The sequence below is a fragment of the Cornus florida genome, unplaced genomic scaffold, assembly GCF_030987335.1.
Source record: "Cornus florida cultivar Cherokee Brave unplaced genomic scaffold, ASM3098733v1 CherokeeBrave_3.0.0_Hap2_Chr05, whole genome shotgun sequence".
In the NCBI taxonomy this organism is placed as follows: Eukaryota; Viridiplantae; Streptophyta; class Magnoliopsida; order Cornales; family Cornaceae; genus Cornus; species Cornus florida.
The window spans coordinates 94,909,383-94,981,471 of NW_026775575.1; the positions used below are offsets into that span (position 1 = coordinate 94,909,383).

General features: G+C 38.6%; 2 protein-coding genes and 1 pseudogene across 2 annotated transcripts; 1 reads left to right on the forward strand and 2 right to left on the reverse strand.

Annotated features, from left to right (window-relative positions):
* Window positions 1-12,434: 12,434 nt before the first annotated feature.
* Window positions 12,435-14,645, reverse strand: LOC132309757 (uncharacterized). The gene is made up of 5 exons (XM_059808042.1): window positions 14,523-14,645; window positions 13,397-13,573; window positions 13,108-13,294; window positions 12,908-12,999; window positions 12,435-12,830 (listed from the first exon to the last, which is right to left on the reverse strand). The coding sequence occupies exons 1-5, from the start codon at window positions 14,643-14,645 to the stop codon at window positions 12,435-12,437; spliced, it is 975 nt and encodes a 324-aa protein (XP_059664025.1).
* A 14,880-nt stretch (window positions 14,646-29,525) lies between these two features.
* On the forward strand, window positions 29,526-29,624 carry LOC132310752 (small nucleolar RNA R71; annotated as a pseudogene).
* A 15,440-nt stretch (window positions 29,625-45,064) lies between these two features.
* On the reverse strand, window positions 45,065-45,958 carry LOC132309758 (uncharacterized). Its single transcript, XM_059808043.1, has 2 exons — window positions 45,836-45,958; window positions 45,065-45,607 (listed from the first exon to the last, which is right to left on the reverse strand). The coding sequence occupies exons 1-2, from the start codon at window positions 45,956-45,958 to the stop codon at window positions 45,065-45,067; spliced, it is 666 nt and encodes a 221-aa protein (XP_059664026.1).
* Window positions 45,959-72,089: the final 26,131 nt, after the last annotated feature.

Here is a 72,089-nt window from a genome sequence, read left to right on the forward strand (position 1 = left end):
GAGAGTTATGATCTTCATAACAGAGGTGCGCAGAACTGCCTAGCAGCACTGATGTACTGCCTTTCTCCCCATTTTCGACCAACCAGACTTGAGAATTGGGTCTTCATCAAAACATGAAGTATTTAAAGAACTGAATCAGCTCTCCAAATCTTCAAACAGATCATCATTCAGAGTTCAGGGCACAAAGTTATAGCAGTTTTCCCAAAATAGGTCAGCGCTGAGCAAGAGGAGCATGTTGCACATTGCACTAAGTTAGAGTGCTCGAGATCACCAAGCGTGTGCTCGAAAATCAGGCAGAATGCCCTTCGGAAATGGCTCATTTCAGCCCACTTGCACATTGGTTTCCTCAATGCCATCTTCCTTCTTTATGAAGTGGTTGGAGGTGTTCCTTGGAGGAGAGAGGGTGTTGTTGGAGCATAAAAAGCTACCTAAGGGCCACACATTAGAAAGCTTGATCTTTAGCAAGATAGAGGAGAGAGAAGAGAGCAAGGAGAAGGGTGTTCTTGAGTGCTACAGTAGGAGCTCAAAAATGGAGATGAGGATGATGCTTCTTCCTTCTTCTAGCTCACCAATGGGCAACTAAGCCTCATCTAGGGAGGTGATGAAACCCCTCCCTTGTAAGCATGTGTTAGTATAGTTTATTTTTGGGGATTACAATGTATTTTTGATAGTCTTTCCATGATCAAGAGCCTCATTTTTGTTGTAATGAATGTTGAATGTTTATAAATGATTATTGTGAGTTATTCATCTTGTCTTGGATGGTTGCTTTTCTTAATCAGATTGCTTGCACTTCCATGGTGACAATGGAAGTTAGATCATGGAATGGTTTTAATGGCATGGAGTTGGAGAACCTAGATAGTTCATGGCTTAGGGTTTCCCTTTGATGGTCTATACTTGATTCTTAGCTTTATGTGCATTCACCATTTAAATTAGGGCTTGATAATCCTTGACTTAGTAAGCATGCTCTAAGCTACATTTTAGTTTAGGTAGTTGATCATGTGAACCTTTGATGGTTTATTCTTGCCTTTCTATTTAAATGAACTTCTTAAGGATATTATAGCAACCTAGTATTGTTATGTATCATGACTATCATATATGTTGTTTTTCCCTTAAATTAATCTTAACCTAGCATGTGTATAGGGATGGAGGTGGATTCATTTCCCTAGCCTTCTTTACTTGTACTTCACTCTCTTGAATTCTTGCAATTTATTGTTTTATGCACTTTCAATTACTAGCTTAGTGACAAACCAATCAAACAAACCCTTATTACCCCTTATCATTCTAAGAACAATTCTAGACTCTTAGGTTGCCTTAGACTAGCGCAGTCCCAGTGGTTCGACTTACCCGACCAATAGCCCTATTTTACAATGATTCGTGCTATTACGAAGGTTGATGTTAATTGACCAACCGATCAAGGTGCAGAGCAGATACAGACACTCATTCCTCTGATTACGTAGGATTGCTTTCTATGTTTAGTTTTAAATTTTACTTTAGTTGTTTTAGTTTTAGTTTGGGATTTTAATAAGGGGTTCACTGGATGGATTCCCGAGTTGTATGGATTGGAGGTTCTAGAAAGTTTGGTTTTAATGATTAACGATTGAGGATTTTATTATTTAGTATTCGTTTCAGCGTTATTATTTATGTTTTCTTCATTCATTTTGTAATCTGTGTTCATTTTAAATATTAATTGTTTGATATTCCCTAGGGTTTGGGCCTGGGCCTGATCAACCCGTGTCTCGGATCCGAGGGGTATCACATTCAACAACCCTAGGAGATTTCAGAACCACACAATGGGTCAAGGGGACAGCATTGGGTGAAACAATACAGCCCACGCACATTTGTCTACAGATTGGCGAGCGCCCGCAAGCGCAAGGCGGGTGTTTGCGGCTTCACGAGGCTACTGCCAATTTGGGCGGGCGCCCACGGCTTGTTATGGAAGGGCGCCAGGCAATCGGTGGGCGCCCACGCTTTCACAAAATTCTCGGCCTATTTGGATTTGGGGCGGGTGCTCGCAGCTTCACACTCCTGTTTCATTAAGCTCGGACAACTTTTGGCTCGGTCCATTAATACGGTCCTCCTCCTAGGCACGATGCAGTGAAACTCATGAGTTCAATGGATCACTGGCTTGGCTAAAATAACAGTCCCCGGTAATGGCGCACTTTGATCTTTAAAACTTATCAAAGCATCACTTTTAACTTTCTTTGGGGAAGCAACCTGAAAATAGACAAAAGAATGCAATTAAAGCTAATCTATACAGTATAATCAACTAATAGACTTAACTAATGTAAATAAGGACGCTTGAATATGCAATATTCGGTGCTTACCAGAGACCGTGAAGGATTAAACCTTACATACAGATGAAGCTCTACGATTTAGGGGTTTGTTGGTTGTTCCTACAGTTTGTTGTGAGGATGTCTTACGGGAGTTTTACACTTCCCGCTTTATAGTTCATCCGGGTGGTACCAAAATGTATCACAATCTGAGATGTCAGTATTGGTGGAATGGAATGAAGAAGGACGTTGCATAGTTTGTGGCTAAGTGCCTTACCTGTCAGCAGGTGAAGGCCGAGCACCAGAGAGCAGCTGGTTTATTGCAGTCATCGCCGGTAGCGCAGTGGAAATAGGAGGAGATTGCAATGGATTTTGTGACGGGTCTTCCTAGATCACGGAGGGGAAATGAAACCGTATGGGTCATTATTGATAGATTGACCAAGACGGCTCACTTCTTGCCTATTAAGGTAACAGATGACACAGAGGCACTTGGTGTACTTTATGTGAAAGAGATTGTACGATTGTATAGAGTTCCAGTGGCTATTGTTTCAGATAGGGATGCCAAGTTCACCTCGAAGTTCTGGGAAGGACTTCAAGTAGCGTTTGGCTTAGCGTTACACCTTAGTACGGTATTCCATCCATAGACGGATGGCCAGTTGGAGCGTACTATCCAGATCTTGGAGGATATGCTTCGAGCCTATGTACTTGACTTGGGTGGTAATTGGGAGGATCACCTTCCACTTATTGAGTTTGCCTACAACAACAGTTATTAGGTGAGTATTCAGATGGCTCAACTAGAGGCGTTGTATGGTAAACCTTGTAGGTCTCCTGTCTATTGGATTGAGGTGGGCGAGACAACCATCTTAGGACCCGACATTGTACTCGAGACTACCGAGAAGATTAAGCTGATTAGGCAGAGATTGCTTACAGCTCAGAGCCGATAGAAAAGTTATGCAGATAGGTAGAGACGTCCACTATCCTTTGAGGTGGGAGACCACGTTTTTCTTCGGGTTTCTCCACGGAAGGGGTTGATGAGGTTTGGGAAGAGTGGCAAGTTGTCACCATGATTCTTTGAACCTTTTGAGATCTTGGACTGTGTAGGAGAGGTTACCTACAGACTAGCATTGCCACCACAGATGGACAGGGTCCATAATGTTTTCAATGTATCGATGCTACGGAAGTACGAACAGATCCATCTCACATTTTGAGTTGGGTTGAGGTTGACATTGATGAGGATGTTTCCTACAAGAAGGGACCAGTTCAGATCCTTGACACACAGTAGAAGGTATTGAGGAAAAAGACGATATCGTTGGTAAAGCTTCTTTGGAGGCATCACGGAGTTGAGGAGGCTATTTAGGAGCTTGAACAGGATGTTCGCTCCAAGTATCCAGAGTTGTTTCTCCCTCAGGTATTGCTTTATTTCAAGGACAAAATCTTTTAAAGTTAGGTTGAATGTTATGTTTTATGATTTTTTTATACATATATATATATGTTAAAGTTATAAGATTTTTTTTTTTAAAAAAAAAAAAAGAAAAAAAAGAAAAAATGGGCCCGACCATTATATTAAATCTCACAAAAGGCCTAATGGCCATTGACTATGACAGTTTCCTTTTTCTGCATCCAATTCCAGTAGCTTTCATTTTCTTTTCTTTTTTTCTTCTACAATTTCAAGCTTTGATTCTTCATTCCATTCTTGGAATTTTTCGGTGCCGTTTGCGGCAAATCGAAGAGCTCAGCGAGATCTACGTGTGAGTATAAGAAATTCATCATTTGGTGCACTCTAGGGATTTTGAAATTCTAAGGTTCTTGGGGTCAAATTGGGGTTTTTTCTCTCATTTGAGGTAGGGGTGTTCTAATGCATGAATTCTTATATTTTTGTGAGTTTCTAACTTTAAATGATGCCTAGCATGTTTAATTGGTGCTAATTCTGGCAAAGATTTGTTTAAAATAATAAGTATGGAATGTATGTGACTACTTGTTAATTGTTTTAAGGTGATTTAGCATGCTCACATGTTTATATGAAATTGAATCTATATTTTACATGCTAGTTATGCAAAGTTAATATTAAATGAGAGCTCTATCATGTAGTTTATAAATTTGCCTTATATAGTATGTGTGAAATCTATATGGTTAGGTTGATAAATTAAAGCACAAGCATTCATGCATTCATTGGTAAATAGAAAGGGGGGAAAATATTTTTAGAACAAATGAAATTGTTTTGGGAAAGTATTTCTAAAAGTGTTTGCGAAAACCGGATGCCTAGGAGGCTCCTAGTGGTCCGTGATGTTAGTGTAGTTTAAAAGGGAGTGTGGTTGAGCTAACTAGGCCGGATGCGACGCCTTGGAGGTGCCTTGTGGTCGTGGATAGTTAGTCAATCCCCCTTTTGTGACGCCTTGGAGGTGCCTTAGGTTGGATTACATTAACGGTTTGGTTATTGAAATGGAATTGTTTTGAAAATGGGGAGTGGCATTTGCATAACATTGTACCTCATGGTATTTTAGTAAATCTGTGATTGGTTGACATTTGCTACATATTTGTTATTGTGGTTGAGAATATGTATTCCCCATGGTATGACCCCGTTTCTTTTACCCATTCCTTGTGTAGAATTCACGGGGATATAAGAAGTGTGTCTTAGACACTTCCTATTGAGCTTATGCTCACCCCATTATTTTTAACATTTTTCAGGACACAGAAAAAAGGTGGCGGACGACGATCCACCACAAGTTTAGACAAGCTTGGAGACTCATTTTATTTTGCTATATTTTGTATTAGAACTTTAATATTTTGTAAATGTAATCTTAACTATTTTGTGAAACTTTAGTTTAATTGGTACAATGTTGTAAGCTATGTACTTTTAAATTCTAGCTACATTTTATGGACTATAACTTGATGTAACTAAGGTCTGTTTCTTGTTTAGATGAAATGGTGGAAGGGGATTTTTGATACGTTTGCAATCATTTTGGGAATGTGATATAATCAATGTATTGTGCGTTGCGATAGGATAGGTTATTTTTAAGGCCCAGAGAGGCTATTGTATTTTTTAAGGCCTAGTGAGACTCATTTTAATTATTTAGTATCCCTCGGATCTGTGCTCGGACTTGATCACCCGTGGCTATAGAATCGAGGGGTATCACACATATATGAAGATGTGGGCCCTCACTTTTTAAAGATGGCAAGTCCTAATTGGACTTACCTCTTTCCTTTCAACAAAAATGGAAACAAAATCCATAACAGGAAAACTATACTGGCCCACTTGTAATACTATATAGCTTCCAATAATAATTCATAAGAGTTGCGATCCAGCGTGGTAAGTTCCATTAGAACTCGCCACATGTCGCCTTTCCATTGGGCCAAAAATAATAGAGTAAACATATGCCCCCCAAATTCCATGCCTTGTGGAACAATTTGATGATAAGGTATGGAATTTGAATTCCGCCATCATGACCCACTTAAATTCTAAAGCAACCATCACAGCTATACAACTTCCATCTTTTCATGTGACTAATCCCTTAATTCATTCCACATTAATCTTATTCATCGCCAATTTGAAAGGTTTCGCATATCCCAAAAGAGATCTCATCCATTTATGGCTAACAACCAAAATCCTCACTACTTCCCTCAAAATTTTGAACCTTCCAAAACCAATCCTCTTAAAAGTCGTCATTGGATTGGACACTCATAGTAAACATTAAAAGAAGATTTCCTATCCAACACGCTACTGGCTCCTTGATTCTTTTCATGCCAATCTTTATCTGCCGCCAAACTCAAAAAGAACATTCCGTATCCTAACATAAGTCCTATCAATTTATGGCTAAAACCATCCAACTTCTTAATCTTCATTACCCTCTTTCAAATTTTGAAAATCCCAACTACCAACCCTCAAAAAGCTTAGCCGTCTCATTACTTTTATCTATATATGTATATCTCCTATCCTTATCACAAAACCCTTCTTCTTTTCCTCTTTTTTTTTCCTCCAACTAAACCCAAACCCTAAATTCCTGAAAGCTACCAACCATGGCTCCTGTTAAAATTAAGAAACCTCCCAAACAGACCACTAGTTCCTCTCTTCCAGCCCTTTCAGTTCAACCTAAAACCAAAACTCGAAGCCCTAGCCATCAAGTCTAACTACTCATGCAATCCTTAAACCCTGCTAAGTTACATCTCGAACCCCTAATTCCCTTGGAGGATTTTTCAGTTGGACTTGGACCGGCCTTTGCAGGTGTGGCCCCTTCCGAATTGGCAAAGTTCTACCCTTCCGGTACGTCTCCTCTCCCCTTTGATTCAGAGTTTCCTCTTGTTTCAAGGAAAGGGAAGAAAGTAAAACCCCCCTTCAGTATAAGGAATTGACCACCATATCATTCCTCTTGGACTTCTTGGGTGAATCATCTTTCTAAAGATGAAAATATTTCCTCACAATGGAAAAAATAAGGAATCTTTGACATTATCCAAATTAGCAAAGCTTCCATTATATTTGATCAAAATCTACTCTTTCTAGCCCTTTTCTTTTGGTCCTCAACCACAAATGCCCTCCATTTGAAATGCGAAATGATGTCCCCGACTTTAAGAGATATTTGTTGTATTACCAGCCTCAAACCTCATGGAGATGATGTTAGTGCCACTTTCTATGTTGACCAATTCCCTTTTCCTACCAAAAACCCTGGCAGCAAGAAAATTTTCTCATCCCACCTTCCTTTCATCTAACACTATAAAAGAACCGGGCCAGTCGAAGAGGATGAGCACATAGCTTTCCTAATCTGCTGACTTTCTGGCTACTTACTATGTGTTCTATCCGGACAAGTTACCAAGGACTTTGTTTAAGTTGCCAAATCCTTAGCCAAGAATGGAGATTTGGCATTAGCTCGTCTCGTATTCTCCCATTTATACAGAGGTTTGAATGACCTCCTCATTTCCAAATTCTTAAGATTTCAAGGCCCTTTTTGGCTATTCCAGATGTGGCTTAAGGTATATTTCCAAGACAGAACATCCCCTCTTGCCATGTAAATTGGAAAAACCCTTTTATGCTACCCCTTGGCAACAACATTCCCTTCTACTTTCAGCTTTAATGAAAACTTTGAATACTTTTATAACCAATGTGAAGTTGGAGACGAGAAATTCTTCGATCCATTTACTTTCCTTAGCCACATGCCATCATGGTTAGTCCTCTCTTCAAGAGTTTCCACCAAAAAATATACTGGAGAATGGAAGAACATTTAGGCAAGCTTTCTACTTGCTTGGGACCTTCATTACAGCACAGCCAATCCTAATCTAAGGAACAACTTTTATGGTGTGGAATTCTACAATCTGGCTCAGCTGGCCAGGCAAATGGGATTCACCCAACTCATTCCCTTACTGCCATATAAATCTCAGAATAGGTACTTCGATTAAAGAGTGAGGATCACAAATGTTGCCAAATTTGCTGTGATTGATAAAGCTTATGAAGTGGAAATGTTGGCTTTCAACTTTCAAGGCCATACTAGCAAGCCTCAGTCTTCTAATGAGTTTACTATATAGTGGACGACCTACATTTCTTCCACTCGGACAAAGAACAATAAGGCCATTTATGACACTATTATAGCTTCCTTCAAACCCTTGTCTTCAAGTATAAATATGCTTCATTCCAAAAATTTCTCTTTCCTTTTATATTGCTGTTAACTTTCCATATTCTAAAATTTGAAATGTTGAATTCCAGATGGAGAAGAAGAAATTTCTGAGGAAAGTGATGATGATGAGGGTCGAGAAAAAACTGTTATCTTACCCAGCAAGGTTGAGGGTATGGCTAAAAGTGCTGATGTGAGTCATGAAAGTATTTCCTTTAGTGATGATGAAGAAAAAGAAGTTGAAGAGGAAGAAGAAGAAAATGATGTTTTGTACAAAGCAAAAGGAAAAGAAAAGATCTCTCAGGTATTTCCAAAATAGACTTAACTTTTCCAATTTCTGGATTCTCTAATATCTTTTTTTGTAGGGACTGGCTATTGTGAAGAAAGAATTTTAACCCCAACTTTCTTCCTCTGACGAAGACTCTTCTGATGATGATGGCATTTCCAAAGGACAAACTCATACTCAGTATTCCAGCAAAAAACTCACCAAATAGAGTCCCTCTGGAAAAGTTGCTGGAAAGGCAAAAAGGAAAATTGACTTGGAAAAACCCGAGGATTTCCAACAGCCCAAAGACTCTCCAAAAATGAAAAAGTTAAAACCAAGGAGATTGTTTTGGTAAGCCTCATTCGCTATCTTCTTCACCCTTTTAATTTCTTGAAGTATCCATAATTTCCTTTTATACTCATCTTGTAGCAAGTTGCCCATAGAGAGGACTTAAACCTTTAGGCCTCTATTATGGAAAGTCTAGCTGACCAAAGTAGAAAAAATCTACCCATTCCAACTCCCACTATTGGAACATCCATTCCTTCTGGTACTGGTGGAACTTCTACTGGCCATCCTCCTTCCATCCCAGAGGCAAGTCTTTATACTTTTAAACTTTGCCTCCTTTCTTACTTCTTGTGTAATAAACAAAACTTTTCTTTTGTTCAGGCTACTCCTCTTTGTCCATATTAACATCTTTCACGATGCATAGATGAGCTCTTCTAGCGTTGGCTGATCTATACAAAGTGATCAAAGCTACTCAATTTTCAAGTACCTTAACTTCAAGTGCCAATGTACTTATACTTCCAGATCCTTCGGAAGATCCTCTCACAACAACTAAAAGAAAGTTGTTGTCCTATCTTGCTCATGATGTGGAAAAAATTGTGACCTTCCATCAAAACTTGGCCAATACCATAGTCACACTGATGAAACACCCTGGATTTCCTGATTACATTCGAACTGCCTTGACCAAATTGTAGCATAACTTCAGTTTCTTGTTTCCCATATGAATTCCAGTTCTTTTACTCTCTCAGAATATTAAAGAAAGGCTAAACTTAGGGACAAAGCCTTTGAAATTTTTCATCTCACTTTAGCACCCTACCCAGAGGTCAAGGCACGGCTGAGGAACTTATAACCAAGAAAAACACATTGACTGAGGAGCTAAGCAAAATTGAGAAAGAACTAGAACAAGTAGAACGTGATGAGCTTAAATTGGACCAAACAGCTAGTGCCATTCTTGCTAAATCTGAGCCTCATAGGAAAGAATGGGAAAGTCTAGTAAACAAACTTCCCCAACTTGAAGAAATAAAGACCAAGGCACTGGCTACTCTTGAAGAAGCAAGGAAAATTTAGATGGCAATTGGAGGTGTCCTTGCTGCCATTTGATGTGGTTCTCTTATGGTATTTTAAGTGGTGGCTTTGTAGTGAATAAGTAAATTACTCTTAGAATCTTTTATATGGCTAGCTTTTAGAGTTAGCAACCATTTTTGGAACATGTAGTGAAGTCATATATCTAATGAGAATGGTGGTTATTTCTCAATCCCTTTTGTTTGTGCCTTTTGCATGGAAAATTTCTAAATCATTAAAACTGGAAAAAATTTCTTCCCATATATTAACAAAGAGGCTTAGTCATAAAATGACTTTCTAAAACAAAAGAATTCAGAAAAAACAAAAGAGCTTGCTAACATGGAAAAGTATGTATATACAGCAATATCAGTTATTTCCAAGATAAATAAAACCTGGACCATGTAGTTGATAAGCGCCGAATATTATATATTCAAGCGCCCTAAATTGCATTAGTAAAGTCCGTTGTATGTTAATTTATATAGATTATCTTCATTTCTATGTTTTTATGCATTTTCAGGTCCATTTGCCAAAAAAGGAGCAAAATCAAGGCTTTGTGGAGTTTTGGCCATCAAAAGGCACAATTCTGAATTTCTGGCAGCAGTGGAGTCAGGACTTTGCTCACCATTTTGACCTTGCAAACTCGAGAACTGGACTTCCATTATAAAATGGCATATTTAGACCTATGAATCAGCTTTCCAAATCTTCAAGAAGTTCGTCATTCGGAGCTCGGACCAGAGAGTTATGGCCTTGTTACCAGAGGTGCGCAGAACTGCCTGGCAGCAATGAAATTCTGCCTTGATCTTCATTTTCGACCAATCATCCTTGAGAATTGGATCTCCACCAAAACATGAAGTTTTTAGAGCTCTGAATTAGCTTTCCAAATCTTCAAACGGTTCATCATTTGGAGTTTAGAGTACAAAGTTATGGCCGTTTTACCAAAGTAGGTCCGGGATGAGCAAACCAAGCATAGGGCATTCTGGCCAATTTTCGAGTGCTCGAGGCCTAATTTCGAGTGCTCGAAATAGGGCAGATTGCTTCACGAGATCAGCAGTGGAGTTAGGACTTTGCTCGCCATTTTGACCCAGAAAGCTCGAGAACTGGACTTCCATCATAACATGAAAGATTTAGAACTCTGAATTAGCTTTCTAAATCTTCAAACGGTTCATCATTCGGAGCTCGGAGCAGAGAGTTATGGCCTTGTTACCAGAGGTGCGCAGAACTGCCTGGCAGCACTGAAGTACTGCCTTTCTCCCCATTTTCGACCAACCAGACTTGAGATTTGGGTCTTCATCAAAACATGAAGTTTTTAAAGCTCTGAATCAGCTCTCCAAATCTTTAAACGGTTTGTCATTCGGAGTTCGGAGCGCAAAGTTATGGCTGTTTAACCAAAGTAGGTCTGGGCGGAGCAAGTGAAGCATGGGCATTTTTACACTAAATTCGAGCGCTCGAGGCCTTGCTTAGAGTGCTCGAATTTGGGGCAGAATTGCCTTCGGGAATTCTCATTTTGGCAGCCACTTGTGCATTGGTTTCCTCATTTTCTACTTACTTCTTTATGAGGTGGTTGGGGATGTTTTTTTGGAGGAGAGAGAGAGCTTTGTTGAAGGAGATAAGGCAAGGAAGGCCACACATATCATTATCCCATATTCTACAAGATTAGAGGAGAGAGAAGAGAGCAAAGGAAGGTGTTCTTGGAGCTAGAAGAGGGGAACTCGAAAATGGAGGTCAAGGCTTTGCTTCCTCCTTCCTCTAGTGCATCAATGGGTAACTAAACCTCCATCTAGGGAGGTGATGAAGCCTCCCCTTTTGCTTATGTTCTAGATTAGGATCTATTTTGGGGATTAAGATGTATCATTTTTGGTCTTTTCATAATCTAGAGCATATTACTTCTTGTAATGAATTCTAATGTTTATAAATGATTGTTGTAAGTGATTTATCTTGTCTTAGATGGTTTCTTGTAGTAATCATAATGCTTGCTTCTTCATGGTGACAATGGAGATAGGATTATGAATAGCTTTCAAGGCATGTTGATAGAGAAAATGGATAGTCCATTGCTTAGGAACTTCCTTTGATGGGTTATGCTAGTTTCCTACCTCATGTGCTTTATCATTTGATTACAAACTTGATAGTTCTTGCTTGAGTGAGTATGTTGAAGGCTACACTTTAGTTTAGGTAGCTCAAATGTATTAATTTTTGAGGGATTATTCTTGTTTAATGATTTAATGAACTTCTCTAAGGGTATATGGTAATCTAGTGTTGCTATATATTCCGTGACCATTTTATACATTGTACTTCCCCAATTTAGCCTTAATCTAGCATGTACTTAGGGTGTAGTGTGGATTCATCTCCCTAGTCTTTTCTACTTGTATCTCACTCCTTTAATTTCCTTGCAATTTATTGTTTTATACACTTCAATTACTACCTTAGTGACAAACCAATCAAACAACTCCTTATTACACCTTATCATTCTTAAATAACTCTAGATACTTAGGTTGCCTTAAGACTAGCGCAGTCCCAGTGGTTCGACTTACCCGACCAATAGCCCTATTTTACAATGATTCGTGCTATTGCGAAGGTTGATGTTAATTGACCAACCGATCAGTAGTGCAACCTCTTTCTCAATGAAAAGTTCCATACTTGGAAAATCATCTGTTTTTGGAAATATAACTAAATATTCTTTAAGACTCTAGCCAATGTACCCTTTCAAGTACTTAACTTTTCTTCTTTGAGATGTATCCTTCATACACTCTGACTTAGCTATGAAGAAAAAGATGGCCAAAGTATGGCTATTACGCTTCTTTTCCAGGTTTCTGGTTTACTTAGAAAGGAAGGTATTGGCCAAACTATATGGCTGCTAGCATGATTGTGGATTTCCAATTTTCATAGATGGAAGGATGATACTCTTTCAAGTATACCCCATTCACATGATGCTTATGGGATCTTCCATCTATGTCCATTAATCTATAAGCCCTTTTTTCCAGGGACTCGTTCCACCAAGTAAGGACCCTTCCAATTAGGGGTCCACTTTCTATATTCCTTATTTTTAACTCCTGGTGGAAATCTGACTTGCCATACCAGGTCTCCTTTAACAAATGTGTTTGCCTTAACCTTCTTGTTGTATGCCCGCATGACTTTCCTCTTTTGAGCAATAATATGGTCTAAGGCATTAAGACGAACTTCGTCAAGGTCTTCTAATTCTACCAACATGGCATGGTCATAATCTGCTGGAGTAAGCTTATTTTGGAAAGCCACCCTTGCAGACCTTATGGTCATTTCTATTAGAGGAACGACATTATGTCCATATGTAAGCATATATGGTGTGACTCCAGTATTTGATCTTTTTGAATTTCTGTAAGCCTAAAAGCCTTAGAAAGTAGGTGATGCCATTCTCTTGGATGATTCTCAATCATCTTTTCAAGGATATTGAGAATTACCTTATTGGAAGCTTTAGCCTGTCCATTTGATTGGGCAAGATATGGAATGGAACTGATCACTTGGACGCCACACTCAGCACAATAATCAAGAACTTTGTTTCCAACAAAGGAAAGTCATCTGTTAGTGGTGATAGTCTCTGGAATTCTAAACCTATGAATAATGTGTTTCTTGATAAAATCAATCATTGTTGGCTGCTCACAGGTCTTTAATGGAATAGCCTCTGCCCATTTTGTAAAGTAATCTGTTGCTACCATAATATAAGTATGGCCATCTGCAGATGATGGTGTTAACTTTCCAATAAAGTCCAAAGCCCACCTTCTGAATGGCCATATTTTTACTACCGGCTGCATGTTGATTGCTGGAACTCTTTGGACCGGGCCATGCTCCTGACATGCAGTACAAGTCTTTACAAACTCTATTTAATCTTTCAGTATGCCTTTCCAATAATAACGGTACCTTCTCAAAAGCTACCTCATTTTGATCCCAACTTGATGTGCTCCATATATTCCAAGGTATAATTCTGCCATCACTCTCATGGACTTATTCCTGCCTAGACATCTTAGCAAAAGTCCATCTTCTTTATTTTTTCTGTAGAGATCTTTATCAATCAAAATATAATAAGGTGCCAAAAGCTGAATTCTTTTGTCCACATTGGCACTAGGCTCCTGCAAGAAATAGATAATTAGTGTTCTCCAATCTTCTAAGTCTAATCCATCTATATCAATATTGAAAATCTCCCATGTCTTCTTAGCAAGTTTGATTCTTTCCGGCTCGTCAGCTTGGAAATGACCTGCCATCTCATGCCGTGACTCTACAGAAGGGAGAGTCTTTCTTCTGATTGTGATCAAGGTCTCTTCTACACCCAGTGGGACTTTCACTCGAGATGCTAGTTATGCTAGATCATCAACCTCCGAGTTTAAATATCATAGCCAATATTTGAGTTGGAAATCATCAAACTAGCAAAGTAATTCCAAGGCAAAAGAGTGGAAAGGCCTCAAATATATACCAGTTGAGACATCTATATTCTTCAGAAAGTTGGCTGAGTATCAAGTTGGAATCTCCAATAATCTGGACCTTTTCCACCTTTAACTCTAGTAGGATTTCCAGTCTAATAATTAATGCCTCATACTTAGCTTGGTTATTTGTACAGTTAAAATCTAAGAAGAAAGAAAATGTGGTTTTTCTTCCCTTTAGTGAAATAATGACTATTCCAACTCCTCTTCCATCATGAGTGCTTGATCCATCAAACATGAGAGTCCAAGGTATATAGTCAAGATAGAGATTATCCGCCTTGTCACATACTTCTGAATCAATCTTAGTGAAAGGATGATCTACTAGAAATTCTACCACTACCTTTCCTTTGACTGCCTTTTACGGAATATACTTGAAAGAAAACTTCATTAAGGCCAATGACCACTTTCCAATGCGTCTAGTGATCAAAGGCCTCGTAAGCATATACTTAATCAAATCTGTTTGAGAAATGATATACACAGCCACGGGCAACATATAGGTTCTCAACTTCATAGCCGCATAATATAAGGAAAGGCACAACTTTTCAATAGAAGTGTACATACATTCCACTAAAGTAAGCACCCTACTTAAATAATAGATGACTTGCTCCTTTCCCCATTCATTGTTCTGAGCTAGAAGTGTTCCAATTGATTCATCAGCGGCCAATAAGTATAATCTTAAAGGCCGCTTCTTGATTGGAGGCATCATCACTGGAGGGTTGGCCATGTAGCTTTTCAAACCTCAAAAGCTTGCTGGTGCTGATTCGTCCAGTTGAATTCTTCAGCACCTTTCAATTTTAGCAATGGGGAGAAAACATGAGTCTTTCCAACATGATTGGCAATGAATCTCCTTAAATATTCAACCTGGCCAAGAAATCTTTGTAATTCTTTCTTAGTGGCCAGTGGCTTTGCTTCAATAATTACCTTTGCTTTATTTTGATCTATCTTAATACCTCTTTGGTAGACTAGGAAACCCAGGAAGTTTCTAGCTAAAACCCCAAAAGTACACTTTAAGGGATTCATCTTCAACTTATGCTGCCTCATTCTTTCAAAAGCCATCTTTAAATTATGAAGATGTTGAGCCTTGGCTGAGAATTTGATGACTACATCATCAATGTAGACTTTCAAGAAATGACCAATCATTTCATGGAAAATGGCATTCATGGCCCTTTGATATGTTGTTCCAGCATTCTTCAACCCAAATGGCATGATAACCCATTCAAAAGTTCCAATGGAACCTGGATATCTGAAGGTTGTCTTAGCAATATCTTCCTCTGTAATGTAAATCTGGTTATACCTAGAATGTCCATCCATGAATGAAAGAATTTCATATTTGGTAGTAGAATCTACTAAATGGTCAGCAACAGGCATGGGGTATTCATCTTTTGAAGTTGCAAGATTTATATTCCGAAAATCCATACATACCCTTAACTTGTCATTCTTCTTAATAACTAGAACTATGTTGGAAATCCAATCAACATACCTTACGGTTCTTATAAAACCAGCCTTGTATAGCCTTTCTATCTCTTCTTTGACCTTTAGAACAACTTTTTGGGACATCCTTCTTGGAGGCTGCTTGAAAGGCTTGAAACCTTCCTTGATTGGCAGCTTATGCTCTACCAGCTCTCTACAAAGTCTTGGCATTTCCTTATATGTCCATGCAAAGCAATCTTTGTATTCTTCAATTAAGGAAATCAATTCTTCTCTAAAGGTTAGTTCCAGAAGCTTATTGATGTAGGTAGGCCGAGGGTCTTACTCAGTTCCAAGATTAACTTCCAAAAGTGGATCTTGCACTTTAGCCTTAAGATCATCAAGCTTCATTGGTGCTACCTTCAAGTCTGTTAGCTGGATAGCATCCAACTTGTCTTCAGAATCTTCCATAATCTCCAAAACATTGGTAGAAAATGAGGTACTAGAAGTTGCAGTCCTTTCCAGCCGTAGTTTGGCTAGATATGCCATTAACTTGGCAAGACAGCAATTAATCGCCTGGCGAAGTATTCTATCTTCTTTAGGTTTCTCTGTCATAAAAACTTTGTTTGAAATGTAGTACTTAACACCGGTTTTGGGTAGAATTGTTGGCCTTGGTATTTCTTGGAAAAGCTCCCTTACATCCTCTTCCATAAGAGTTCTCCTCATGGTGGCCTTCCTTGGACGGCCCTTGCTATCCTTTCCAATAAATCTGATTAGAATGAATTATTCACTATATAACTCAGCATCTGCATGGTAGACCCTTTCCACAAATGGCCGGTTATTAGCGTCTACCACTTTTACCTCATTTCTATCCAAAAATATCAGCATTTGATGGAGTGAAGATGGAATGCAAAAGTGTGGGTGAATCCATTCACGGCCTAAAAGTAAATTATAGGCCGTTGTAGACTCAATAACAAAGAAAGCTGTGATGGAAGTTCTATCTCCCATCGTTAATTCTAACGGTAGAATGCCTTGTGTCTTCACTATTCTTCCTGTGAACCTACTAATGGATTCATCAGTTGGAATGATGTCTTCAAGCGACTTTCCAAGTATGCACGTGACATTGACTGGAATAACATTCAATACTGAACCATTATCCACCAGAACTCTTACTAGGGGACTGCCTTTTACCAGTACCTTGATATATAAAGGTTTAAACAACTAGTCATGCCATATGGTGGCTTTTCCAACACAATTTTCTTTTGTTTTGTGGGGCTATTTTCTTTAATCACAACTCCCTTTAATTTCTGGAGATGTTCAACTTCTTTTTTGAAAACTTCTTCTATATGGATACCATTATTCTGTTCCATTATGATTGGCCCAGAACTAGACTCTCCAGGGCTTTCCATAGGAGGACTTGTATCTATTACATCTTCTTCCATTGAATTTGGCTAATTTGGTCGTGGCTCAAAAAATAAGGGAAGAACCACTACCATATTGCAAGTAAATTCACCTGCAAGGCTCCCAAAATAGATTTTCTTGTTGCTGATGAAACTGTTGGAGATTTCCAAGTCTGTTCTATCTTTTGTAGGAGGGCCATCTGCAGTCAAGGAATTTCCAACTTCTGAGACCAAATCCAATAAATCATCAGGATCTTTAACTCCTCATTTAGCTGGAAGTTCTGATAAGTCTGATGGTTTAGCTATCTTCTTTGGCCAGTTAGACCAGCTATGGTCTTTCTCCCATAATTTCCTTCTATCAGCCCTCTTCCGTTGCTGCCTTCGCTTTTATGTGTGGGGTCATATATGAATCATCATGAATAGGGAACTTGGGATGATCAAGCCTCTTCCACCTGTCACTTTGCAAGATGGGAGCCTTAACTATTCTTGGTCGGAGACGCTCATTCCCCTTTCTAACCCATACTTTCAAGGTTAATTTTGGCCTGGAATGCCTATCACCTTCAAAACCTCTGTCTTGCTATCTGCCACTTTCATACTTTCTGCTAGGACGGAAACTTGCCTCATAAGGAACCCTATTCCTTTCCACGCTCATTGGAAGGAATTTTGGTTTCTTTATTACTGCCCTTCTTTCTATTTGGACTCGATTTTCCTTTTCTGGAATGGTCACATTAACTGAGTTTCCCACCTTTTGGAAGGTTAGCCGGTCATGGACCTTCCGTTTCTGACCTTGGTCACCATTGGAAAGGCTCTCTTTCTGTTTTTCTTTTGGAAAGTCTCTAGGATAACTTTCACTCTGAATTTTACACTTGGGGCAAAAACCCTACTGGATTAAGGCTATCTGAGCCTCATGGAGTTGCTTTTCTAACTCAGCCACTGTTTTCTCCATGGATGTTGCAGACTCTGGAATTTCCAGTTTTCCAATGAACCCTGAATCTGCCATGTTCGTCTTTTTCTTAGGGTGTTCCGAGGCAAGGGTAGTAACATTTGTGGCAACGACCTTGGGGAAATGATTTCATCAACACCCATGACTTTTTATTTTTTTTGGAAACTTCAACCTGCCATCTTCAATTGCCTTCTGCACAATATTGCAGAAAATAACACAACTGTTAGTGGAATGCCTTCACAAGTTGTGAAACTTGCAATAGTCTTTTTCGGCCATTTTAGAGGCCGTTGGCATTTTATGACCTGCTGTGAAGATCAGTTGCTTGTCAGTCATGAGTAAATCAAAAATTTACTTGGCTTTAGAAATGTCAAAAGAGTAACTTCTGGAAGGGTCTGCCCCCTTCTACTTAGAACCAGAGGTGGCCTGCAAGTTGGCCATGGCTAATTTTGGTTTTGCCAAAGCCTTACAAGTATAGGCCTTCTTTATGTTGAGCTTGGCTACATTTACTTCCAACTCCCCATCAGTTTTAGTGGTGTACACTTCATAATTAGGATCATGGTAGTAGATTCCCTTGGAGGAGCCCTTCCGGTTTTGCTCTTCGTGAAGGAGTTCTTCATACTTATCCACTCTGCCGGCCAAGTCAAATAAGTCATAAAATTGTACACCTTCAAACTTCTTATGAAGTTTAATTTTTAGGCCGTTCACAGCTATATTCATATATTCTTCTAGTAGCAAAGACAAATTACATTTGTACTTAGCCCTCCAGAATCTAGAAAGGAAGCTCATCACTGACTCCCATGTAGTTAATGAAGTCTAGAAAGGTTTGCCATGGACACTTCAGGCTTTGCTCTAGAGAACTGAGTATGGAATGAATCCTTAAATTGCTGCCAATTTTGGATGGAGTTGGCTGGCAAGTTGAAATACCACCTGAAAACATATCTAGGAAACAAGCATACTTTCAGCCACGGATTGGCTGCAGCTTTTCTACATTGGATAGTGAACCAACTGATATATTCCAAGATAGACTGTTCGCCCTCTCCATTGAACGTTGCAAACTCTGGAATTTTGAAATTCCTTGAAAATTTAACTTCATCAATGAACTCTAGATAGGGCTTTCTGTAAGTTGGCCTTCCACCCCATCGAGTTAGGCCAAATTCTTGTTGAAGGAATTTTGTAAATTGGCCTTTATCAAGCGCCATAGGCTGTGGAGGGTTGTTGCCTGGCCAACCTTGAGGTGGATTAGCCATTTGATGCCCCCCGCCCGCCATAAGCAAGGGGTTGGCATCTGCATAGTTATTCCTGCCACGGTTCCTTCCTCCTTGGTTAAGAAGTGACTCCCTTGAAAAAGGTTGCCCCCCAATTGCCATAGGAATGACCATGGGTGGCCTTGCTGGACCAGGTGCAGTTGGCTAAATGTTCATAGGTGGAATATTCTGTTGTGCTTGAGGGATGTGGTATGGCCATGGTTGGCCAAGCTGATCATGCCAAGTCTGTTATGGAAATGCCACAGGTAAAGGATTCTAAACTTGTTGGATTGTTGGCATGGGCGCCACTTGTGAAATAGTCATCTGTGCCACTAGAGCGAGTACAGATGCAACTGGAATGTAAGTCTGTGCCATTGGAAGGGACTACACCTGCTGCTGAGTCAGAGGGAATGGCCCTGCTTATTGTTGAAAGGAACTATCTTCAGCAAATATGGCCGGCCTGCTGGCTTGGAAGGCTGACTATTGAGACCCTTCAGAGTTGTTTGGTCGATGGGCCAAACCTTGAGTCAAGCCTCCAAGGGACCGTTCCAACATGGACTCAAACCTACGTGAGATTTGGTCCACCAGTTCTACTAGATTCTGCTCTTGAGAAAGGGCAGCTTTAGATTGGTCTTGAGCAACTCTGGCTAAGTCTTGAGCGACTTTGGCTTGGTCTTGCGCAAACCTATCTTGCTACATTGTCATCATGCGAATGTTGTCTATGATGGGTCCATTTTCCATTGTTTGAGCAAATTTTTCCACCATATCATTTTCATCAGGTGCAAATCGTGAACTTTCCACTAGAAGTTCACTGGTTTGCATCTCTTCTAGTTCGGCAGGGTCTTGGACAGACTTGCTATGCCTTCTTCCACCGGCCACTGAACAATCTATTAAGATGTCCCACCGGGCGTGCTAAGAATGTTCGACTCCTAAAAACTGAGGTCATTTCCAAGTGCAGAAAGGAGGGTGAATGTCGAGCATGCCAGGAACTGCTATTGTTCCAAAGTAGATATCCGAACAACTATCCAGTAGGAAATTGTAAGGATTAGGCGATTGAATGAAGGACTGGAATTACCACCTTCAAAGGTTTTTTTTGCCTTGAAAAGGGACTTTTGGACTGATCTATGGTTAATGGAAAGGAAAGCGGTATTGAAAGTGCAGGATTTCAAAGTAAGGTGTGACGACTAATGGCCGTTCCTTACACACCAAAATTGATGTAGTGAATGTGCGGTTCAAGGAAAACTTTTTGGGTCAAGTTTAAATTTATAAAAACCATTACCAACACTACTATTAACGTAGAAAGAGTGAGTAGGGATTGTCCCAAGGGATTATGGGGATTAAGCAATGTCGGAGTTGATTGTGGAATCGTAATTAGGGCTAGTAGGTCGAGTGATTAAATAATTGGTTGGTTGGTTGATTAATGAGCAATTAAATTAAACTAAGTAATAGCAAAAAAGTGCAATTAAGAGTAAGTAAGAGAGAGAAGAGTCTTGGGGTTTAGAGATCACCACCCAACAATGTATTTCTATATTATTGACAAGTGATTAACGAGGGCAATTATGGTATTGCAATATTGGTGTGTGTGTATTTAGTTAATTTAACAAGCAAGGATGACTAGTTAAGCATGTATTGTCTAAACATCATGTGAAAGGCACAATATATCTAAGCAATGAAGCATATATTGTCTAAACAACATGTGAAAGGCACAATAAATCAAAACAAGTCATTAATCTTTTCATTAGGCTCATAATCCAAATACAACACAAAATTAGAGACATATGCTACTTATATTCAAAAGCTTGGAACATCAAACAACAAGCATGGATTGTCCTCTCATTTAACATTACTCTATAACTACACTAAGTCAACACTACTAGCATGAAAGTAAACTAGGGAAGAGGAACAATCCATCAAGGAATAAGCATGAACCATCAAGAGAATCACAATAGCATTCCTTTAAGCACTATGTTTTGACAATCTCTAAATCTATGGCATCAATACACATAGACATGCATCAACAACACAAAATCTAGAGACAAGAATATGAACATCTTATTCTAGCATGCATAGGCATATGGATAGAATGAAATGATCAATTGAAAGTATTAAACCACATAAATCATTGAATAAACAAGATCTATACATATCAAAGTGTTAAAACATTAATTACAACACTAATCCCTCAATAATACACAAGATAAAGATATAGAAAGCATGTTTGGGGCTAACTCTAGCCCCAAGAGGATGTCTAGCCACTCATGGTGGGGATGCTCCAACCCTCAAGGGCTAACTCCATGGGAGAGGTTTGTTCATTGTTGATGAAGATCTCCAATGGTATCTCTAGCCTCCTCCTCATCTAAACTTCCTCTCCAAGAGTTGATATCAAAAATAATGTTCACTCCCCTTGAAAAAACAATCTTTATCCTTACATAGGTAGGTCAAAATGGCACCCAAAATGAGCTGGGGTCATGCACACAATATTCCCTAATGATTGGATAAAGGACAACTTTCAATTAGATGGAATTTTAACTTTTTCGCACTGGAGGAAGTTTGATCGATCGAACCTTGACTTTAGATCGATTAAACTTTCTGAGATAGATCATACTGAGGCTGGATCGATCCATCTGGCTGAGCTTTTTAGGAAAAAGACAAATTCGAGATATTTTGGGAGATATTTTTGGGAAAAGGACAAAAGTTGTTAGTGGGTGGACAGCTACGGATAAGATCAATCATTTGGATAAGGACAAAGGTGTTCGATCGATCGAAGAATGATGTTAGATCGATCAAACTTGGAAGCTATGCTTTTAGGCCAAGGCTTGGATCTATCAAGAACGTTGAGATCGATCAATGTTGGATCGATCGAACCTTGGACTTGGATCAATCGAACTTGCTGCCTTGCTTCCTTTTGCTTCCTCCTTCCTCCACTTTGCTCCTTTCTTTGTTTAATCTTAGAATTGCTTCAAATAAGCTCTTATTTGGCTGAGTTAGCTTATTTTCAGGAAAAGTGCCTAAAAATGGAAATAACACGAAATCAATCTAAAATGGCAAAGTAAGATAGATAAAGGAACTAGAATGCCTAAGCTTAAGGGGTTTAAATACGCATTTTTCAGTGCTCATCACACCCCCAAACTTAAATATTGCTAGTCCCTAGCAATAAACTAGAAAGTAAAGGAATGAAATGAATAACTATACAACTATAACTAGAAAGCAATAAATGGATAACGCCACTTTCGTAGGGAACACAATTGCACTTAGCACATGCAACAAGCCTTTTAAACCCCTAGGTTACCCCTAGTGGACGAGTGAAGTCTCGTGAGGGTTTCTAGAAATGGTACCCACAAACATTAAGCTCATTTTTTTTAAAAGAGGTACCAATATTGCAAACAAACATTGGGAGAAAACTACTTCAAGTATGCAATTTTTTAACCATTTCCAAGCAATCTCCCAAAATCTCAACATCAAGCAAGCAAGTATGGTCCTCCATACATTAAGAAAATAATCATGCAAATCAAAACAACTCTAGAATTCTTTTGAGTGGACTGGTATCAATGTGTTGCTATCTTAGCCAACTAAAGAATTAATCACATCCTTACCCTCAAACTAGCACACAAATCTAGTACCAATCATCAAGACAAAAAGTTGACCTTTTGTTAAATATTTATTGTTCTAGGTGCGCTTATTCTTTTCACTCATATATATATATATATATATATATATATATATATATATATATATATATAAATAGATATATATTATTGAGGATCAAAGATGGAAGTATGGTACAATGTGTTGATCTCTTAAGCTTTCTAGCGATTCATGAGATTGAGTGTTAGGTCAATGACTCCCAAACCAGACGACTTTAGGGCATTAGGTGTTAAGACACCCCTACGGACTTACAAACTCAAGTCAACTAGGCTACAAATCAAGACAACAACTATCTAATCATTTCCTACTTCTCACCTTTTGGGAGAAGTCCTCACTTTTTATTGCTTTTGCTTTTGCTTTTGCTTTTTTTTTTTTTTGTAAGCAAGTTCAATTATTAACCTAGAGTTTGGGCCCTTCACCTTTCGGCGCGAGAAGTTCAGTGCTTGATGAGGCTAGAATCCTGGCTACTTAGTGAAAGGGGGTTGTTATCCACCTTTATCAAGAATAAAAGCTTTCAATGCAATACTAGCTCAATTGGCATATAACCAATTCAATAACAACAGAGCATGTACCCCACAAATGAATGCTAGTGTGCGCTTGTGCTAGTGTAGAATCTTAGATGGCATTCATACGGCATACAAGGAGTATTGGACTCTCAAGTCAAGCAATTTTTAAATTTTAAGCAATATAGTCCTCAAAAGATCAAAATCATGGCTAGATATGGACTAATCATAGAAATATCCCTCAAATACACAAGTCATGCTAAAAATTTGAATTTAAAACTAACACTGTAGAGCACCATTCCCCCCAAACTTAAATTGTACAATGTCCTCAATGTGCAAAGAGAATAAAGGAAAGAGTATACCAGTGCAACTAAGTAAGAATGATCGGGATTGAAGTATACGAAGTGGGTGGCATAGCCCCCCCAAACTTGGGATGAACTGTGGTCCTGAAAATTAGCACTTGGATAAACTTATCAGATAACAAAAAGGGATAATTAGTGCACAGTGAACATGCAAGTGTAAATGGGATAAACAGATAACGAAATGAGAGAGGGATAAGGGTGGTCCAGAAAATTGGGTAACACTCTCTCACTGAAGTCACTATGATGCACCTGATGGAATCAAACATACAGATATGAGAATATAATCATATGACATCCATAGCAAAAATAGATATATAAAATAGAGAAAGTGTAGGTACAACAAAAATATCAAAACCAACAGACCGACTATAAAAATAATACAGTGACAATAATAAAGTATCAAAAGGAGAGAGGGATTATAAGATAGAAAAGAATGGGAGCTCAAGAAGATGAGGTGGGACGGGCAGGTCTGGCTCCGCGGATGCCTCTAGATAAATCTCTGAACATGGTCGCGACATCCATGCGGAAGGTAGCGAACTCCGCTCTGTGGGCCGTGAGGTCAGCTCTGATGGCATCAACAGCGTCCTCGAGTGTCTACAGACGCACTTAGAAGCCGGGGGTCAAGTCTGGTATGGATGAGTTAAAAGAAAGCTCCTGGGTCTGCTCTTGCTAGTGGATAGGTGACCCGGCTGGAGAATGCTGAGCTGCGTCATCCGCTGAGTGCTCCAAGTCAATGTCTATATTAATGTCATCATGCTCGACAGCTAGATCGACTGGTGCATCATCCGCTGCGGGAGCTACTGCTGCTGGCTCTGCTGGTGCCGGGGTTGCCTATGCTGCCGCCTCCTCCTCTAACTCCAGCTCTGTAGCTGCCAGTACGACATGGATCTGCAGGCGAGTGATAATAGCTCTATAGCTCTTGTCCCAGTTCTTCTTGAGGAAGTGATAGGAACCTCTCTCGGGGTCCTCCTGCTGGCGGATGGGATAACGTTGGTCAATGAGAATCTGGGTGATGAGGTGGCTGAATGGAAGAGACTTGGCCCTTTTGGGCGCCTCTTTACTGACGTACTCATTGTAGTGCTTCCTCATCATGCTCTAGATAAGCGCGGGAATAGACACCCAGTGGCCGGTATAGAAGGCGTACAGGGTTACTAGATAGTTGCCCCACCTCTGAATCTTGTGTCCTGCCATGTATATGTTTCGGTAGAGCACCGAATCTGTAAACCACAGGTCATCCGGCAAGAATGTCCGGGTAACGAAGGTCTCGCCACCGGCATGGTGACCTGTGAGAAAAATCGCCATATCGATGTAAGAAGGCCTGTGGAGCCTGGGATAAGTCTCTTGAAGCTCTGGCGGGCACCGATGTGGACAGCGAGTCGAACGGGCCAGAGTATCCACTGTAATAGTGATCTCATGGCCATCGATAGAGGTGATGAGCTCAGCTGTAGTGCGTGGCGATGGTCGGAGGTTCTGGTAGAATAACCGTACCAGTCGCGAGTAAATCGGCTTTGTGACTGGGGCAAGAATAGTTGAGAGGCCCTGCTGAATGATGTCCTGATAGGCAGATTGAGTCAGCACCGATCTGGAAAAGAATGCGATGTCAAATGCTGACTCATGCTCGATAGTCATGTGTGCATATCTAGGCGTGAGTCTGTCACGCTATAGAGGAGCTGGCTGGGCATGTGGAGCCGGCTGAGCTGGCTGCTCAGCACCTCTATGTGGTGAAGATGGTGATAGAGTGAATACTGGACGAGATGACAACTGGGGTGGAGTAGGGTGTAATGGCTCCTCTGTATGGGAAGGCTGTGCAGTCTCCCCAGTCCGCTGTCGGACTCTCCTCGGTGTATGCTCGAGACTAGGATCCCTGATACGAGATGGATCGGCTCCGTCATCAAGTCTACGGCTGGAGCCGTGATGATGTCTGCGTGCTACCATCTTGACGCAAGCCATAGTCTACAAATATAAATTTAAGAGTTAGTGCCAGCATAAATAGAGTATAAAGCACAATATAGAAACATATATGTCAAATAAGATAGACAAAACAAGATATGAAATGAATCTATGCGAGTGACAGAATATGAAACATGCTCAACAATGTACGTATGAAATGCATCTAATATGGAATATCATAGGCATTGGGCATATATAAGATAGCATGAATATAAGATAGGATGAATGAAGTGTGTGTATGAGATCTGTGAAATTCGATCGATCAGAAAAAGAAATAAGATCGATCACAAAAGTTGGATCGATTGAAGGTTAGGTTGGATTAATTGCAAATTGTGTTGGATCAATCGAAAATTAGGTGAGATCAACCACCAAATTTGGATCGATCGGAAGTTAGTTGGGTCAATCTCAAATCTTCGATGGATCATAAATTTGTTCGATCGATCGAATAGTGCGATGAAGAAACCCTACAGTCACAGATCTGTGACTTTTGAAGCATGGGGCCCATACAAATGAGTTCGTGGGCCCTCCAACAACACAAATGAATCCTAATTCCATCCCAAACATGGCCCAACATCTAAATCTAACCAAAATCCCCAAAACATATACACATATATGCACATATATATATACAAAGACATGGATGCTCAAGCTTGGAGAATGGCATATTTAACATGAAAGCAACACGATTATGTCATTTAGAAACAGCTATTGATGCATGATAGTTCAAATCCATGGAGGTTGGGTTGGAACTTACCTCAAGAGAATGAGAGAAGTGGCGAACGAGCTTGTGAAGAACTGAGATGAAGAAGATGAAGATGGACTAAGATTCAAGGTGCTTGGATCTCGCCGGAGTGGTGGCCTGAGCTAGGGGAGATGATTTGCAGTAGAAGGGAATGAGAGGCTAGGGTTTGATGTGTTGAGATCAATCCAAATGATCGATCTCAAGACCCTTGGTTCTGTTTTTAAAAACATTTCCCGACTAGTTCGATCAATCGAAGATGGGTTGTGATCGATCGAACTTTGATGAACTCCTTTCAAAGTATTTTTAGATTTTTGGTTTTTTGAAATTTGCAAAAATAAAATCAAAAATTGGAAAATAAAGTAAAACAAAATATTTTTGATTTGCTTTAAAAATATATATATATATGTATATATTTTGAATATAATTAATCAAAAACTAAATAAATTAAAATATTTTTGAATTTTTAAAAACTTGTTGAAAATTGAAACAAAATAAAATGAGAGTGAAAATAGAATAAAATAAAAATGAAAATATTTTTGGATTTTCAAAAAGTTGAAAAGTCAAAATAAAGTCAAAATTATGAAATGCAAGAAATGTGATCGATCGAAATAAGAATTCGATCGATCATAGAAAGGTAAGAATGTACAGGTTCTTGGTTCAAAAATTAGCTAAGTGTGGATCGATCGAAATATTCTTAGATCGATCGAAAAATTTCCAGATCGATCTTGAATTGAACTCGAACGATTGGACCGAGAGCTGAAATATGCAGGTTTATGCAGGCCCAAAATTTTTCTAAGTGTTGGATGCAGAATGGAGTTCGATCGATCAAACTTGGAAGTTGGATCGATCGAAGATATATGATCAATCTAAGAATGAGTTCGAACGATGGGACCGAGAGCTAATTTTGGATACAGGTGGATGTAGGTTCAAAATTTGGCCAAGTGTTGGACTGCAATCCAAGTTCGATCAATTGAACTCTAATATGAGATCGATCGAACTTTGCCAAATGCTCAATTATGGCATGAAAACTTATGCAATGCTCACCAAAGTTCCTTTCTATGCATGTGAACCTAAATCAAGTATCTAGACTTCGCAAGAAACAAAATAAAAGATAGAAATGGGGGAGGAATAGGGTTTTGACACCCTACGAATGTCTTTTTGCTAGTCTTTTACGTCTCTAGCAAGACATTGGGCTCTTTTAGCCCGGATCAAAGATCTTGTAGTGCATCCCCTCCTTGTTGGGGTGATGAATGCTTTAAACTCTACCCAACAAATGGTCCTTTGAAGAACTTATTGGATCAAGCTCAAAAGAGGCTTTTGATCCTTTGTCTATGCCATCAAAACTTTTAGGCTTCCATGCCCTTTCAAAGCAAGAGTTTGAAATAAGACTTTTAGAATGCAAGGTTGAAGTTGATCCTTTGGAAGTTTTGGTTTTACACGAAAGCTCATTTCCTTAGCAATGAAGATCATAACATTTTTCTACAACATTGACCTCTCCTTCATACTTATCAAGTGAATTGGGTGTGGGATTAAAGATATTCAACTTCACCTTCATGTGGCCAAAAGAAATCTTCATTATCCCCGTCCTATAATTTATGTTGGCATTAGCGGTTGCCAAGAAAGGACGGCCAAGGATAACAGGAATTTGGCTCTTAGGATTGGGAACCGGTTCCGTGTCAATGACAACGAAATCAACCGGGAAGAAGAATTTATCGATCTTGATCAAAACATCCTCAATGACACCCCTAGGTTTCTTAATGGATCGGTCAGCAAGTTGCAAAACTACCGACGTCGGTTTCAATTCAACTAGGCCCAATTTAACATAGACCGAATATGGAAGAAGGTTAACACTTGCTCCTAAGTCAAGAAGTGCCCGATTAAAGATATGATCACCAATGATGCATGATGTAGTGGGTGAACCGGGGTCCTTAAACTTTGGAAGACTGTTATGTTGCAAAATTGAGCTTACTTGCTCGGTCAAAACCACTTTTCTTGGTGCTTGGCTCTTGTTCTTCCGCTTTTGGGTGCACAAGTCTTTCAAGAATTTGGCATAAACCGGAATTTTCTTGATTGCATCCAAAAGTGGAAGATTGACTTTTACTTTCCTAAACATTTCCATGATTTCATTGGTTTTTGCCTTTTGCTTGTCTTTTGAAATGGACCCTTTTAAGGCATCCGGAAATGGAATTTTTGGTTCAAACATTTTTTCAAAATCTTCTTTTGAACTCTCGTCAACACAAGAAGTTTTTGAATCATTTTGTTTCAAATCATTTTTCAACAAAATTTCTTTCTCAACATCATTTTTCAAAACTTCTTTGTCAAACACATTTTTTAAAACTTTCTCATTTGCAAGATCATGTGTATGCAATGAAGGAGGAATGTGATGTGAAATGGGACGGGTGACAACTTGAGGTTGCACCGGTTCACTCTCTTCATTGGATATTTCAACTTGATTGTCCACAACTCTACCACTCCGCAAGGTAGTCACCGCGTTAACATGTTCAATGGTATGGCCTTCCGATGAGGAATGGGTTTCCACAACACATTGTTGTTCAAGTGGGGCATTAATGGGCATCTTTCCCTTCTCTTTTACATTAAGAGTGCTTGCTATTTGCCCTACTTGGGTTTCTAGCTTTGTAATAGATTGAGAGTGAGAATGAAGCAATTGAGTGTTAGCCTCAAGAGTCCCCAAAGCATTTAAAACTTTTTCTTCAAAGGCGGGACTTCTAGTGTTTCCTTGGGAATAAGATTGGTTGGGAAAATGAGAATTAGCAAATTGATTCCCTTGTGATTGATAAGGTCTATAACCTTGGGATCCTTCGTTTTGAAGTGGAGGCGGAATGTATTTCCCTTGGAAACCGCCTTAGGAAGGGTTTAAGCCTTCTTCTTGGTTTTTCTAAAAGAAATTCAGATGATTCCTCCAACTTGGATTAATGAGTACCATAAGGATTGTTCCTTTGGTTTACAAAAGCCGCATTGACTTGTTCATTAGGTTCATTATGCACTTGTCCATGAGGACAATAGGAAGGAAAATGAAAAACACTAGAACAAGTCATACATGTTTCATTTGATGCACGATGAGAATGGTTAGGAAAGGAAGATACTTGGTTCACCGGGTTTTGGTTAATCAAAAATTGATCAAACCTTTGAGACAAAGACTTCATTTTGGCGGCTATTTCATTTGAATGTTCGACTTGATGTAAGCCTATGCTCTTCCTACCTTGTGAATTTATACCATTCTTGGATGATAGTGTTCTATGCAAATAATTTTCACTCATGCTTTCATAAAGACGCCACACGTCGTCCTCATGCCTATCAATGTAAGAGCCACCCATGAAAGCATCAACCATACCCTTATAGTTATCCGGTAAGCTCTCAAAGAAGTATTGAACTAATTGCCATTTGGGCATGTCATGATGTGGACACTTCCTAAGCAATTCATTAAAGCGTTCCCATGCCTCATGAAACGTTTCTCCATCCCCATGTGAAAATTCTCAAATTGAGGTCCTCATGGCATTAGTCTTAGAAACCGGATAGTACTTCTTCAAGAAATCTTGTTGCATTTCCGCCCAAGAAGTGATTGAAAAAGGACTAAGATTGTTAAACCAATACTTTACCTTATCTTTTAAGGTGAATGGAAAAAGTTTAAGTCTTAAAACCTCTTCCGGCATGTCCGTATATTTTACGGTGGAACATATTTCAAGAAACTCATCCAAATGCTTATAAGGTTCTTCACTAGGAAGTCTATGAAAGTTAGGAAGCATTTGAATAGTTTGTGCTTTAATTTTATAATGATATGCTCTAAATGGTGGCAATTGAATACATGTGGGTGCATTGTATTCATTAGGCACATAGTGATCTCTTAAAGCAAGAGGTGGATTAGCTACTTGAGGTGCAACATGAACACCTAGGTAATGAATTCCTTGATTAATGACGGGAGGTTGTCGACCATACATTGGCCTTGGCATTCCAAACAAAACTTGGTCTTGTTGTTGTGGTGATTGGATGAATGGCCTTGGCATGCCTAATGTTACAGGCATGTTTTCATTGTGCACATTGGGATGAAGGATACCTTGTTGGTCTATGTGACCAATGTCCTCAATATGGTTATCATTATAGTCATCTATTGATAGATTGGTTCTATTTGAACTTCCTCTTCCCCTAGGATTTCTAATGATATATTCAAGATGCAAATCAAGAAGGGCAAGAGTTGGTCTCAATGAACGATGTCCATGCATGCACAATGCAAAACAACAAACACAAAGAATGACAAACTTTTCAACTTCACAACAATGCAATTAAACTTACTCCACAAACACTTAACCTATGTTCCTATGCTTTAACAAAGATGATGCAAAGAACAATAAAATTGCCTCCACGCGGGCTCACGATTTATCTAAGAATTGAATTATAAGCCTCCACGCAGGCCGACGATTTAACTAAGGAATTGAGTAAAGAAAGTCTTACAAAGGTCCTTTAGCACTTCAACTCCAAATTTTAAAGCTTAGCTTAGCAAATTTTTTTTTTTTTTTTTTTTTTTTTTTTTTTTTTTTTTTTAAGTTTTTAGCATTTTTCCTTTCTTTGCTTGCTTGAATTGAATGCTTAATGGCTCCTTTGCTTGCTTCCTCTCCAACAATGCACCTAGTTAAGTAAGAACAACACAATAAGTAACCAAAAAGAAAAATAAAATTAAAGTAAAAACACGATCAAAAGAGTACAAATCCTAATCAATTCCACAAATCCGATGTTGCCAAATCTAATAAACAAATCCCCGGCAACGGCGCCAAAATTTGACGACTAATGGCCATTCCTTACACGCCAAAATTGATGTAGTGAATGTGCAGTTCAAGGAAAGCTTTTTGGGTCAAGTTTAAATTTATAAAAACCACTACCAACACTACTACTAACGTAGCAAGAGTGAATAGGGATCGTCCCAAGGGATTATAGGGATTGAGCAATGTCGGAGTTGATTATGGAATCGCAATTAGGGCTAGTAGGTCGAGTGATCAAACAATTGGTTGGTTAGTTGATTAAAGAGAAACTAAATTAAACTAAGTAATAGCAAAATAGTGCAATTAAGAGTAAGTAAGAGAGAGAAGAGTCTTAGGGTTTAGAGATCACCACCATGCAATGCATTTCTATATTATTGACAACTGATTAATGAAGGCAATTAGGGTGTTGCAATATTGGTGTGTGTGAATTTGGTTGATTTAACAAGCAAGGATGACTAGTTAAGCATGTATTGTCTAAACATCATGTGAAAGGCACAATATATCTAAGCAATGAAGCATATATTGTCTAAACAACATGTGAAAGGCACAATAAATCAAAACAAGTCATTAATCCTTTCATTAGGCTCATAATCCAAATACAACACAAAATTAGAGACATATGCTACTTGTATTCAAAAGCTTGGAACATCAAACAACAAGGACGGATTGTCCCCCTATTTAACACTACTCTACAACTACACTAAGTCTACACTACTAACATGAAAGTAAACTAGGGGAGAGGAATAATCCATCAAGGAATAAGCATGAACCATCAAGAGAATCACAATAGCATTCCTTTAAGCACTGTGTTTTGACAATTTCTAAATCTATGGCATCAATACACATAGACATGCATCAACAACACAAAATCTAGAGACAAGAACATGAACATCTTATTCTAGCATACGTAGACATATGGATAGAATGAAATGATCAATTGAAAGCATTAAACCACATAAATCATTGAATAAATAAGATCTATACATATCAAAGTGTTAAAACATTAATTACAACACTAATCCCTCAATAATACACAAGATAAAGATATAAAAAGCATTTTTGGGCCTAACTCTAGCCCCAAGAGGATGTCTAGCCACTCATAGTGGGGATGCTCCAACCCTCAAAGGCTAACTCCATGGAAGAGGTTTGCTCCTTGTTGATGAAGATCTCCAATGGTGTCTCTAGCCTCCTCATCTTCTAAACTTCCTCTCCAAGAGATGATATCAAAAATAATGTTTGCTCCCCTTGAAAAAGCAATCCTTATCCTTATATAGATAGGTCAAAATGACACCCAAAATGAGCTGGGGTCGTGCACACAATATTTCCTAATGATTGGATAAAGGATAACTTTCAATGAGATAAAATTTTAACTTTTTCGCACTGGAGGAAGTTTGATCGGTCGAACCTTGACTTTGGATCAATCGAACTTTCTGAGATCGATCATACTGAGGCTGGATCGATCCATCTGGCTAAGCTTTTTGGGAAAAAGACAAATTCGAGATATTTTGGGAGATATTTTTGGGAAAAGGACAAAAGTGGTTAGTGGATGGACAGCTACGGATAAAATTAATCATTTGGATAAGGACAAAAGTGTTCAATCGATCGAAGAATGATGTTGGATCAATTGAACTTGGAGGTTATACTTTTGGGCCAAGGCTTGGATCTATTAAGAAATGCTGGGATCGATCAATATTCGATCGATCGAACATTGGACTTGGATCGATCGAACTTGCTACCTTGCTTCTTTTTGCTTCTTCCTTCCTCCACTTTGCTCCTTTCTTCGTTTAATCTTAGAATTGCTTCAAATAAGCTCTTATTTGGCTGAGTTAGCTTATTTTTGGGATAAGTGCCTAAAAATGGAAATAACACGAAATCAATCTAAAACGGCAAAGTAAGATAGATAAAGGTATTAGAATGCCTAAGCTTAAGGGGTTTAAATACGCACTTTCAGTGCTCATCAAGGTGCTGGAAAGTAAGAATAATAAGTGCAGGACTTGAATTAAATATATTGAAATGCATTACATGAATGTAAAGAGACATGAAATGTAGTAATTGAAGCGTTGTTTTTGCTGTGTGATTTGAATAGGATTTGCAAACTAGCTCTAAGTGCTCTATTTATAGAGTTTTCCATGCATACAGTAGCTTGATGTGTCAACTCCAGCGATTTTCATGTGGCCAAATTTTAGACTGCCAAGTGCCCCATGATCTCTTGGCAGTTGTAACTTCTTCCTTCCATCTTCTCCCTTCTCTGTTGTAGACTTCAGCCGTGTTCTCCACGATCTCAGTTTATGGGTAGTTCTTGTAATATATTTTCCACCTAGTTTCTTCATAGGTTTACATGTGTCCCACGTCTTCATATTCTTCTTCTTTCTGCCACAAACTTCTATTTTCTATATAACTTCTATATGTATCATGAACGTATATAGAAGTTAGTTGTAGACCCACGTTGTCCTCAATTTTAGTAACCTCCTTCAACCAGACCTCTCTTTTTATAACGTCAAGGCTTCCTAAATTTCGGCATCTTTTCATACTGGGCTGGCATCCTCAATTCCTGTAACTTCCCATTTTGAGACTCTCCTTCTAGGTTTAGAGTTCATGGCATCATAGGTTTTCTTTTGAATTTTAGCACCTTCTTTGATTCATCATGGGCTATATTATGGAATATATATATATATATATATATATATGTATATATATGTATGAATATATATATATTCATAAATATAAATCACCTCCTTTTCCTCTGCACCCACGTTTTCCTTGATCCTAGTAACCTTCCTCAACCAGACTTTCCTTTCTGATTTTTGGAATCCATGGCGTTGTTTACTCCTTTGTTTCAGTAACTCCTCATCGTGATTATATTTTAGTACATATATATACATGTATATGTATATATATGCATCCATAAATACAATTTATCCCGCGTTCTTTTTTCTCTTGTAAGCTTGTATTTTGACTTATCAAGTTTAGTAACTGAATATCTGCCAAAAATCCCTACAAAGTAGGAGAGATTTTCGGCACCACGTTCTCCTCTTATTGATTAGTCAACTTTGGTCTTACACTTTTGGTAAGTCTCTATTTTATTAAACCATGATAATAAATCTCTAACATAATTAATATACCATGGTCATGACTATGATAAGCCCAAAAAATTTTGCCAGGTGTAATAAAATTTATCACATGTAGGAAGATATGGGCCCTCGCTTTTTAAAGATGGCAAATCCTAATTGGACTTGCCTTTTTCCTTTAAACAAAAATGGAAACAAAACCTATTACAGGAAAACTATACTGGCCCACTTGTAATATTATATACCTTCCAATAATAATTCATAAGAGTTACGATCCAACATGGTAAGTTCCATTGGAACTCGCCACATGTCGCCTTTCCATTGGGCCAAAAATAATGGAGTAAACAGCACTATTACTAAATACATGTATATGAAAAAAGAAATTATATTTATAAGTAGTCATATTCATACCGTACCCGTATCCTACTTTTTTAGAATTTAACGAACGTGTCAACAGATTCTTGTCATATCGTATCCGTGTTCTGTGTCTGTACTACATAAGTAGACACTAATTGTGACGGCCCTGGTTTTTCAAGCCAGTGCGTCCTATGATGAACCGAAGTTGACCCGATGGCTGATCCAGATGCAGAAGCAAGAAATAAGACAATAGTCTCCCAAGGCACAACACACCTCTAAGACACTTTGATGACCTTCCATAAGGTCGTGGAACTCAATGAGAACTGACGCGAAAGCAAAAGATTGAAAAAATAACAATTAAGCCCTCAAGGGCAAAATAGTCATTTTTACAAGGAAATGACTTCCCTAGAATGTATAGCATTCTTGAGACACATCCGTGTCTTCCCATAAAGTCACGGAACTCAAAAGAAAGTAACGGAAGCTGAAAGCAAGAAAAACTGGACAAAATAGCCCCAAGGGCAAAATAGTTATTTCTAAAAATATGGATTCGGGTACCATTGAGCATACCATTGGAAAGATAACAAAAAACTAATCAAGATGGACTCAAGAATCGCATGATTCAGAGTCCGAACGAAGGAGAAATGGCAAGACGAAGAAAAGCGAGTACTTAAGGCTAAAAGGGTATACTGGTAATTATCCAAGAAGATCCGGGTACAGCCGAGCACATCGTTGCAAAGACAGCAAAAAATTAGTCAAGCTCAAAAAAAAGTTCACTCGATTTGGAGTCCGAACGAATGAGAATGAGCGAAAACATAAATTGACATCATGACGTCGAGACGAGGCACCACGAGCACTCCACGAGCACCCCATGAGCATCCCACGAGTATCCTGATAAGCACCATGATATGCTAGGGGAAGAAAAAGATTCAGCCAGAACTGAAAGCCGAAACAAATTTTTCTGGAAAAACATGAAAAAGAAACCCCCTCTAAAAATCGAGTTTTCTACCCGACTATGCAAAAGGAAACGAAAAAAACTCACTGGGAAATCCCCAAAATGCCCCTAGATCAGAAGAGGTCAAGAGGGCCAAAAAGCTGCTATAGTAGTTGTCACATCTGAGAGCAAAAAGGGCTATCAAACAAATTTTTCTGGAAAAACACGAAGAAAAAACGCCTTCCGAAATCAAATTTTCTACCCGGCTACATGGGAGAAAATGAAAAAAATACACTGTGAAATGGCCAAAATGCCCCTAGATCAGAAAAGGCTTAAAAACTCAAAAAATGCAACTTTGCACTAAGTATGCATTTGACCCTAAATACATTTCTACGTTAAAACGAATGTGCACGCAAGTGTAATAAATGATTCTAAGCATGCAGGAATGGTCCGCGGCTCCCAAAAAGTCCCGACTCAAAATCCAACCCCCTAACGGCCAAAAATGATAAAAATGAACTTGGAATCGAAATTTTGAAATCCAAAAATATGAAATGGAGTCAAATTATCATTTGGTCCTTGGTCAGACTTCATACATGATTAATATGACTCTATGAAAGAATAAAAACGGAATTCCCACACCCGATGAAAAAGTAATGAAGCAATAACTTATGAATTTTCAAGGTTTTCATAACATTTCATGAAATCAAGAATTACATAAGATGCAATTTAAATGTCATTGGCCTCCAGCCTCATCTCACACAAGTCAAATACATCGTAAAAGGTGTACTTATGTATATATTACATATATGGAATCAAATATACAAGTTTAGACATAAAAGGCTACAAAATGACATTTCATGCTAACATTTGCATGAAATGGAAACTTAAAAGCTACAAGCCATCCAAGGAATGATGAGAATCATATACTGAGTCTTCGTACCTGAAAAATGTCTCCGGTAACTTTGGGGTGAGTAACATAAAGCTACTCATAGGAAATGAGTATACATAGACCTAACATTTTATAATAATATCACTTTAAGGTAAAACATGTTAAAGGGGCTCATGCCACCTAACGTCTATGTCAAAATGAAACAAATGGAGCATCCTAAGCTACCTTATAGCATTTCTAGCATAAACCACATCATTCATGCAATTTAACAACATAGGAGCATATAGTGTAATGCAACAAGACATAGATATTCAAAGTTATCAACTTGTGACCTAAAATACGAAAACAACCAAAATGGTTCATGCCACTGTAGGTGCAAAATTTCTCTCCATTAAAATAAATAAAAAGAAAAATACAACTCACTAAAAAAAAAAAAAGCAATTATAATACTTAGAGAAAAACATATAATGCTCGATGATTTTATTGGAGGTCTAGGCCTCTATTTATAAGAAACAAGGTGGTAGAATTATGGTAGGACTTGCCTGGCTTGTCCTCCAATCTATTCCATACATGACATTCTTTACAATTATAATCCTTTCCTTTTTACAATTCTTTCCATGCAAAACTTTCCTTGCACAGAACTTGCTTTCTTTGTTGAATCCTTTGACTAATAGGACTGGTCTACCTTTAATTAAGGTTGGGTTGAATGTGGGCTGATCCAAGCGATTCGGTAAATGGGCTTGGAGTTCAACCTTAGTGCCCCGGGATGTTGATGTCTTCATTGGGCCTGAATGAGATTGTACGCATCTGGGCTTAGTAAATGGGCCAAATGGCCTCAGTCAGTGATCTATATGGAAAAAAGACTTTACCTGGGCTTGTTCCAGATTGGGTTCTCCTAACTTGGGCTTGATACCGTTCAGGCCCTTGTTGTATATAATATAAATTTGTAGTGTGATGACGTGGACGATTCTTATTGGAGGGGGGATTTTTTCCCTCCACACTTTGCCCCCAATTCCCTCTTTAATTGGGCTACAGCTCCTAATTAAAAGGGAATTGAAGTTGCATGGTTGCCAATTCTACAAAAGGCGGTTCAAGGTGTGTCCATTGCCATTCTGACTAAAAGGCCTCTTCATAGCTCGTTCCTGACTCTGTGACGTTTACTGTGCTTATTGCTTCAACGTGATCTCAGGTTAGTTCCTTATTCATTTGTCTAATTTCTTTCACATCATGAGCTCCTCATCCACTCACGACCATATAGACCTTATAGATTCGGATTCCATACCTTCTTCTTTTCCCAATATCATTAGGATCCCTCCCTCTAGGGTTTCTGACCTCATTAAATTCACAAATGATTCAGTTGTTCAAATGGATGTCTCCCTTCACAAGCTAAAGTATCCACTTCCAGGTCAGATTGTGTGTTTACTAAAGAGGAGAGAAAGTTAATTTTGTCTATTTGGCGTATCAAGTTCTCTATTGAGTCTGTAATAGAAGAATTTGAGATTCCTGATGGGGTAGACATTGTCGAACACACAGAGGGGGATGATTTCAGTTCCGGCGAAGGCGTAGGGGACAATGAATTGCTTCTATCAGTTGGTCACCTTAACGCTCTTCGGTTCCCTCTTCACCCCTTCTATCATCTGGTTTTCAATAAGTTAGGACTTGCGCCTCTCTAAGTAAACCCTAACTTTCTTCGAGTAGTCTTGGCACTTCTAGTTTGCCGAAGTCTTAACTTGACTCTTGCTGACTTACTCATTACCTACACCATCGCCAGGCATGGGACTGAGCCTGGCCGTTTTTACTTCATTTCCCCTCTTCAGTAAAGGATATGTATAGACCTCCCTTCCTCTGAGAAGAAGTGGAAAGAGAGGATGATAATTATGAAAGGGAACTGGTCTGTGGATAAATCAAATACCCTCCTCATTCCTCACAAATTTAGGAAGCTAGGTATAGAATATCCTCCCTTATTCCATGAAAAGTGCTCTGGTTATTTCCCATGTCAAGTTTTATTATTTCGTCATACTTATGAATTTTTTTGTCTTCTTTCAGCAACATTCCTCTTCTCCGCAGCTAAGAAGAGACTTGTTTTTCTCGAAGCATAAGTGTGGAGTGAGCCCCCTTCTGTTGAGGAGTTACTCACTTTATCCAACCTTTAAGAAATTGCTTCCAGTGCCGTAACTGCAGACCTTATGGATTTGGCACTTTCATCCTTTGACAGCTTCCCCTTAACTGAGGAAGAAAAACAAAGAGCTGAAGCTCTGAAGAAGAAAGCTATTGAAGAGCAACCCTTGCTAGTCATTAGGTCGACTGAGCATGAGAAGGAGGTAAATGAACCTCCTCTTAAGAAGATAAGGCCGAACCCTCATTTCAGCAGCAAGGGCAAGAACATCCCCAAAATTAAGGGGAAGAAGGCTGGGGAAACTGACCCAGAGGAGGAAGTCTAGGCTTATGTTCAAGTCGAATCTGTAGAACCTTGGAGACCTGTCTTCTCAAGGGATGACAAGTCAATCCTTCATTCTGGGGATTCAATAATCTCTGATCCCTTTACTGCCTTAGCGATTGCTCGAGGGATGTGGCTACCCAAAGATGAACAAATCATTGGGAATTTGGGGTTGGATCAGCTACTACCATCCGCCCCAGTTGATGTTGTGAAGGTTTATTCTTTTCCTTTTACGTGTTTAATTCTTTAAATTTCTATTCACCGCATATTTACTGATATTGTTATTGTTGATTATGTAGAGTCTGTACCAAACTATTGCGCTGTGTGCCACCATTGAAGCTCAGTCTCTTTCCATTAAGAAATTGGAAAGAGACCTGGGCAATGCTGAGAAGAAGGCTTCGCATTTTGCTATGAATGCGAAGATCGTATCTACGTAAGGGATGTCTACAAGAATCACCTGGCAACTTCTAAGGCTAAGGTAGAGACTCTAGAAGCTGAGGTCTAGCACTCAAATGTTGCTATTGGTACCTGCATTATTGCTGGGAGACAAATGTAAGGACGCTACTCCACTCTTGTGCGCTTATCTAGTGTAAAAGCTTTTAGGTTCAGCTTCAGCCAGGGTTTTAGTGATAAAGCAAAGGATCCAGAAGCCTTTGATGTTGACATGGAAGTGTCCTTCCCTTATGCTAAGGGTCCAAAAGCCTAAGAAGCTGAAGTGCTCTTTGCTGAGATAGTGTAGGCTCATCAAGAGGGTCATCTAGCTCCAAGTTCCTCAAGTCCACCAGCTCCAAAGCCTTTACTCCCCTCAGAAGCTACTCCCAACCCAAATGTGGTTGATACTTTTGACTCTGCTCCCTTTGACCCAAAAAGGAAGTAGGGTTGTGTAATAATTGTTTTGTTTTATTTTATTTTATACTTTGAACTGATGAATGTTAAGATAATGTATTTTTTATCCTGGGGCTGTAATGAGGGCTTCGTACCTCTTATGGTCCGAAGCAAAAGCAGGAGAGATGATAAGAAGGGAATCCCTTTGACCGTTTTATTAATATCTAAGGATGGTTTCTCTGTCTAGGATTCTAACCGTCAAGGGAACCCTTCTTGCCATTGATTCGTATGGCATAGATATATCAATACTTGTTTTCCTTGTATTATTCCGATGTGGGACAAAACTTTCCACGAGTTATATACCACCAGTCCATGTGGGTGTGTTACCATAGAGAATTTTTGCCCGCAGTTGTTGACGTAGCCTCAGACTTAAATTGTCCGATGTGATATACTCTATGGCTACGAGCCTTAAAGAAATTGTACTATACCGAAAACCTGTTGTTCGAAGCGATATGTTCCTCAGCTATGAGCTTGGGAGGAGCTGAATTGTACCAGGCTCTTGAGCTCCGAAACGATGTGTTCCTCGGCTATGAGCCTGAGAGGAACTGTAGTATGCGGACTTTTGAGGTCCGAGTGTTGTGTTCCTCGGCAATGAGCCTGAGAGGAACTATAGTATGCCAGACTCTTGAGGTCCGAGCGTTGTGTTCCTCGGCAATGAACCTGAGAGGAACTGTATTGTGCTAGACTCTTGAGGTCTGAAATGATGTGTTCCTCGGCTATGAGCCTGAGAGGAACTGTAGTATGCCAGACTCTTGAGGTCTGAGCGTTGTGTTCCACGGCAATGAATCTGAGAGGAACTATATTGTGCAAGACTCTTGAGGTCCGAAGTGACGTGTTCCTCAGCTATGAACCCAAGAGAAACTGTATTGTGCCGAACTCTTGAGGTCCGAAGCGATGTGTTCCTCGGCTCTGAGCCTAAGAGGAATTGTAGTATACTGGACTCTTGAGGTCCGAGCGTTGTGTTCCTCGACAATGAACCTGAGAGGAACTGTATTATACCGGACTCTTGAGGTCCGAAGTGACGTGTTCCTCGGCTGTGAGCCCTAGAGGAACTGTATTATGCCGGACTCTTGAGGTCTGAAGCGATGTGTTCCTCGGCTATGAGTCTGAGAGAAACTGTAGTATGCCAGACTCTTAAGGTCCAAGCATTGTGTTCCTCAGTAATAAACTTGAGAGGAACTATATTATACCAGACTCTTAGGGTCAGACGTGACGTGTTCCTCGGCTATGAGCCCGAGAGGAATTATATTGTGCTGGACTCTTGAGGTCCGAAGTGACGTGTTCCTCGGCTATGAGCCCGAGAGGAACTGTATTGTGTCGGACTCTTGAGGTCCGAAGCGATGTGTTCCTCGGCTATAAGCCTGAGAGGAACTATAGTATGCCTGACTCTTGAGGTCCGAGTGTTGTGTTCCTCAATAATGAACCTGAGAAGAATTGTATTGTACTGGACTCTTGAGGTCCGAAGCAACGTGTTCCTCGGCTATGAGCCCGAGAGGAACTGTATTATGCTGGACTCTTGAGGTCTGAGGCCTGATCTAGAAAACTTACCAAGTATGCAAGGCTGGCCAAAGATTCAAAAATAACATGAGGCCAAGAAAGAGAGTAACTGTAACTGAGAAGTCCCCCAAACGTTTGGTTGGAAGACTTTCTTCCACAGAGACTTTCTTTGTGGCAAGCAAATATGGTGTGCTAACTCTATATTTGCTATACATCTCTTGTACTCCTATTCAAGGTGGGACAAGGAATATAATTTAATATGGGCCAAAAACTTGGTACGTTTGGAAAAAAGAATTATTGCAAAGAATGTCCACTGGTACCAAGGTTTTTGTGGGCTGGGCCGTTACTATTACCAGTGGGCCCTCTTTGCAATGCACTGAAATACTTTAATATTTCCTTATATAAATGAATGTACAGAGGTATTCTTTTTTGATGTGGGACAATAATATGATATGAGTTCTGAGCTAAGTAAAGCCTGAATGTTCAATAAGCATTCGTTTGTAATACACATGCACTTTAAAGTATGTTTCCCTTGTGAAAAGACTTGCAAGTACAATCAATAAGCAAAAACAATACGGCTTTGCTTTGTTTGTGAAATATCTTTCTTTTGTTTGTTTATGATAATCTCTTTCTTTTGTCATAATATCAACAATAGGGTGTATGTATCGCCCCGTATGATGAAAAAGAAAGTAGCAACAAGTAATATCCCATATTACTAAAGTAAAAGGAGTAAAGATATGTATTACTTAAGAAACTTTTGTTATGTGGGCCTAGAAGAAGCCATATTTGGAGAGAAAATAGATGTATATTGTCTGTAAAAGAAAAGTAAATAAATCATATTATCTAATGATAGTACCTTTTTAAGTGTATTGCATTCCATGGACGTGCAATTGGACGCCCATCAGCTTCCGCCAACCGGTAAGCTCCTTTCCCTACCACTTCCGTGACTCTGTAAGGTCCAGTCCAATTAGGTTGTAACTTTTTTACATAGGCTGTTTCTTGTTTCAGCACCCAGTCTCCTTCCATAAAACTTTTGAACCTGACTCGCTTGTTGTAACTGTTATGCAATTGTTGTTGGTACGAAGCGAGCCTAATTACTGCGGCATACCTCTTTTCTTCCAAGAGGTCGAGGCTATGCTCGAGCTACTGATCATTATTCCCTTCAAGCACCAAATGGGTCCGAAGAGTAGGAATTGCTGACTCTGTGGGGATGATAGCTTTAGACCCATAGGCCATGGCAAAGGGACTTTCGCCTATTAGCTTTTGTAGGGTGGTACGATTGCCCACAGTACCTAAGGCAGATTCTCGTACCACTTTGACTTGAACTTGTCCAACTTTTTCTTTAGGCAGCTGAAAATGGTTCGGTTAGTTATTTCAGCCTGCCCGTTCCCCTGCGGATAGCTAACTACAGCCAACTTCTGCCTGATCCCATGCTCAGCAAAGAATTTTCTGGTCACTCTGTTGTCCAAGTTCAGACCATTATCCATCATGATAACCTTTGGCACTCTAAATCGGCAGATTATGGTGTTCCATAAAAAACTCTTTACTTGCTTGTGGGTCACACTTGAATAAGCCTCTGCTTCCACCCATTTTGTGAAATAATCCGTGGCTAACAACATGTATTCCTTTTGCTCCACAGTTTTGGGTAATGGACCGACCATATCAATCCCCCATTGAGCGAATGGCCATGGATTCGCCATTGTGTGTAAATCTTTGGTGGGCTGATGTTTCATTGGACCATGTCGCTGGCATTTGTCGCATCTTTTGGCATATTCTTTGACATTCTGAGCCAAGTATGGTAGAAATAACCTTGAGTTAGGACCTTATGTGCCAAGGATCTACCGCCTGAGTGGTTGCCACAATCCCCATCATAAATCTATTTTAGAATCATGAGGGCCTCAGTGGGACTTAAACATTTTAGGTAATGACCTGAGAATGACTTCCGATATAATTGATTATTGATGATAGAATATTTGGCTACGGTGAGCCTAAGTTTCCATGCCTCGGCCTTCTAGTTCGGAAGAGTTCCCTCCTTAATGTAAGCTTTCAATGGATCCATCTAGTATGGTTCGCGAGGAACATCTGGGATCACCATTATCTCCTGCCGAGGGCTTATACTTGGTTCGTCCAAGATGTCAATTGGTATTATCTGGACCAAATCTTCATCTGAAGAAGACGCTGCAGCAGGTAACTGATCTACTTCAGAATTCTCCTCACGAGGTACTTGATGGAATTTGATTTGATCGAACCCTCGCGTGGCACTCTCCACAGCCTCCTTATAAGCTTTCATTCTATCTTCCTTGGGCTGATACTGGCCTGTTACCTAATTCACAACAAGTTGAGAATCACTAAAAACTTTTAGATACCTTACCTAGAGCTGGTTTTCTACCCAAAACCCAGCAAGCAAGGTCTCATACTCCGCCTCATTGTTAGTGGCAGAAAAAGTCAGATGAATTGATTACTACAGCTTGGTGCTTTCGAGGGTTATGACAATGATTCCAGCCCCAGCACTAATCAAGTTCAAGGAGCCATCCACCCAAAGCTCTCATTGTGGCTCAAGAGGACCTGACTCTTCGGGCTTATCCTCATACTCCAAGAGGAAGTCAACCAATGCTTGTCCTTTGTGTGACACCTTTGGTTCGTAGGATATATCAAAGGAGTTACGTTCGATTGCCCATTTAGTTATTCTTCCAGATAAGTCTGGCTTAGAAAGAATGACTCGCATGGGGTAGTTGGTAAGAACTTTGATGCTGTGTGACTCAAAGTAGTGTCGAAGCTTTCTCTTTGCATACACCAATGCTAGTATAATCTTTTCTGCTTTGCTGTATCATGTTTCTGCATCTGCCATTATCTTACTGGTGTAGAAGATTAGATACTAATTTTTCCCTTCTTCTCTAATTAACACTGCACTCGTGGCTATGCTGGAGATTGCTAAGTACATGATAAGAGTTTCACCAGGCTTCGGAGCCGACAGAATTGGGGGTTCAGCCATGTAGCACTTTAGTTGATTGAGAGTAGCCTGCTGTTGAGGTCCCCATATGTCTTTGTTTTTGGACCTTATTGCATCAAAGAATGTTTTACACTTATCTAACAATCGAGAGATGAATCGAATGAGAGCTGCGATTCGACCGGTCAAAACCTGTACTTCCCTGCGGGTTTTCGGTTCTTGATTTTGTATAAGGGCTTGAGCCTGAGCCGAACTCACCTCAATTCCCCTTTTGTTTACAAAATGGTTGAGAAACTGTCCTGAAGAAACCGCAAAAGAGCACTTCAAAGGGTTGAGCTTCATATCATACCTTCTCAAAGTGTCAAAGACCTCTTAGAGGTGCTTAGGATGTTCTTCCTTCTTCACACTTTTGACCACCATGTCATCGATATAGATCTCAACCGTTTTTACCAACATCTCGTCGAAGATCTTGTTAACAAGGTGCTGGTAAGTTGCCCCAGCATTCTTGAGTCCGAAGGGCATGACTCTATAACAGTAGGTGTTATTCTCTGTTATGAAAGCAGTTTTCTCTTCATCTTTTGGATTCATATGGATTTGATTATAGCAGGAGTATGCATCAAGAAATGTGAGCCTTGCAAAACCAGTGGTAACATCAACCATCTGATCTATTTTGGGTATTGGAAAACTGTCTTTAGGGTAGGCTTTGTTAAGATTGGAAAAATCTATGCACACCCTTAATTTTCCATTCTTCTTCTGAACTACCACCACGTTAGAGAGCCATTATGGGTAGTGCACCTCTCGGATGAAGCCCGCTTGAAGTAATTTGCTTATTTCTTCAGCTATAATCCGGTTGTGCTCAGGAGCGAACCTTCTGTGCCTCTGCTTGACTGGTTTGAATGTCGGATCTACCTTTAGGCTATGGCATGAGACTAAAGGATTGATTCCCACTATGTCTGAATGTTCCCAAGCAAATGCATCTGCGTTTCGTCAAATGACATCAATTAAAGCTTTCTTTTCTTCGGCTATGGGGGAAGAACCTATATAGGTGACCTTCTAAGGATCACCAAGGATTACTTCAACAGCCTCCAAAGACTCCTCAGTAGGCTTTGTAGCTTCAGCTTCATCCTCTACTTTCAAATACCTAGGCAGAGGGCTCGGTAATTACTATTTGGACATGCTCCTAGGAGGAGCGATTCGTTGGGGTTGTTTTGCTACCTTCTTTGCTGCATTCTGTGCCAACATATAGCATTCTTTGGCAGCGACTTGATCTCCCCTAAAATTAATAACTTCTTTATCGTTCGGAGATAAGCATCGCATCACTTGATGAAGGGTAGATGGAACCCTGTTCATTCGGTGGATCCAACCTCTTCCCATAATAAGATTATAAGAAGGATGGATCTCCATTAGAATAAAGTTCTCCTTCAGTGTCCTCTTTGTTGTGGTCACAGATAGGTCAATTACCCTGAGAGGGTCCACCTTTGTGCCATCAAACCCCATCAAGGGACTGGAGGTGAGCCAAATTGATGACGACGGAATCTCCAGCTGCTCAAAGACGACCTTTGTGATGATATTGGCACTACTACTTGGGTCTATCAAAACCCTCTTAATCATACAATTCACTACCAAAAGACTGATGACCAACGGATCCTCGTGGGGGAGTTGAACTTTAGATAGATTTCCATCGCCAAACCCAATATTGACGCTTCCCTAAACGATAATATTCACTGAGGATAACCTTCTTAGCTTATGGGCTGTCCTCAGTCGGGATCTATATACCTCCTCTAACTCTTGATCATCCTCTGATCCTCCATGTATTGCATGGATGACCTTCACTTGATTACCTTCGACTTTCCGAGGATTAACCTCCTGGGGCTACACGTACTCCTTTGTTGTGAGGTAGTCTGCCAATTCACCTCTCATTATCATGTTTTCCACCTGCCGCCTAAGGGATCTGCAATCACTAGTTGTATGCCTGTAATCTCTATAGTAAGCGCAGTGCTTGCTCTTGTCTCTCTGCTCCAAAGGTTGCTTTGTTGGCTGAGGGGCTGCAAATTTCATCTTATTTTCTTGGAATAGCCGAGCCAAGGTCGTGTGAAGAGGTGTGAATCTTTCCTCTGTCCTTTGCCTTTTATTAGGTACCAGAGTGACTGGTGCTGAAACGTGTTGGTTTTTCCAGCTTTTTGAATTTGAAACCCTTTCCTAAGGCTTATTCTCTACTGTGACGAGGGTGGCATATTGGGCTCGGTGGGCTACATTCTCCTCAAGTCGGATATATATCTGTGCCTTAGCATTGAGAGTTTGCATATCCGGAGGGGAATATTTAACTAAAGATGTATGGAACTTAGTTCCCTGAATTATTGCAAGCTTGAACGTTTCTATTACGGTAGCAGGATGGCAATCTTCTATTTTCGAAGCCTCCATGTTAAATCTGAACAAGAAATCCTGTAATGTTTCGCCTTTCTTTTGCCTTACAGTGAAGAGGCTAGCAATACTCTTCTTTTGCTTCTTATTTCCGCAATACTGCACCAGGAATATAGTACACAGAGTTTCATAGTCTGGAATAGATTTATGTGGCCTATTCCTGAACCACTCCAATGCAAACTGGTAAGAAAAACTTTGCACATCCATGGATCGTTGTGATCGTCCAGAGCCATCTTTTATGCATAGTGATTTAGGTGCCGAGAAAGATCTCCCGTACCATCAAACTGGGTAAAGGAAGGCATAGTGAATTTCTTAGGTCTGTCAACAAGGTACATATCGTCAGTGAATGGGATCTTCACTAGAGAATTCTTATATTCCCTGGCCATCTCGGCAGGCGTTTGAACTCTCAGGAGTCTCTTCTCATCAAAGGCCTCCTTTACTCCTGCACCAACTGGAATACCATTAGACCATACCATAAGCTTACGGCTGGACTCGGCCTGTTCATCCTGCATATGACGAGGAAGATTGTCCGAAGCAACCGCCTTGGACCTTGTCCTCTGCTCTTACTAAACTTCGTTGGGTTGAGCTTCATTAGGCCAAACCCCATTGACCTGAGGCTCGTTAACCTGAAGAGCATTTTGGTTGGGGGAGGTGCAGCTACATCAACTGGTGGTGGCTGAGGTGTCAACTGAGCCGTAACCATTTGAAGGTTGTCGTTTTGCTGTTGAAGTAATACAATCTGGGCTATGCTGGCTTCGTTCGCCTGACGAAGTGTTTCAAATTGTGTAAGAACTCCTCTCACATCTTTTGCATCAACTCCATCTACTAATCACCCGCCATTGATTCACCGTTCGACATTCCAGATCGTGGAAACAGAAACAATTTGAAACAAAAGTGCGAGTATATTTCTATACATTTCCCACAGACGGTGCCAAAGTGTAGGTGAAAAATTTTTCTCCATTAAAATAAATAAAAAGAAAAGTACAACTCACTCAAAAAATAAGTAATTATAATACTCAGAGAAAAACGTATAATGCTTGATGATTTTATTGGAGGTTTAGGCCTCTATTTATAAGAAACAAGGTGGTGGAATTATGGTAGGACTTGCCTGGCTTTTCCTCCAATCCATTCCATACATGACATTCTTTATAATTATAATCCTTTCCTTTTTACAATTCTTTCCATGCAAAACTTTCCTTGCACAGAACTTGCTTTCTTTGCTGAATCCTTTGTCTAGCAGGATTGGTTTGCCTTTAATTAAGGTTGAGCTAAGGGTGGGCTGATCCAAACGATTCAGTATATGGGCTTGGAGTTCGACCTTAGCGCCCTGGGCTGTTGATGTCTTTACTGGGCCTGAATGAGATTGTACGCATCTGGGCTTAGTAAATTGGCTGAATGGTCACAGTCAGCGATCTCTATGGAAGAAAGACTTTACCTGGGCTTGTTCCAGATTAGGCTCTCCCAACTTGGGCTTGATACCATTCAAGCCCTTGCTGTATATAATATAAATTTGTAGTGTGATGACGTGGACGATTCTTATTAGACGGGGGATTTTTTACCTTCACAGCCACCTAACGTTTATGTTACAAATAAGTCTAAGGAATCATCCTAGGCTACATTAAACAATTAATACTCAAATTACAATATCAATGCAATTTTAACTAACATTAGAACTTCTAATACAATGCCTCAAGGCATAGATTATCAAAGTTAACAACTTGTAATCTAAACTACGGAAATAACAAGTTATGACAATTTAGTGGTATTAACTTGTATTAAGAAACAAGGCATATAAGTATACTAAGAACATGTATACTAAACCTAATTGAAATGTCAAACACCACATCACAAGCTATGAATAATCCATATTAAATAATATGGAATTGAATGTGAAATCAAGTAGTGGCGGAAAGACAAAGACATACGGTCTCAATGACCAAGCAAGCTGATCTCGGGTTATTAGCCCGCAAGGTACTACCTAGGGATGGCAATAGGGCGGGGTGGGGCGGGGATCCCATTCCCCATCCTTATCCCCGGTCAAATTTTTTACCCCCATCTCCGCCCCCATACCTATTTAATCTTCAACCCCCTCCCCCATCCCTGCCCCACCCCGCCACATTAGCCCCCGTCCCCGCCCCGCATCGTATAACATTTTTTAAATTCCAATTTACCTTCAACAAAATCAACACAACCATAATATTTTTCAACCTAATAATTTAATAAAGCTTCAGCACAATTATAATAATTTAAAGCATGATCAAATGTTTTATACACAACGATTATATTTTTTCTCTATGCTGCAAGGGAATAGATCTAGGGTTTCACTTTCAGAAGCGAATATATTATATATATAGTTATGTAATTTAGTAATATTTTATAACATGTAAGGGCAATTTTGTAAAAATGCACTATAAACGGGGCGGGGTTACCTTCCCCCGCCCCCACCCCATCCCCCGCCGGGGTTTCAAATGCAATCTTCATCCCCTCCCCATTTACATAAATGGGTCCCTAAACCCACCACAAATAGGGCGGGGTGGTGTGGGAACCCACCGGATATGGGGATTTTGTCACCCCTAGTACTACCTAGTGCACACTAAACTCGGAATTAAACCGTATATTGGTGTTTTAGGGTTACTAGCCCTTAGGGAACCACCCAGTGCGCACTAAATGTTATAGGGGGAGCTCTCATCCCCCGTACTAGAGCTATGCCCTAGCCATAACATATTACAATGCCTTGTAAGCTTTCCTAAAATCAACAAGTTGTGCATTAAGGTATAATACATATACACAATATATTAGTCAACTACCATGCACAAACAAGTCAAGTAAAACACACAATATTCATCCTATGTCTTCAAGCTACAATGGCATACGACATGTCAAATGTATAATGTGTATATAATTAAGTTAAACTATAACTTCTACTCATCAAATACTATAATGTAATCATACAACAAGTTCCAAATTTACAACTTAAGCATGGAAACAACTTCAATACCTAACTACCTCAATGGAAGCATATAATGGTATTAAATTAAATTAAATAATTAAATTCTCAAGATTACTAAGTAACTCCAAATATTCTAAAATTAATATAAGTTAAAGGTCATGGCAAGGTCTAGTTTAATATCACATTACAAGTTATTTCTACCTAACTTACAACTAGGTAGATCAAACTACATATAAGAAAATAATTAAATTAAAGTTCTCCACACTCATTTAAATATTCTCATTTTCATATATGTTAATAAACATATTAAGGCCTAATTTAATATCACATTGTAAGTTCATTCCAAACTAGGTACAACCATATGAATTAAATTCCATACAAAGAAAATAATTAAATAAAAGTCTCAAAACTTATCCGATTATTCTCAATTTGATACACGTGAAGGAACTTGTCAAGGAAATCATGAATATCAAGTTAGAAACTTAATCAAGCTCATGGAACCATTGAATAGGTTTTAATTAATTCCTTTAATTAAAATCTCTAGATTTTAAAACTCATCCAAATGCTCTCATATTAAAGTATGTTATAAAACATGCCAAAACTTGAATTCATAACATGTTACAAGTAATTTCCATGCAAGCTATAACCATGATAATTAATCCTTCATACAAGAAAAATAATAAATGAAATATTTCAAAACCTAATAAAATATTCTCGATTTAATATATGTGAAAGTATATGGCATACACATCAACAATATCAAGTCATCAATTTCCTCTCAGATATTTGGGGTTACCTCTATGTCCAAATGGTTTGAAAAAGTCAAATTGTCATGGGTTGATTGATAAGGTTATTGGGAAAATTAATTGTTGGTGTAATAAGATGCTATTAGTTGTTGGAAAAGTTGAACTCATCAGATCCACTGTAGCTCCTATCTTTTTGTACTGGTGTAGCCTTTATAATGTTCCAATTTCAGTAATTAACCAGTTGCAAAAGTTGTATGGAAATTTTCTTTGGGGTAGTACAGATCATTCAAAGAAGATGCACTTAATGAGCTGGGATATGATTACTAGAGTGAAGGCTGAAGGTGGTCTTGGGTTGAGAAAACTTGTGGACATCCAAGCTGCTTCGAAGGTTGTCTTAGCCAAGGATTTTCTGACAAGTAAAGACAAGCTATGGGTTTCATGGTTTAAACAGAAATACACTCCTCAAGTCTTTTACTGGTCTGTTATTCCTCGGAGTACTCATTCAGTTATTTGGAAATCTGTGTTGGAGATGAGAGATATAATGCTCCAGTATGTTACTTTTCATTTTGGGAATGGTCGATTAGTTTGTCTTCAGGATCCTTGGTGTGATGGTGAGACAATTGCTCATAAGTTGGACATAGAGTTTTTAGATCTTTAAATGTTCCTCGGAGTGCTTCTCTAGATAGTTTATTAGATAATGGAAGATGGAATGTAAGTATTCTTCAGGGACCTGTTTTATAACAATTCGGAGAATTTCTTTTGCAAGTTCCTATTCATAATACCGAGGATAAGTTGCTATGGGATAATGCCAAGTTCTCCTTTAAAACAGCTTGGCAAGTGTGTAGAGTTCCTGCAGCTGAAGTTAACCGGTTTAGTTACTATTGGGGTCATGCAAGGCCACGATGGTCTGTCACTACAGTTTTTGTGATGCAAAATCGGGTGAATCTTCAAAAGAGGAAGGTTTGTTTAGTGCCTAGATGTTCTTTGTGTCGAAGAGCTGTTGATACAATAAATCATATCTTTATTGGCTGTAAATTTTCTCAAGTTTTTTGGAGATGGTTAAGAGATACATTGAAGTGGAATATACGGCAGTTTAGAGTTGTTGAAACTCTTGCTGATTTGTTTATTTGGTTTCAAGATTTATCAACTTTATGGTTTCATAGAACCTTGTTTGCAGCTGGGATTTAGGGGATTTGGCAAGAGAGAAATGCTAGAATTTATGGAACTGATTCTACTCCTGAGGTTGTGGCAAGGAATTTGTTGCTCGAAGTACTCGATATTCACAACATCATTTTTTCAGACTTGGAAGCCTAAGTGGTTTTAGTCTGGAAAGTGGTCTTATTTTCTTTTCTTTTTATTTTTCTGCTATATGAGCTGCTGAGATTTGTATCCAATTCTCTATTAGTTGATTTCTATTTTCTGAAGGTATGCCCTCTGTGCCTTTGTACATAATTTCTTCTTCTTCTTTTTTATACAACCACATTTATGAAAAAAAAACAATATCAAGTCGGAATTCCAATAAAGTGAATAGTGCACTTGGAATACATTAATTAATCAAATTAATTAATTATCTCTAGATTTTAAAACATGTCCGATTACTCTCAAATTCACATATGTTGAAGAGTATGCTAGGGCCTAATATAATATGATATCACATATTGATCTCAAGCTACATAAGGCCACATGAATTAAATTTTCATTCAAGAAAAATATTAAATAAAAACTTCAATAATTCTCTAAATGCTCTCAATTTAATATATGTCAATGAACATATCAAGGGGTAATTTAATGTCATGCCACATGTTTAAACCAAACTATAACCAACCGGGAAAATCAAATCTCCCACAAGAAAAATAAATAATAAAATCTTTAGATTTAATACAAAGGCATGTAAAAGAATTATATAAGCATTAATAACATGCAATAAATCAAGAATATAAACTATAACATCCCCTACCTCAATTTGAGATGAAAATCTCAATTCCCCACCGAAAGAAAAGTGCTTCGAATCCGACGATACCGCGGGGTTATGTCGAGGACAACGAGAGGAACAACTTTAACCTTTAAGGTACCATGAAAATCCAAACCTGAGCTTGAAACCCGAACTCAAAAGTGGTCAGAAATGGATTCTAATAAGGGGGAAAGTTAGAGCACGACGAGGCCTACGATAAACGTTAAGGCGGAAGACTTTTTACAAAGGAAATCAAGTGGAGGAGAAGAAGAAAAGGTGGTAGCCTAAGGGGCTGCCATGGCTGCCAGCCAAAGAGGGAGTAAGATCATGGAAAAAGTGATTTTTCACTTTAAGACATTCTATTTATAGCAAAACCCTAAAAATGCCCCGAAAGGGCCACGCCGGGTCCGAAAAAGTGGAATTTGAGCAAACGCACTCAAATGGAAAAACTCCATGAATAAAAAAAAACCGAAATGAGAAAATATGAACATCGAAAACCGAGTCCCAAGCAGAGAGATATGCCCCAAACAAGTTCGATGACAACTAGGGTTAAAAACCCTGAAATTGGGGAAAAACGACCAGAAGGAAATTCTAAGAGTTCACGAGTCAACAAAAAGTGAAAATGAATCACATACGAGGATCCAGACTCAAAACGATATATTTTGTAATAACTTTCATTAATTGCACAATGGCCCATACAAAAAAGGGTTAACTACAAAACTGGCCCAGAATGAGAATATTTTCCAAAAGATATTTTCTTAAAAACCCCTGAAATAAAATATCTTCAAAAGATATTTATGAAAAACACTCCAAGAAAAGAAAAAGTTTCCAAAGAACTGTGCATCAATGCCCCTATGGACACTAGGAGCAACCAAAGTACTTTTCTACAAAAAGAAAGATACGTATTTCATGGAAACCACTTAGAATGAAGATACATGAAGTCAAAAATCAACTCCGAGCATAAAAAATGAGGTTGTTCCAAAAAGTGACAAATGGGGAAAAGACAATATAGGAAAAAAGACGAAAAATAAATAGTGTCCAAAAAGTGAAAATGTGAAAATGACTCGGCCCTTAAAGGATGTTGTCAATCCAAATGAAAGAGTCTCAGAAACCATTTCCAAGCACTCGAGATGACACCCAGTGATGAGAAACAGAACTCTGAAAAGAAAATTAAACAAAAAAAAAATTATCCGTAAAATTTGAGAAAAGAGGAAGGAGGGAAAATGACTGGGTCATTGCACTGATGATTGTAATGTGCCCGCTGCACTCAGTAGTCAAAAGGCTAAACAATGAGACTACCATGATTTTTTATACAGTTTCGAGTAGCAAGGGCCCAACTACGAATATGTACTGCCTTCGACGATCAAATAAGCTGTTTTTCAACTAATAAATTCCATTATTTAAGGTCCCTTTTATGGGTAGAGAGAGCTACTTCGCATTTTATTTGTGAGGTTCTTAGTTGATTTATGATATTCATCATTATTTATTTATTTATTTATTATTATTATTTAGTGTCATTTAGAACATGAAAGGAGATCTTCAAATCCCGAAAGATAATGTATTATAAGATAATAATAATAATAACAACTAAGGATTAGATATATCGATAGTCTCAGACTCTCAAACGTGATATAGTCACCATTTTCTTATAATAAATTGAAACCTGCCGTCAATTTCTCAACAAATTCCCACTGCCTAAAGTTGATTCCCATGAATTCTTAATTCTAAAACAAATTAAAAATTCAAGGAACGTTTTCAAATAAGAATAATAAGAGATAAGAATATGCCAACCCCACCCACTTAACATTGTCCTATTAAAATGCTTGAACAGTGGTCAAAGCTAACTTTTCACAAGTATGTGACTTGAAAAAAAAAAAAAAAAATTATCTATGTATTTGCATTACAATCTTTCTTGTTTTATTGATATATTTTTTTTTCTAAAAAAAAAACAAAATTTATTATAATAATATCTAGTATTTGGTAGTCCAAAAAAAAAAAAATCTTGATATGCATCAAAAACATTATTACAACAATATGTAATAGGCCCAACTTTTATCAAAGTTATTTTGTCATTAGCAAGAAATTCACACACACAACAAATAATGCATTAATCGATGTCATTCAATTAATAGGTAAAATGGCAATTTTGTTTGTCACATATATTTCTTTTGTTGGTAAGAAACTCACACACGCCTCTCACAAACCCACTTTGCTCATGTAGAGACTCGAACTATCACCATCCACTTTGGGAGATAGAGGAGATACCACTGAACCACAAGGCTCTCGGTGTTTGTCACATATATTTCACACAGTAAGTTAATGTATATTCCACTAGTTTAAGGATATTTTATAATTCAAGGGTTATTTGCAGACCGGCAATAATTTAGATAGTTATATAACTTATATGCAATTTACTTTTATTAGCAATATATATATATATATATATATATATATATATATATATATAATATTTTTTTCATTAGTAAGAAACACACCCAATTCACACACCCACTTTTATATATATTTTGTGAAGAAATAATTCAATTAATCCAATATAATAATTTTTTCTTTTTAAATTTCTAAAAGAATTTTTTTTTTTTCTTTACCATCTTGAAAGAGAGAATTTTAAATCACAACATAGATTAGAAGACACGTTCGGCAAATTCCAACAATCATAGTGGCAAAAAGTAAGAATATTTTCTGATTCAAGATAATCGTATAATAAATTAATCTCAATAGTTTGGGGGGAAAAAAAAAAAAAAAAAAAAAAAAGAAGAAAAAGAAGATAATATATAGTGTTAGTATGTTATTCATATAAACAACTAGGCACTAAGGATTAGATTGTGAGATTTTAAATCTTCAAAGGAATAAAGTGGATATGTGAGTAGTGTGTGTGAGTTTTTGTTGGCACCCATTTTGGTAATTGGGTTTGGGCCCCAATTGGTTTTGATGAACAGTGAAGTAAGTAGTAGTATGGGCTAAGAATGTAAAACTTGTTGAACAATGAGGTGTTAGAAGTTTGGGCCGAGAGGATATTGGGCTGAAGCATGCGATAATAAGTTTGGGATACAAGATATTTTTAACCTACATGGTAAACAATTAACTTGGACTTCGGTTGAAATAGTCTGATACAGTTAGAAGAAGATTGGGTTTTGCATAGTTTAGATTTGAAAACACCACAAATAGAGTAGATTTGAATAGTTGGTAATAACAAATAGATATGAAGTATTTATTTGATTGCATAAGGATGTTTACCTATAGGATTAGCCCATTTTGAATTCATATTTTAATTATGTGAAAGAGTTATAAAATAGTTAGGATGCTTGTATTTAGGAATTTGTTTCACCATTAATTCTATAAATAAACAAAAAGGCATGCTGTAAAAGGGGTCCAGCACCCTCAGAATCATTATTATTATTTGTTTGCTTTCTCAAGCTTTTCCAAGAATAGTATCCTTGCTATTTCTTCTTTCTCTCTATCTATCTCTCTCAATATCTCATCTATCTCTCTATTTCTCTTTCTCAATCTTTCCCTCTATATCTCTTTCTATATCTGTTTCTCCCCTTTTCTACTCTCAAAACGTTACTATAATTTATTCATTGCAAATTCCTTTTAACTAAGGCAAGTAGAACTCATTAAGGAGTTTATTTATTCTCTTTCTCTTATAATCGCCTGAAGTTAACCATCTTTAAGAGACTCCAAGTTGACAATTTACAATCGAACTATATATTTGGTTCTGACACGCCCATATCATATCAATTTTGAATCGGATCTTAGGAGCCAATTTCAGCGTTAACATTTTGGCACGCCCGGTGGGACCCAATCTGGTGAGTAATTATAGTAAATATGCCTCCTAAGCTAAGAGGTTCGAAAGTTGTGACTACAGGTGACAATATTGACGAAGAGAACCAGCAACTCGGCATTGGTGATGATGCTGATTCTTCTATTCCGTCTGACGTTCCCTTGGGTCGAGTATTGGAATCGATTATGCAAAAAATTAATGCCCAACAAGCACAGATCGGTGAAGTAAGGTCCTAGATAGGGGAATCAAATCAAATTTTGGTTTCTCAGATACATGAGATGAGGTCAATGACCGAGGAGTTAAATCAAATAATGTATGCTCAAATGGAGAAAATGAATCAGAAGCTCCAAACCAGTATATCGTCTAATCAAAGCCGACATAATCAAGCCGAAGCATCTCATATTAATGAGTCTATATTTCAGCACATGTCGGCACCATTGATACATATATCCTAAGGGCCTCAAACAAACATCGTACCACCAAGTGCAGGACTTAGGATTACAATCGGCAATGTGCCGAATTATACACTCGGCATGCCGATGGGGAATCCACCAATCTTATCAGATCTGCCGGCAGTAAATACTGTGCCAGTGTACCAGCTACCAATGAATGATCAGCATAATCAAAAAATGCAGCGTCCACATGTGCAGCCAATTCCACCAGTGAGAGATCAGCAAGAAGTGGTAGGTAACCTAAACCAAGGTATGGCTAATCCATTGATACCTTTAGCGGCTGCCGAGGGGCAAGTAAATGCCAATCCATAAAGGGAGTGGGTTAATCCATTCATTCCGCGGCACCCAAATGATCCTCCAAGAAAAAATGCAGGGATTGATAGGGCTCAGATTTTGGCTTTAATATAGGCCGAAGTAGCAGAAGGTCGCAGACGTGCTCGACTAGTATATAGAAAGCCCTATCCTGATTATGTCGATGCCCATGAGTTACATAGAAATTATCGGTATCTTAATTTTTTTATGTACAGTGGCGAAGAGAATTTCTCTATAGTGCAGCATATTACAAGTTTCACTACACAATGTGGAGAAGCAGGTCCTAACCCTTGGTTAAGGATGAGGTTATTCTCTAGCTCTCTTGTCGGGGTGGCGTTTGAATGGTACACAACTTACCAGCCAATTCTATTTAGACTTGGGATGAGATAGAAGAGGCTTTCCATACCCAATTCTACAAAACAGAGACAGAAGCTACGTTGGCAGACATATCTCAATTATCTCAGTTGCCGAGCAAATTGGTTGAGACTTTTGTTGCCAGGTTCAGAAAGGCCAAACTCAAATGCCAAGTAAGTTTACCAGAACCAGAATACATCAAATTGGCATTGAATGGTCTAGACATTGAACATCGCAAGAGGTTTGATGCGGTTGAGTTTCAAGATCTCTTCAATTTAGCAGACATGGCTTCTCGGTATGAGGAAATACTAAAAGAGGAGAAAGAAAGGAAGAATTCTTCTAAGGGTACTTGGTACAAGGACCCTAATTACGAGGTATTCTTGGCAGAAGTTGGAGATGAATTAGAAGTTGACGTTGCAGAGGTTAATATCAAAAAGCCATACATTTATGAGGCATTGGTTAAACCTAAACCGACCACGGGGGGAAATGCAACATCAACATCAACATCGGCAGCAAGGAAAGGTCTGTCGATATTAGGAAAAGCTATTCTTTTGATTTGTCAAAAATAGATCAAATATTTGATCACTTGATGGCCGATAAAATGATATTCATGCCTAAGGGGCATAAGATTCCATCGGCAAGTGACTTGAAAGGAAAAGAGTATTGTAAGTATCATAACTCTTCGAACCATGCTACTAATAATTGTACTATTCTGCGAGGTGTATTGCAGAAGGCCATTGATGAGGGTACTCTGAAATTCCCAGAAAAATTCAGATACTATGCAGATGGATACCAACCCATTCCCTACAATCACATCCACTAATGTGATAAGCTTAGCTAAATGAGAAAATCGGCATGAGACTGAGAAAGGTGAGTTCTTATCATCAAATAAGATACCTAAAAAAGTGGTAGAGTTGCAGAAATAGGCTCAATTGGCCTTGATCGACCATTATTGTTGCCCAAATTGTAAAGGAAAGCAAAAACCAAAGAAAGATGTGTTAATGGAGGTTCAACCAAAGAAAAAAGGAATTCTTGAGAGGTTTATTTTCTCATTGAAGGGTGGGGAAGAGCCTCGGCAAGGTGATCCCAGTAGCAGTCATTTGAAGGGGAGAAAGCAAACTCGGCAAGTATATGTATCTAGCCGATTTCATCCCCAAAATCGGTATCCCAGTTTTAAGAGACAGTCGTCGGTTCAGTCAGAAATTTGGGTATAAAAGGGAGCCGATTCATATAAAGTGCGAACTGTAAAACCAAGGACAGACTCAGCTAAAGATAGATGGACTCGAGTTAATCATCCAAAATTCCCTAAAGCTCAACAATATCAGAATGGAGGCCTAACTCAATCTCAGAAATGTAGGGAACAGAGGAGGAAGGCTGAAGAGAAAAGGAAAGCTGAAAAGGTTGGCACATAAGAGTTTACTAATCAAGTCAGTACGGCAGATAAAAACCAACAGGATAAGAAGCCTCAGCCAACATGGCCCAGACGAAAAAATGAGTTCAAAATTTGGTTTGGCAGTTTCCCAGATGAGATGTCATGTAACATGGCATTTGTATTACCAGCGATGTTTCAGGCCCAATCAGTGCCGAATGCAAGTATTGGAAATAAGGGAGAAACAGAAGATAAAAGTAAAGCTAAGGAAAAAGAAACTCAGCCGATTCAAAATTTATCAATTCTTTCTTCAGAATCGGCAAAGAAGGTAGTTTTTGAAAAACTTTTGTTAGCAATGACTCAACAACTCAGCCCTTTGTATGTTAAGGTATAAGTAGAAGGTCAACCTATTAATCGAGTCTTAGTAGACAATGGCTCGGTTCTGAATGTTATTCCAGCAAACACGTTAAACAAACTCAGCAAGCGTATGAAAGATGTTATTCCTACTGATGTAGCAATTTGTGGTTTCAATGGAGGCTCTACTAGTACTAAAGGGATCCTTCCCTTAGAAGTAGAAGTTGGAGGAAGGACGTCTTTTGCGGCATTTTTTCTTATTAAATCCACGGCTTCCTATAATTTGTTATTAGGCCGTGATTGGATTCATCCAAATATGTGCATCCCATCATCATTACATCAGATGCTAATTTTTTGGGATGGAGATAAGGTGAAAATAGTGAATGTCGATGATAAGCCATTTATGGCAAAAGTGTACTTGGTAGATGCTATTTTGTATGACAAAGAATGTGTTCCTATTCGATTTATGGGAACAGGAGCCGATGGAAGACCTACATCGGTAACCATGAGAAGAAGTCTTGCCAATCGTGAAATCGGCGAGTTGCAGCAGGAGAATTCTAGGCCAAAGGTAGAACTCCCTCGGCTTACTATAATTGAAGAAGAAGTTGTTTATAAAAGCGAAACTTAAAAGAGAAGCAACTCGGCAGCAGGCCTTTAGGGCCACTTGTATTAGGTTACAAGCATGCATAGCCGAAAAATGGCTAGAAAAAGAAGCAACAATAGAGCTAGGACCGTCAGTTAATCTTGTTGAGGTCGATCAAATCGATAGTGAAAAGTTGGATGTTATTCAGTTGGAAGACTGGGAATTGGCACTGGCTAAGCTTGATGATCTTAAAGCAAAAACTCAGGATCCATTAAAGGAGGTGAATTTAGGCACTGACGCAAAGCCTAGACCAACTTACATTAGTGCACTGTTGAACCAGAATTACATGCCGAGGTTATCGGCATGTTAAAGGAATACAGTGACTGTTTTGCTTGGAATTATGAGGAAATGCCGGGTTTATCCAGAGATCTAATGGAACATCGGCTGCCTATTAAAGATGGCTACAAGCCATATAAACAGCCACCTCGTCGAATGTCTCAAGAGGTGGTATACAAAGTCAAGGTGGAAATTGAACGATTATTGGATGCTAGCTTCATTCAAACTACAAGGTATGTTGAATGGTTATCAAATGTAGTCCCTGTTATCAAGAAGAATGGAAAATTACGTATATGTGTCGATTTCTAAAACATAAACTTGGCAATCCCAAAAATGAGTATCCAATGCCGATAGCCAATCAACTGATTGATGCGGCTGCAAAGCATGAAATTATGTCTTTTATGGATGGACACTCAGGCTATAATCAGATTTATATAGCCAATGAGGATATTCCAACGACAGCTTTTAGGTGTCCTGGATCGATTGGAACTTTTGAGTGGGAGGTAATGCCTTTTAGTTTGAAGAATACTGGTGCTACATATCAACAAGCTATCAATTCTATTTTACATGATATGCTCGGCAAGTTTATGGAAGTGTATATTGATGATGTAATAGTGAAATTAGCAACAAAAAATGAGCACTTGGTTCATCTCAAAGCATCCTTTGAGAGGATGAGGGCTCATAAGTTAAAGATGAATCCAATAAAGTGTGCCTTTGGAGTATCGGTAGGAAACTTTTTGGTTTTTTGGTTCATCAAAGGGGTATAAAGATCGATAAGAATAAAGCTAAGACAATTATTGATGCTAGCGCGCCGAGAAGTAAGAAACAGTTGCAGAGGTTATACTATTTATCAAACAGATCTTATAAAATATATGTTATCAAGGCCATTACTCACAGGCTGGATTGGCAAGTGGGCTTTAGCACTAATAGAGTTCAACTTTGCATATGTTCCACAAAAGGTGATTAAGGGGAGAGCCTTGGCAGATTTTCTTGCCGATCATCCCTCGCCTGAAATTGAGTCACAAGTATTTGATGAGCTTGACTCGGCATCCATATTGATGCTAGCTCAACCCCTTGGACTTTAATGTTCGATGGGTCAAGTACCAGCGAAGGCTCAGGAGCTGGTATAGTGATAATATCCCCAGCAGGGAACCAAATTTTGTTTTCCTTCTTTTTCGATTTCAAGTGCTCAAATAATCAAGCCGAGTATAAAGCATTGATTATCGGCTTAGAAATTCTGCTAGAAATAGCAGTCAAAGATGTCCACATTGTGGGGGATTCAAGTTTGGTGATTAATCAAATCTCAAAAGACTTTAGATGCTTGAATTGGCAACTAAGGCCATTTCATTCGTTGGCAACCCAATTGGTCAACCAATTTCACATTGTAACTTTGGAATACAAACCAATGGCCATAAATAAAATAGCTAATGATTTAGCACAGACTACTTCAGGAATCAGAGTACCGAATGGTATGAAGGAAAGGATAGTGAAAATTATATGCCGATCTCTTCCATCGGCTGAAATAAGAAATCAAGTTATGGAAGAGGTCTTTGCCACTGATGTTGCCCAGTTAGATGACAATGATTAGCGGATCCCTTACATCTTATTCTTGCAACATCCAACTCCAGAAGCCGATCGAAGAATAAAAAGAAGTGCAGTCGATTATGTACTTATGGATGGAGATCTTTATAGAAGATCGGCTGATGATAGTTTATTATTTTAATGCATTAGTAAGTTTGAGGGTTTGAAGATTATGGCCGAGGTACATGAAGGAATATATGTAGCTCACCAAGGCGGCATAAAAATGAGGTGGTTGATATGCCGATATGGATATTATCGGTCTGGAATGAGAAAAGACTGTATGACCTATGCAAGAGGTTGTATAGACTGTCAAAAACATGGTCCAATGCAGTGGGTTCCAGCAATAGAGATGCAATTATTAGTTAAACCATGGCCTTTCAGAGGTTAGGCCATGGATCTAATCAGCAAAATTAATCCTCCTTCATCAAAAGGTCATCATTGGATTATTTTAGCTACCGATTACTTTACCAAATGGGTAGAAGCTGAGGAATACATATCGGTAACTCAAAATACTGTTATACAGTTTCTGGAGCGACATATCTTTCACCGATTTGGATTACCAGAAACAATTGTCACCGATAATGGATCTATGTTTCGAGCAAATGAAGTATTACAACTCGGCCATGATATGCAAGTGAAAATGGTAACTTCAACACCCTACTATGCTCAAGGGAATGGTCAGGCAGAGTGTGAAACCCCTCAGATCCGAGACACGGGTTGATCAGGTCAGGCCCAAACCTAAGGAAAATATCAAACAATTAATATTTAATGAACACAAAATACAAGTTGAAATAATAAGAATTAAATAAAAATGGCTGAAAAAAATTCTAATTGAAAATCCTCAAAAATAATTGTTCAAATCTATTAATCCAAAACCTCTAATTATTTAACAACTCGAGAATCCATCTAATGTACCCCTAATAAAAATCCCAACTATAAAATAAAATAATTGTAATCAAAATCCAAAGATAATAAAAAAGCAGTCCTACGTAGTCGGTGGAATGGAAGTTCGTATCTGCTCTGCACGATCAAGCTCTAACCTTGGAACTGACGAGCACCTGAAAAATAAGAGAGTGGGTCAGGCCCACATGCAAGTCCTATTCTACTATGATCTAAATAGGAATCCGATACGCAAATACATCCTAGATAGACTCAACAATATCTAGAGTAGTTCATATATGTATAAGTACACACTATAGGACGCTCACTAGTCCAATAGGTCGGTCTCAACCTGAGTAGAGATACCATGCAAATCGCACATAATGTGGTCATGTGTACCTAGACCTACCAGGGAACAGCAACTACTATCCAGCTATCCATCCTAGGTGATATACGCACCCTAACCATGGTCCTGAGACTCAAGCTCATACCATGGTACCATATCATATATATATATATAAAGTCTATGTCCTCCTAATACAAAATATCACCCATCTAGTATAGTGGTTTGATATATGTACAACAATCCATCCAAGAAACCAAATTATGTCATTCAGTTATTTACTGACCTGACAACAATAGGAATTAGACTTAACCTTTATGGTTAATACACACCTTAATCCATTTTAGGTAGGACTTAGTGTTAAACTAATCCATACCTAGTATGCCACAGTCCCATACCGATGCGTACTATCCTCCATCTAACATAGTTGACAAAACAGTATAAATATTTATCAACCATATCCCAAAATAAGAATAAATATAGTTTAACATGTGTATACCTAAATTATGCATCCAATAAAAGATTTAGAATCCCAACTCCAGTCCATTAAATTGATAAAGTAAAATTTTGCAATTTACTTCTCCAAACAGTACCATAACTGATGCAATACATAGCAGACTTAAAACATCAGTTAATTCCATCAAATCATACATATACTTAACCAACTATATGCTTATAACACAGCTGATAACATGATTCATAATTTAAGATCATGCAACGAAATCAAATTTGCTAAAACAGTAGACAATATAAGTCAACTATCCAAACTTCCACATACGGGCTCTTTCGTTTAACCTTGTGTTAATTCCGGCCTTTATATCTAAATGTAAACATGCTTTCCAACATTTATATAAGTCTTTAGCAATGAATTACACCATTCAGTAGCATACAGACAGCTTTAGAAAAACCCAGTTCAGCCAAACAATCCCCAAAAACAAGTTTTTAACGTATTTAAAGGAGAGAGCGGGCTCTTAAACTTGAGAGCTTGCTCTGTTACAAGGAGAGCCGGCTCCCCACCCTTAGGAGCCGGCTCTAAAATGTTGAGAACCAGCTCTCAACCCTAGAAAGCTGGCTCTAGCTTTGTGGGAGCAGGCTCCCTCCCTTTTTGGAGCCTGCTCTCACCCCTAAGAGCCGTAGTTCATTCCAGTTTTCTTCCTCGCCTCCGGCAGCCCTTGCAGTCTTTGAATTAATTGTTATTACTTGTTTTAGGGTCCCATCCTACTTCCAGATTGATTGTAAGACAGTATTATACAACAAAGACTTGAATTTAAACATCAGTTTTTAAAGCAACGGTAGCAAGATTTCATACAGAATATTGAAGCAACTCATAACAAATTAATTCAATGGAATTACATACCGATTAAACATGCATAAAAGATGTATTTAAGCTTTAGTTTAATCCCTGGAGTCTACCTAAGCATGCACAGAACATAGATTAAAGGGAAAGAGTATAACAGAGACTTGCCTTGAGTTTCAGTTTTGAAACTCTAATCCACCGTTTCTGAATTTTCCGACGAAATCCCCGACTTATGTTCCACCTCTGTTGCTCTTGGTTTCACCTACGAACAACCTCTCCTTCCTCCTCTTTGGTTCAACCTTAGTCTAGACCGAAACCTAGCCTTCCTCTCCTATCTCTATCTGTATTGCTTTGTATCTCACCATCTCTCTATTTTTCAGAATTACGCTTACGTTTCTAAAACCCTAACCACCGTAATAACTATATTTATAGGCTTAAAACACTAAACCCTAATCCTTGTTTAATTAGAGCCAGAGCCCTAATGTAAAATCCAAGTTGGCCCATAGAATAACCTAGGTTATAATATACTCGGCTGCATAAATGTAACTTAACTTTAATAAACTAATTTTAACATTACAATACCTATATGAATTTAACCTTATTACTACAGTGAAATACAAATAAAAAAAATAATACAATTACCACACAATAAATAAACAATGTAAATAAGTCAAATAATGTACTTAAAAACAATTAAATCAATTTAAATTCAAAAATCAATTAATAAACGCAAATAAATAATCAAACAACCAAAATTAGCAATTAAACAAATACAAAGACAACAAAATAAAAATTAAAATGCCGAGACTATCCTTTTAAAATTAGGGGTATTACATTCTTCCCCTCTAACAAAAGGAATTCCGTCCTCAGAATTCGCTCTTAGCTTCTTCAAATATTTCAGGAAACTGTGAGCGAATGACATCCTCCCGTTCCCAAGTAGACTCAGCCTCATTGTAATGGCTCCACTGAACATGCACCAAAGGGATAACCTTATTACAAAGGATTTGATCCCGACAGTCGACAATACGACATAGTGGCTCCAAATAAGTCGCATCCGGCTGCAACTCAATCTCCCCAACATCGATATGCTGATACCGATCCTCATCTCGCAGAAATTTCTGTAACATGGAAACATAGAACACATTGTGGATGCGATCCAAATTATCCGGAAATGCCAACCGATAAGCGACAGCTCCAACTCGATCCGTAATCATAAATGGACCGACAAATCGCGGAGATAACTTCCCTTTTTTCCTAAAGCGCATTACACCCTTCATAAGAGACACTTTGAGGAGAACCTGATCCCCAACCTGAAACTCCAAAGCACAAGGGCAACGATCCGCATAACTCTTCTGCCTACTCTGGGCAATGTGCATGCGATCCCTAATAAGAGCAATCTTCTTAGAAGCATCCTTGATGAACTCAGGACCCAAGAATCTGCTCTCGCCAACCTCCATCCAACAAACAGGCGATCGACATGGGCAGCCGTATAACGCCTCAAATGGTGCCATCCCAATAGTCTTCTGAAAACTATTGTTATAAGCAAACTCCACAAGTGGCAAATAATCCTCCCAGTGGCCCTTGAAATCAAGAACACACGACCGAAGCATATCCTCCATGATCTGATTAACCCTCTCAGTCTATCGATCAGTCTGAGGATGATAAACAGTACTAAGCTGTAATTCGGTACCCAAAGCCTGCTAAAAACTCTTCCAGAAACCTGACACAAAACTAGAATCCCTGTCCGATATAATAGACAACGGAATTCCATGCAGCTTTATAATCTTTGAAATGTAAAGTCTCGCCAACTGCTTCGAAGTGAAGTCAATGCGAATAGGTAAGAAATGAGCTGATTCTGTCCATGATAACCCAAATGGAATTGTGATCCCTAAAGGAATTTGGCAAACCTTCCACAAAATTTATAGAAATGTTCTCCCATTTCTACTCCGGTATCGGTAATGGCTATAGCACTCCTGGCGGCCTCTAATGATCAATCTTAACCATCTGATAGGTACTACACTGCGAAACAAAAAGAGCAATGTCCCTCTTCATACCTGCCCACCAAAACTGCCGCTTCATATCCTGATACATCTTGTCGCCTCTGGGATGAGCAGAAAACTCAAAACGGTGAGTCTCAGTCATCACATCCTTTCTCAAATCATCAGCAGAAGGTACCACCAAATGGCCCTTGTACCTCAAACCTCTATCAGCCCCAACATAGTAAAATGGGACCTCCCCGGAAGCTATCTCTGTAACTTTATCAATGCACTGCTGATCCGTGAGTTGTGCCTTCAAAACCTTGTGAATGATAGAAGGTGTAACTACCATGTAAGCCATGAAAGCATCCGACAACTCGTCCACCTTTAAAGCATCCCACTCAGTGGTGAATAAAGTAGAAAGACTACCAACAGTTCAGCGACTGAGTGCATCTGCCACCACATTCGCTTTCCCTGGATGGTACTATATAGAGAAGTGATAGTCCTTCACAAACTCCAACCATCTGCGTTGTCTCATATTCAGCTCCCGCTAAGTGAACAAATATTACAGACTCTTGTGATCACTAAATAATCTGAAGGACTCACCTAACAGGTAATGCCTTTAAATACGTAAGGCAAAGACCACAGCTGCCAACTCCAAATCATGTGTTGGATAATTAAGCTCATGAGACTTAAGCTTCCGAGATTCATACGAAATTAGTCACTCCTTCTACATCAAAACACTTCCAAGACCCTGCAAAGAAGCATTCGTGTAGACCAAATACTCTATTTTACTTTGTGGGGTAAACAAAACCGGTGCAAAAGTCAACTTAGTCTTCAACTCATCAAAAGCTTTCTGACAATGTTCATTCCACACGAACCGTACACCCTTCTTAGTCAGATGAGTGAGTGGTCCCGCTATCATTGAGAACCCCTGGATAAACCTCCTGTAATATCCTACCAAACTAAGGAAACTCCGAATCTCAGTAGGTGAAGTAGGCTGTCCCCACTCAACCACTACTGAAACCTTGGTTGGATCCACTACTATTCCCCTTTCTGACACCACGTGACCCAGAAACTTTACCTCCTATTGCCAAAATTCACATTTCTTAAACTTGGCATACAACTGGTGCTGACGAAGCGTCTGCAAGACTATCCGAAGATATCTAGCACGATTATCCTCTAACTTCAAGTAAATCAAAATGTCATCTATGAAGACAATGACAAATTGATCCAAGTAAGCCCTGAAGACTCTGTTCATTAAATCCATGAAAACCGCAAGTGCATTAGTCAACCTGAACGGCATCACCCGAAACTCATAAGATCTATATCTAGTGAGAAACGCCATCCTTAGAACATCCTGCTCCCGAACCCGAAGTTGATGATATCTAGACCGCAGATCAATCTTAGAGAAATAGGTAGCTCCCCTCAACTAATCAAAAAGATAATTAATTCTGGGTAACGGATACTTGTTACGAATAGTAACCTTGTTCAACTCCCTGTAATCTATACATAGCCGAAGTGAACCATCATTCTTCTTCACAAACAAAACCGGTGCTCCCCAGGGTGAAGTACTTTTGCGAATAAAACCTTAGCTGAGTAACTGTTAAATCTAATCCCTCAGCTCTTGCATCTCCACTGGTGCCATCCTATACGGTGCCCTAGCAATAGGCACAGTGCCTGGAGCTAAGTCTATCATAAAGTTGATCTTGCGACTAGGGGGCAACCCTGGAATCTCCTGAAATACATCTGGGAAATCCTGTACAATTGATATGTTATCCAATGATACAGTAGTCCCCTCTTCCGTTTCCTCCTCCATATGAAACAAATAGGTGCTAGTGACCCCGATAAAATGCAGCATAGCGACGACATACATGTCCTGACCAGGTATGGTGAAAACAACTGACCTATTGTAACAATCAACTTGGGCATGGTAATGTGATAACCAATCCATCCCAAGTATCACATCATAAGTGTGCATGTCCAGGACCAAAAGATTGGCTAGAAATCTGAGTTTACCAATATCTAGTGTCACAGGCCCATCACTCTTATGAAGAATGGTTGTATTGCCTAACGGTGTAGAAATACCCTGTGGTCTACTGCATACCCGAGTCATCATCCCATACAAAGCAACAAAAGATCTAGATACAAATGAGTGTATAGCACCCGTGTCAAATAATATACATCCATGTAAACCATGAATTGAAAACTTACCCTCAATAGCCTAAGGTGCCTGCATATCCTGTGGTATGGGATTGTACACCCTGCCATAATGTAGCTGCTGCGGTGCCTATCCTTGAGGCTACGGCGGCGCTGGTGTAATACCCCTAGTTTTAAAAAGGGATATAATTGGAATTTTACTACTTATTTTATTATTTCTGGGTGCTTATGTGGCTATGTGTTGATGTGTTTATTTAAATTAATTAATTATTGATTTGCATTTATTATTTGATATTTGAATTAAATAGATTTAAGTGCTTTATGTGAATTATTTGAATTATTTAAATAGTTTAATTATTGTGTGCTATTTAAATTGTTAATTTTATTATTCTATTTAAATTTCACTATTGTAAGATTAGGCTATTAATTTCGGTTAGGGTTTTAGCTTTATAATACATCTCACATATGTAGCCAACGTTTATATATCATAAGTTGGTCTATGGGCCAGGTAAGTCAATTAGGCTATAATTGAAGCTAAGATTATTTAGCCTATAAATATACGATTAATGTTCTGTCTAGGGTTTGAGAACCCTGTTCACATTGGTGGAGGCAGAGGGAGACCAGAGAGGGCAAGTTCTAATCCTAACTCTATCCCCGTTGACTTGTGTAATACCCCTAATTTTAAAGGACAATTCTGGAATTTGTTTTAAATATTTATGTATTTTTAATACATTTATTTGCTTGTTTTGATTAATTAATTATTTGCTTGATTATTTAAATTCCTTGAATTAATTGATTTAATTGTAATATTTGTTTTAAATTGAATTATTATTTAATTGTGTTTTAGTTAATTACTTGCATTTTACTTGTTTTAAATTAAAATGGTAGTTTAATTAAGTTAAAGTGTTTTAGTTTAATTACTTGTATTTTTTCACTTGTTTTAAATTAAATTGTAGTTTAATTAAGTTAAAGGATTTATGTATGTTTAGCCGACATAGGTTAAAACTTAGGTTTTCTTGGGCCGACTAAGGCTTGCATTAGGGCTCTAATTATACAAGGATTAGGATTGGAGTATTGAGCCTATAAATACATTCTTTATGTGGGTCTAGGGTTTTAGAAAACAAAACACATAAACTCTTTTCACCTTACAGAGGGATACAGAGAGTGGTGAGGGCAGAGAAACAGAGTGGGAGTTTGAGTATACTACAGAGAGGTTCAAGGAAGGTTGGACGGGGTGCTTCTGAGTTGAACCAAGAGTGCTGGAGGGGTAGAACAGCGATTGACGGGTTGACGAGCAATTCAGAGACGGAAGTTTAGAGTTTCAAAGTCTGAAACTCAAGGCAAGTTTTGTTCTGCTCTATCTCTTTAATCTGTGTTCTGTGCATGTTTAGGAAGACTTCAGGGATTAAACTAAGGGTTAATTATAACCTTTACGCATGTTTAATTAATGTTTCAATTCATGGAATTAAACCTGTTCTTGGTTGTTTCCAAAAGATAGTAATAAAACTGTAACTTTGTAACCTTGCTCCGTTGTGTAGCAATTTGTTTTCAATTCAAGTTTTGGTTGTATATCATCATTTTATAATCAATTTGGAACTAGATTAGACCTTAAAACATGTATTAAAAGTTACTACAGAGAACTGGTACTCACAGAAATCGGAGAAGATGATGAAACGGATGAAGGCTGCTAAGGGAAAAGAGAGCAGGCTCTTAAAATCCCTTAGAGCCGACTCCTAGAAGGTTGGAGCCGGATCTTGGTGTTGTGGAGCCTGCTCTAAAGAGCCTAGAGCCAGCTCTGAAGAAAAAAAGAGCAGGCTCTTTAATTTCTAGAGCCTGCTCTATCTTAAAACGTACAGAAACTGAGTTTTAGTGACTTTTTGGCTGAAATTGGATTTTCTAAAATTATTTAAAGGCTACTGGATGTTGTAATTTTATTTTTAAGACTTATAAAAATGTTGGGAAGTATGATTATAAGTAGGAATTGAGAACGTAATTAATCTAAGATTAAACAGTGAACCCGTGGGTGGATGATTTGAAAATTAATTTATATTGTCTACTATTTTTTGAATTTTATTTCTCTGCAAAATCTTAAATTGTGAGACATGTTTTTAGCTATGATATAAGCATATATTAGTTAAATATGTGTATGCTTAGTTGGAATTAACTGATGTTTAAAATCTGACATATAATGCATCAGTTATGGTACTATATAGAGAAGTAAATTGTATAATCTTAATTTATCAATTTAAAGGACTGGAACTGGGATTCTAAAATTGTTATTGGATGCATAATTTAGTTATACACATGTTAAACTATATTTATGCAAATTTTGGAGTATGGTTGATTAGTATCTGATACTGTTTTCGTCAACTATGATAACTGGAGGAGCTAAATGTACAGTCTTTTCATTTATATAAAGAACTGTAATGAGATATCTAAATGTTATATTGGATGCATAAATTGGTTGTATACATGCTAAACTATATTTATGCTTATTCTGGGGTGTGGTTAATAAATAGTTATACTGTGTTATTAACTACGTAAACTGGAGGATGGTATGCACCAGTATGGGACGGTGTCGTACTAGGTACGGATTAGTTCAGACACTAAGCCCTACCTAAATTTGGATTAAGGTATGGATTAATCACAAAGGTTAAGTCCATCACCTACATGTGTCATATCAATTGTGAATTGAATGACCTACTATGGTTTCAGGATGTATTTGTTATACATATATCAGACAACTACACCGATGGATGGTATTCTGTATTAGGAGGAGTATGGACTTTATATATATATTATATGGTGCCGTGGTATGAGCTTGAGTCTCATGACCATGGTTAGGGTGCGTATATTGCCTAGGATGGATAACTAGACATAGGTGTTATTCCTTGGTAGGTCTAGGTACTCATGCCCACCTTAGGGTGCGTATTCGTATGTTACCTTCTATTCAGGCTGAGACAGAACTACTGGACTAGCAAGCATCCTATAGTGTGTACTATATACATATATGGACTAATCTAGATATTGTTGAGTCTTCCTAGGAAGTATCTGCGTATCGGATTACTGTTTGGATTATAGTAGATCAGGACTTGCATGTGGGCCTGACCCACTCCTTTATTTTTCAGGTGTTCGTCAGTTCCAGGGTTAGAGCTTGGACGTGCAGAGCAGATATAGATATTCACTCCTCTTATTATGGAGGAATCTTCTCTATGTTAGCTTTGGATCTTATTTCTATTATTTCAGCTTTGGTTTGAGAATTTTAATAAGGGGTCCAATGGATGGATTCCCGAGTTGTAAACTTATGGACTTTTGGATTATCGGATTTAATTAATTATGATATAAGGATTTTTTTTTAGTTTCTTTCAGCTTTTTATATTATTTTGTATTTCACTTTGTATTCCATGTTCGATTTAAAATACTTTAATTGTTCGATATCCCTTGGGTTTGGGCCTAGGCCTGATCAACCCGTGTCTTGGATCCGAAGGGTATCACAAATTGTGTTCTTTACATGAATAATACAACTCCAGGACTAAATAGAGATTAAGATTACACTGGATTGCATGCCTGAGAAACTTAAAACTGGACGTGTTTATATGTTGGTTATTGTTTGCTTTAAATTCTTTCATATGTAACTCCTGCTTTACTTTATGTTTTAATTGATGTCAATTAAAGAATAAAGGATTTAATTAGTGCTGGAACACCTTGCGAAAATATTAAACTTAATCTAGTTCGCATGGGTGATCACTTGAAACAGTATGATCATGAATGAGCAGTTGTTCCGGTTTAGATTCTTCTTGCATAAGTTGTATTCTAATTGATGTTGGTTGATGAATTAAGAGTTTAATTAATTCTGGAACACACTAGATCTAGTATTAGACACCTAGGAGCTTTAAGAATGGAGGATAGACGATCAGAATGTCAGAAAATAGCCGGCGTTAGAGAAGATGGAGGCTGGGAGGAGTGGAGGCGGCCCCACCATTCAATGGAGGCGGCTCCAATGAAGTGGAGCCAGTGCCATATATTATTGGAGGTGGCTCCAATAGGGTGGAGGCGGCTCCACATGTTTTGGAGCCGGCTCCAATGTAGTTTTTCCATTTTTTTTTAAGTTTCAGCGAGGGTTTTTGCTTCAGTACTTGGATTTTTAAGTTTCAGTTTAGTCCAAAGCTATACTGGAGGTTTTTAGAGGTTTCCTGAGGTTATTTAAAACTCCCAAGAGCCTTGTTAATGCATAATTAATCAACTTGTATTATAGGTTAAACAGTATAGAATTCTTGCACAAATTGGTATACTGTTTAAATGTGAAGGTTTAAAATTGTTCAA

Coding starts and splice junctions, on each gene's coding strand:
- LOC132309757 (XM_059808042.1), bottom strand. CDS start 14,645: ATGGCCAACCCTCCAGTGATGATGCCTCCAATCAAGAAGCGGCCTTTA. Junction 13,574..14,522: donor ATGAATGGGGAAAGGAGCAA/GTCATCTATTAT, acceptor TATTTCTTGCAG/GAGCCTAGTGCCAATGTGGA. Junction 13,000..13,107: donor GGCTATTCCATTAAAGACCT/GTGAGCAGCCAA, acceptor TTGGAAACAAAG/TTCTTGATTATTGTGCTGAG.
- LOC132309758 (XM_059808043.1), bottom strand. CDS start 45,958: ATGAAATTTGCAGCCCCTCAGCCAACAAAGCAACCTTTGGAGCAGAGA. Junction 45,608..45,835: donor GCAGATCCCTTAGGCGGCAG/GTGGAAAACATG, acceptor ATTATCGTTTAG/GGAAGCGTCAATATTGGGTT.